Source organism: Ruditapes philippinarum, unplaced genomic scaffold (assembly GCF_026571515.1).
Source record: "Ruditapes philippinarum isolate M1 unplaced genomic scaffold, ASM2657151v2 ctg3938_1_1_1_1, whole genome shotgun sequence".
NCBI classification, from domain to species: domain Eukaryota; kingdom Metazoa; phylum Mollusca; class Bivalvia; order Venerida; family Veneridae; genus Ruditapes; species Ruditapes philippinarum.
In genome coordinates, this window is record NW_026865755.1 from 30,500 (window position 1) to 92,471 (window position 61,972).

Below are 61,972 nucleotides of genomic sequence, written 5' to 3' on the forward strand. Positions count from 1 at the left end.
AAATTCACTCACATTGTCATGACTTTGTTTTTGTCTATGATTTGATTCATTCTTGGACAAAAGAACAATTGTCATTCAACTATGACCTTTACTATTCAAATTTGAAATTTACTTTATACATTTATATTATGTTTTCTAGGAGTACTCTAATAGATATTACAATATTCTCCTACTGATGTGTTTGACTTTCAATATAAGAAAAAAGCCAAGCATGGCCCAAGCTAGATAGTGGCTCTTGTTTTCAATGCCAACTTGATTATATGTCTCCATTCCAATTTACATTCTCACATGTATTATCTATTGTGCTTGAAAGGTTTCTACAAAAAATAAGTTTGTTCTTACAGTCCTGGTTTTATTTTAGAAATATTTTATAGACAGTTAAATTTTCTGTTTATTTCTATCTGCATAATCATTTCTTGGAATAAATATAGTAAGTACACTGATTTATGTGTTATACATTCACGTAAGGAAGTACTTTACATGAAAAATTGGTTAAGCAACTATAGTTTCCCAACAAAAATCCAATGTCATAATTTAAAATGTTTATTCATGATATATATGATATCAATTATGCATTTTGCCTGGGTTTGTTAGTATGTTTCTTGGTACAATGATTTTTAAATTTTTACCAAAGAAGTTTGAAGGGGATTTCTATTAAAAAATTTTGTTTCAAAATGGGGGGACTTATTCAAATTTTAAAGAAGGGAAAGATATTTAGATTTGGGAAAACCCTAAAGGGGAAATTCCCATACCCAAAATTTGAAAATTTTGCACATATTGCGCCCCCATCAGTGCTTTCAGCACTTTGATTAGTAATAACATTTGAATCGAGACATGTGCCATGAAGAACAAAACGCAATAACAAATTGTATGCCCACGCGTAGGTTACCTGTACAATGTATAAATATATTTTTACTTGTGTGTGCTTCGGTTCTTTACAGTTGTGACAAAAACAAATAGCCAAACATATTTATTAAAATTCAACAATTTGATTGCTGTTGTGTTGGATTAACAATAAGTATACGTATATTTTAATAATCCTTTTTCAGAACTTTCAAACCGAAACTAATGAGAACTCCTACTTGCTGGCAGCGTGCTTATGAAAATGCTTTGAAGATATGTAGACATCACGAAAATCATAATGCTTCACTGGTGTTCTTCAATCTGTTTTAATAGTAGGACCATGGCACCCGGCTGGTGCTTCCGGGTTGTGTTCTGTAAACGTCCCCTTGCCTTGCTGATCTTTGTTCTCTTTTATCATATGGAGACATATTGCCCATGTTCGAAAGGATGTTTTTTTTTCTCGTTTGAAAATGCAAGAAACCCACATTTCATATTTGCTGTTTATTTTTCCCTTTCAGACATTGTCCCGAATTTTTTTCCCATTTTTAGATTTTTTCAAATTTTTTTTTTATCCCGTTTTCCTTTTTTTCACAAAAAGATTAATTTTTCAGGGAGTTAGATAGTTAGAAAAAGTCATGTATTTTTTACTTTAATATAATTTAAAATGGTTAAATTAAAAAACACTGATGGTTTTTTGTGGGAGAGAAAAAATTTAAAACGGTTTTCGAAAAAAAATATTTATATTCTTCTAAAGCCAAAATTTGGAAATTTTTGGGAAAAAATCTTTTCCAAAATATAGTTTAATTATCTTGAGAAATTTTCTTTTAAAGGTAAAATTTTCCCTTTACTTTTTTAGAACAAAAAAAAAAAAAGACATTTTGACTTTTTTATTCCTTACATAATGAAATTTAAAATGTTTTGATGATGTTTTTAATTTTTTTTAGTTTTAATTTAAAGAATGAAATGTTTACTTAAATATGATTTTTTAAAATTTTATTTCAATAACAAAAGGTTTTCCTAGATTGAAAAACTCTTTAAAAAAGTGTAATTCTTATTTTTATACATTAGTTTACATCATTTATATCAGTAGTTACTCATTTTTAAAGATAACAAAAAATAAACCCCTCAATTTTTTCAAATATGATTCCTTTTGAAATTTAAAACTTTACCATAACAAAGAAACATTTATAATAGCGTTACACTGGTGCTTTCTCATTACCAATTATCTATTTCATGTATTCATATTCTAGTCACACGTTAAGAATTACACATTCGAGTGTGTACATTACTTACATTTAAAAATCATGTGAATATGTATGAACTGTTGGCATTGATTGCTCCATTTATTTCTTAATTTGATGTTTTGGTGGCAAAATGTTTGCTATTATTTTGTCACTTCCAAGCATCGGACGAACAACAGGTAAATTTATTAGAATTTCCTTTTAATGAATGAGGTAAATAGTTTTGTATGATGAGGCATTTGATATTCACAAAGCAATACGAACTTAATTTGTTTTATACTTTCAATACAGTAACATCCGCAAAAAACGAACATCCAAGTATAATCAAAGGAGACATGTATTTTTTACTTGTTAGGAAACATTAGCTGTCATTATTGTCAGAAAGCTTTGGAGTATACTCAAAAATAATAAGGAATTGAAAAATGACTTTAAATCAGGCTGAAGGGTCTGACTTGTCATAAAGGTAGTATTCAAAATATAGCAATTACTTTTTATTAAAGGTGCCATTACTGCAAAAATAATGACAGTATATTTATTTCTGTATACGTGTCTTATAGCATACGGTAAAATTGAATTATCAGAAAAGATCATATATATTTTTTGTAAATAATTGTCACATAATAGCTACGTTTCTACTCAACGTTAACAATTAAAAATGAATCGTGTCAGGAATGTATTCTCTAAGTGTTTGGATAAAACTTGGAAATGTGAGATTCATATTGAATCGTCCATTATCTGAAAGTTCAATGTACTTTTCAATTATTGCAAATGGACTCGTATCCGGAATTGTCTTTATTAGTGATGAACAAGAATAAAAAAGAACTATAACAATACCGTCTGTATATATTTGCAACACACAATTTAGAAACAATTGTATGAATTAAACATTTGAGCATGTATATTCTATTTCTCTCATTCTAATGAATATGCAGAAAACACAAGTAAAAATATGTTTCAATTTACAAAAGGTACAGTAAGGTACATATACAAAGCAAAATTATGAGACATTGTTTACATTTTTGTTTACAAAACCAAAACCTTTCATTCTTAACCCTTTCCCCCATGAGCATATTGTGAAAAATGGCCATTTTCATTGAAAAGCCTCCTCTTACAAGTTCAAACTGCTATGAAACTATGAAAACTGCTTCAATACTAATCAAACTTGGCAAAAATGTTGACTGGACCATTGCCTTTGTAACGACATGCTCAGTCTTAAATTTTCTGTTACCATTGCAACGAGGGGACATCTCAAAATTGCCAAAAATCACTATTTTGCCTCGATTTTTTCCATCAAAATTTATTTCAAAGTGCTGCAACTTCTCAAGGGATTGAGATAGAGTCAAAGGCTTTTCAGCGTTGGTTACACGTTACCTTATGATCGACCTGGGGTCATTTTAAGCCTCTCACAAGTCCAAAATTTTCTTGGCGATGAGGGGGACTCCGCCCCCCTTCAAACCCCCAAAACAGAAGTGGGGTCATCCCCCTTCTGGCAACCCCCTGATGTATCTTTTGGATGGGGGCGGCGCCGAAAAAGTGCTCACCTTTTTTAGCAACATTTCTCAAACGAAAACATGTGTTTGGGGCCCAAATAGGACATTTTTTCACTATTTCAGGCCTAAAAAATGGGGGGGGGTCGAAAGTGCGTTGTTTCGCGTATATATGAGGTAAAGGGTTAATATATCTATATATATAATTCATTTATTGATCCGAGTCATAAATTGTAAACAACGCAACAATTTAATTACCGTATTGATAGCATCGAAGTTATAATTGACTCCCAACAATAGCAATAATAAAACAATTATTAAATAAAATATTCAAGGTTTTTCATAATTATTAACACGATGTTTGTTAGATATGAATCAATGAAATAACAGACATTGATAAATATATACTATCTTGATTGAAATTAAAACTAAAATAGTCAAACAAATGTCAAATACATGTGTCAGTTATCTTCTGAACATTAGGGGTCTGATAGGTTAAAATGAATATGTCTCAAAGTGATAGCAAAAAGATTCTCTCTGCTCATTAATACTTCAATCTCTACCTGTTGCCTAGAAAATGCAATCCAAATTTGTATAAGCTTTACACTTTATTCTGTAGATAGTGTTATCTAAGGAAATTCAATTTACTCTTGTATCTTTTTACTTGCTGATAAATACCATTTCATGGTTGCCTAAAGTAGCTTGCTAGCTTTTTCCTTTAAAAAAAGTTTTCATTTTTGGATAAAAACCAAATTTAATGAAAAGTGTGATCATCCTATAAATTGAAGGCTATGGGTGAAATGCTTCTGTAAACGGTTTTCACATTCAAGATCGCTCTTTTCTTGACCTTCTCGCAGGGCGCCAAAAACAGTATATGTCTTCTTCTCAATAAGAGTGTTCCTCCTATGAGGTTTGAAGGCGGCTATGGGTAAAATGGTTCTCTGGTTCTTGACCGGAAACAAAGTGGTCTACCGACTAACAGACTTTAGCAAAACAAAATATCCCAATTTCTTCGAAAGAGGGCATAAAAACACATCTTGTTTGCAATTTGATAAAATCTAAAAAAAATCATATTTAAATCGATTACGGTAGCAAAATTAAACTTAATGTATTAATATTTATCACATAATCTGACTTTTACAGCGTTTGTGGCTTTAAGTCCAACTAAAACAAAATCACAACGAAACATTTCTATTTCTGTCTTCTGATTTTTACTTTGGAACCATATGCCGCTTTTCATGGAGTGGCACTATGTATCACATTGAAGGTTCCATGATTATCGCAATTCTGTCATATCCAAGTATTATAAAGATGTAGTATTAATAAAAATTGAAAAAGAGTTCAATAAAGTTCGACCTTCGACTGAGATTAAAGACCTGTATTTTCTGCATGACAACGCTCCTGCACACAAATGAGTAATGAAAAACGAGTGACAGTCCTTAAACATCCACCGTATTCTTCTGACTTGGCACCCTGTGACTTTTTTCTCTTACTTAGATTGAACTGACAAAACATCTTGTAGGTCAACACTACAAGGTAGAAATTGAATAGGGTCGGCAAGTTTTCAGTTACTGAAAGGTATACCCAAGGAAAACTATGTTGAAACATTAAAAACTGGATTTAACCTCTAAAACTGTGTATTTCTGCAGGAGATTATTCCGGTGAGTTGAAATAGATAATTGTAGAATATTTGCTCTTTGTTAACATTACTGACCATATTTAATTACATATTGACCTATCCTCGTATTTATGGAACACACAAGAATAAAGAGAACTGTAAATATGTTTTATTTCAAATGTATTTGTAAAGATATACATGTACAATGATCTCCTTCAGTATTTTGCAAATATTTTACATTTTAGATGAAGAAAAAAAAACTTTTTAATATCATTATACAAAATTTTATTCCTTATTACACGGTAACGTCACGGGGTTCCTTCATTATCAATTATTGTTTCTGTTTACTCAAGTTGTAAAATAACAGTGTGAATTATAACACGGTCAAAAGTGCAAATTTTCATTGAAGAAATGGTTATAGAATCCACGTTGATTGTTCAATGCTATCGATATATACTATGCACATAGACAATTAATCTGGTACAGTTTACCCTTGTGAAAAACAAGAAGCCAAATTTTACCTTTGATTACTGTCTTGGTTGATATTATTTAATGATCATGAGAACTAGCGGACCACAACTGACGTGAACATTTGGGTCGCTACCTTGAAGGTCAGTGTCACAGCATGATCTCGTCGCGCGCAACATTTGGGTTGTTTTTACACTTTGAAATTTATTGTGACATAACTCTGACACTACAAGAGGTATACCTTCCAAAACCTATTCGGGGAGCATCACCCGGTTCTACCGGCTCTTGTTTTATTTGTTCTTCTATTCACAAACAGATTAATCTCTGCAGCGTGTAATGAACACAAAAGAAAAAGACATGTATAGTTGTTTAAATATATATATCTACATATGTCACTACATTACTCCTGGTAGTGTAAGAATTTAAATACATTGTAATTGAATCTTGTGAAAAAGATCAATTTCTTCTACAACATACTGGATATTTTGCAAAATTATTTCCAATATCCAAATACTTACTGGTTATTTTTTCATAGACTTTTGGGTAATAAAATTCTTAATGTTAAACCACTCTTAATATTTGTAATAACTTCTTTGAATCCCTCACATAAATGATGTCATATTTATTGCATGGTGTCCAATTCAATAGTTTGAATGCTACTTTACTATTTTATTACTTTAATTCTTCAAAACACATTTACTTTTAATAAAGATAAAGCTGGATTTGAAAATCTTAAATTATGAAATATCTTTTTTACTTATTATTTAAATAAGTAGTCACTTATTTTGCATGATAACAAATTTAAAAGGTTCATTACAAATGCACAATTATTAATACACATGTACACCATAATTTCTTCAAAATTAACGTTTTAACAGAACAACGTCACATTCATGATATGCTTGACTCTGGTGCTGTTTATATAACGCATGTCCTATTAAACATGCCAAGACTAACACATTCGAGTATCTAGATGGCAGATAACTGATACTTGAAAACTATCCGAAGTTTTATGATTATTGATTGAGAATTAAGTATGCATGGACTGACGGCATTGATTTCCGTTATAAATACTTCATATTTACCCTTAATATGATATTTTGATGACTTAAAGTGACTCTGCGATTCTTTTGTTTTTCTTTCGAGCATAGGACGAACTAGGAGCTAAAAGTTAATGCATTTGTATCTAAATAAACATTCAATGTCTTTTTAATGAATGAAGTGAATAGTTTTGTATGCTGAGACATTTTATATTCACAAAGCAGTTCGAACTTTAATTGTTTGTTTTTATTCTTTCAATACCGTATCATCCGCAAAAACCAGACAGACAATTATTTTTACATCTTTTTAATAACATTTATAATTAACTTAAGAGACAGGTAATTTATCTCCTTGACAACCTAAGGAAGCACGGTCATTATTGTCAGAAATGCATTGAGTAGTAAAGGCAATACGATGGAGACTTTAAAACAGACTGAAAAAATAGATTTGAAGCATTTAAATTTATCAAAAACTTTTGATGTCATGATTGCAAAAACATTGATATTATGTCAGTTTCTATATACGTGTCTTATAACATTATATGGGTAAATCAAATATGTCAGAAAAGGTAGTGAAATGCAAACAAATGTCACACAATAGCTACTCTTCATCTCCACATATGCCACTTAACAATACAAAAGGAATCGTGTCAGGAAAGTATATCTCTAAGCGTTTGGATAAAACTTGGGAATGTGCATTCATATTGAACTGTCAATTATCTGCAAGTTCAATCACCATTCACTTTCGCCCACTTCCCTATTCTGATCTATTTTTGTAATAAAATTTAGCACTCAGCAAACTATCACACCAGCAGAGACTCAATATCGAATAGGGTCAAACGTGTGCTTTTAAAACGCTTCTACAGTACAAGTAATTATTATGTACACAATTTTTTAATAACATTCATTTAAGTATTTCAATTTATTAATTTCATTCAATTTACAGTGTTCATTGAACGCCGCCTTTCCTTGTTGATCTTGTTTATTATATTACATAAACACTACATGATGACATTCGAGTGTTATTCATGGAAAACGATGTGGTTGTTTTTACATCAGTCTAAAGAAATCGTACCCGGAAGATGGCGACAGAATATTATTCCTTTATATTAAATTATTCATTATATGTCATTGAATAATTTTCTTCAAAAGTGACAGTTAAAGAACATTACCCCTCTTGCCTGTCATCTTTCATGAAAGAAACTCACAAGCAAAAAATGTGAATTTCTATTTTAAAATGCACTTGTCAAGATGAACTGTATTTTCTCTCAATATTTTTCACACATTTTACTTTTACCCAAGTTGTGTAGTAGCGGTGACGCAATCACTTCAGGGCGAAGCAATCACTTCAGGGCGACATTAAAGCAATCACAAAAAGACCTTTCATTTCTATCTGACATGGCAATCCATTTGTTAAAAGATACGTGAGGCATACTATGTGAAATCAAACGTTTGGATATATTCGATGCACACAAAAATATTTTGTATGGTTAATTCTATGAAAACAAAAGTTTGAGCATTTATATTTTTATTTATCTCATTTTTAATGATTTATGTTGAATTAGCATGAAAACAAGTTAAAAATATGTGCCAGTTAACAAAAAAGTACATTACAATATACTAAGCAAAATTATGAAACATTGTTTACATTTTTATTTACAAACACCAAAACTCTCATTCTTAATGTATCTGATTAATCATCTATTGATCCAAGTCATAAATTGTAAATAGCGCTACAAATGAAACAACATATTGATATTATCGAATTTATAATTGTTTTTTTGACTCCCGACAATAACAATAATAAACAAGTAAATGTAACATTCAAGGTTTTTTTCATAATCAAATTTGCACGAACTATTACACAGGTATATCATATACGAATCAATGAAATACACATTAATTAATAAAAACTTTCTTCATATACTACCTTTATTGAAATTTAAACGGAATATAAAAAATAAAAAAAATTGATGCTTATCCTGTTTTAACAATTTTGTCGAAAAACCTTAAATACTTGTTGTTGCAGCTATCTCTTGTATAATATGACATGATTAGTTTAAATGAATATGTCTCAAAGTGATAACAAAAACACAATTAGTTTAATTATTTTGGTAAATATTAGTTAATTTATTAAATGCAAGCCACAAAGTGAAATTGCTTTCTGCTCATTGTTAATTAAATTGTGATATGAGACCCAAACATTATACAATCACAAATTAGTATAAGCTTTTCACTTCATTAAGTCTCAAGCCAGATTTATGTTAACACTTCGTTGACGGATACCAGGTGACGGTTGCTTAGTATAGCTTGTTAGCTTTTCCTTTTAAAAAAATACCATATTCATATTAAAACTAAAAGCCATCAAAAGAAAATCCAAATTAAAGTCATTTACAAGATGGAAAAACCATTATCAATAGAAAAGCATTATTTGTTTTTTTAAGAATACATGTTAACACTAATTAACATACAAGAAGTCAACTAAATGGCATTACACGACATTACCGGTACATATATATTGTTAGAGAAAAAGGACACATGACACAGATCTTTATTCCATTAATTACGGAATGTCTCAACACCTAGTTATCAACTGGTTTAAAACCGCTAAACATAAACAATCTTTTCTTTCCGTAATCACTTGTAAGTTGCAAGATTATAATAATTATTTAGCTATATATGTATATCCATACATATGATCACTTCAACATGTACATTGTAAATTTCATAGTCTATGTATTGTTTTATGCTTTTTTTTAAATTTTAAATCTCTTTCTTGTACAACACAACATACTCTTTACATTTATGTTACTTCCAAATGACATTTCTATATGTTCTTTTAGTATAATTTGCAAGTCTACTCATCATAACTGTCATAATGCTTTTGCATGGGTTTTGCATGTGACAACTTCCGTCCAGTCTTGTGTTGTTCTATATAACACAGTCTATGTTAGTTTTTTTATATTTAATAGTTATATAATATGCTATCTTGCTGGGAGCTTTCCTTTAACACTAGTTGTCTTGTTTCCTTTATTCCCTCCAGTTCGATTGGCACGCTCTGCTAACTCTTCCGCTCTCCTAAAATATGTAACAATAAAATCAAATCACCGTGTAATGATAAAATTCAGCTTTATAAAAAGCTCAATAGTGATCAATGTGATGCAAGATAGATAGCGTTTGAATACAGATTTTCAAAAAAAAAATTGATTGAAGAGGCAAATCTCATTCTATTTGTTCTGGACAATCAGACAGACAAGTAATGGCAAAGTTCTAAGCATCAGAATAAAATAAAGGAACAATGTAAAATTAACTAGTTCATATGTAACAAGTATGTTGAAATAAGGCAATTCTAAAGCTTAAACTTAAAAACATATTGTTTGCCATTTGATAAAATCTAGAACATTATTTAAATTGATTTCCCGAGCAATATCAAACTGAATGTGTACATATACATCACATAATTTGACATTTACAGTGTTAGTGGAGCTTAAAATTCAACCAAAATAAAATCATAATTTTAGTTGACAAACATTTCAATATCTATCTAACATCCTGAATATTTGTTTTTATAAATTATTGCCACATCTTCGTTGGTGGAAGAAAAAAAATACTTGACTAACCTTGTTAAATCTTCTATATCAACCAGCATTGAATCCTGGGCCATGTGTAACTCGTCTCTCTCCATAAGCAGATGTACGAGTTCCTCATTTAAACCTGAAAATATTACAAAATTTATAAATATCATCTAATATTGAAGTTGTAGAATATTTGAATATGTTACAAAAAATTTAGGCTAGGACGTTATTTACAAATCAATTATTGACATTTTAACATTGAAATGTTGTTTTCCTAACTCAAAACTTCATATAGAAACAGATCAGACATACTAGAAAAACTGTCAAAACATTTATTAAGACCAGTAAGTATTGCTTGTATAAAAAGGACCATAAATCGTAAAAGTTAACACGAAATATACATTTTAAGTACACATTGACAAAACTGATAGAAAAGTTTATCATCCAAAGACTTGAAAAATTATTTTGATTAAATGATAACAAAAAATTTATTTCCAAGCATACATCGAAGAAAATAATGCACAAATGAATCATTCAAAAACGTCAAAAAAGATATTTTGATTCAATGAATGTTGGATGGGGATTCTAACTCAGCCACCTAATATCACTTAGTACAAAATCATCTTATATGATAACTTCTGCTAAATGCAAAACATTAAAACTTTACAATATTTCAGTTACAACAAGTATGTTAAAGTACTGTATACAAAAAGATGGTCGTTTTTCTTTAAAATTGCTGTAATGTCAGTTTTACATATAAATTTTCTTGAAGTAATTCGTAAAAATCTTAGACAAACACATTAACTTTACACACGAATGTCTCCCTTTGAACTCTGTTATACATGTACTTACTTTCAATTTGTGTTTGTAAATCGTTATACAAGACTTGAATGGAAGCCAAATTCATCTGTTGTAGTTGTCTTAAACTAAGTTTCTTCCTATGTTTCTCACCAAGGCCGGGAATACCAACCTGTTAATAACAAATTTAATATAATAATATTACAATATCAATTAAGGAGTCAAATTATATGTGTAAAATTATAAGAATCTTACACTGGCTGCCAGTACAGACCGTAATATCTAGCTCGAGGGTAACTGTTTACGGCGGTAATAAGGCTCTGCCGAGTTTCTGCTAAACAGTTAACCGAGAGCTAGATATTCCCTTCTGCACCGACAGCCAATGTTTGATTCCTTTTCTTGCTTATTACATATCAATTATATTTAGAACAGAAATTACGAAAACTGATATTCTCATTGCGTACTTTTTCTTATAGTAGCGTATGAATTTACAACTTCATTCATAACGGTTAAGTGACGTCATTTTAAGAACGCAATTCATTCATAAAAGGCGTGCTTACACGGGAGGTGTCAGACAGGGTTTTCTAGCACCGGTGCAAACGGTAGATAACCCTGTCTGATATGCAAGACAATCCTGTCTGATATGCAAGAATATTATATATTGTCCCAGATAAAATATAGTGTTATTTCAGCATAAATGACCTGTTGTTTCGTGAGAATCATTAATAACATTGAAAAAACATAAAAGTTTCAAAGTAACTAAAGCTGGTTACATAGCTTATCTGTTTTGATTATGATTATATGTGTATATCAGTTGACTAATGTTAAGAAAACATTAGCAGTGCACTGATGCTACTGACAATTAAACTGCATTGAGAATACCAAATATAAACTAAACATTTTAAAAATTGAAACCAGCATGTTTATCATTTTGGAGTCTAAATACTTATCAAAACGAAAAATCCAAGTAAAGTAAAAGATGATTAAATAACTTTAGTGACAAACACAAAATAAAGAGAATTCAACTGAACATTTGGAAGTTAGTTCATCGACTAAGTAAGTTTCCCTACATTATTTCAGATAAAACATTTTTACACTGAACTTGACATATTTGCTTTGTGTGGATGAGAATGTTCTCCTCTCTGCCAGACTGGAGTATATTACAATAATTACGGCTGATATATCAATACAGTATTGTCTTGTTGCATTCACCAACAGTAATCAATAATTTACTTCTAATGTGAACTGACATGACTCACAGCAATCTACTACTTCGTTTTACCATACGCTGGGTTAAAAGAAAAGTGTTCGTTCGATTGTGTACTTAGTTACACGGGAGTTTCTTTTTCTCAACTGCTTTTTAGTTGGGACGTAGTGCACTTACAAACCCGAAGTTTCCAACCATACAGGGTAACGCCCACTGCTGTGACGTTTCATCGCCACTCTAAATGCTATATTGTATTCTAACATATCAACGTAAGCTGAATTCATAGTGATCACCCGACCATGACCGACGCATAACCGCCGCGAGTGAAAAATAGTGCTCTGAATTTCTGAAAACTTCGATTTATTGCGAACAGAAGTGGAGACAAGAAATTTATTTTTTGAAAATAATGTGCAATTGAGCTTGAATTACGGTATTAGAAACGTAGCGGATATAATTTGAAAGGTCACATAATTCTATGAATGGGATAGTAAATTAATTGGGTCATAGTGCTTGACCGCTTGCAATATTTAACTTACTGATCCGCCTTATCATTACATTTTTTTGTATTATATTCCAGAATTTTTGAAAAAGACATTATTTATCGGATAAATTTTGTAGTTTATAATTGCAAAGTGGATATTGAAATAGAATTAGCCAGAGATGTAGATAATCTATTCGTCTCTGAATTAGCCGATAATTAGGTTAAATGAATCCGACAACTTCCGGTATATTTTTCGACCTACTTCACGAGCATAATTATCAGCCTGTTAAGCTCATAAGGTATGTTATAAAGCAAAATATGTTATGAATTTGATGACTAATAATATAAAGTTTATTTATTGATGCCAATTTGTTTCCAAAGACTAAAACTTTCGTAAATAATTTCGAAGTAATTTGGAGATCTCGAGTCTTTCGTACCCAAGACATTTCGATCATACATAGACTGCAAAACCGACAGATTTTACAAATTGATATTACACAGATGTCTGCCTTTACAGGAAAACCGGCATATACGCCTACAATTTTTTGGTCTTGTCACGGCCGTTACGTCTCTACCAAATGGGGCACATTCTTGAATATTTCAGAATAATTTTATTTGATTTCGAGACATTTCGGCCCCAAGACGTATCGGCCCCAAACTACCCAAGACGTTTCGGCCCCGGACGTTTCGGCCCTTTACCAAATCGGCCCCAGAATATGTACTGTATTTTAAACCGATATATTAATAGCATTTAAATGATTAAATGAATCAATTAATATATATATTTAATCATTTTGTATAAAAACTAGATTATGATAGTAGTAGGGGAAAAGTAATCAATACAAACAGAACAGAACATAAACTTTATTTACAACATATATAGATAATATTGTATTAAAACAAACAGAACAGAACATAAACTTTATTTAAAAAAAATATAATACACAAACAAACAATTATTTACAACATATATAGATAATATTTTATTAATACAAACAGAACAGAACATAAACTTTATTTACAACATATATAGATAATATTTCATTTATACAAACAGAACAGAACATAAACTTTATTTGAAAAAATATAATACACAAACAAACAATTATTTACAAAATATATAGATAATATTTTATTAATACAAACAGAACAGAACATAAACTTTATTTGAAAAAATATAATACACAAACAAACAATTAACAAACAGTTAAACAATTTTACTTGAAACGAAACAAATGTGAACAGACACTTTTTATAAATAACATTCATTGACTTGTTGTGCTTGAATAGATACCAGTTCACTTTCCGCGTACAAAAGGGGAATTAGTACATACATCTGGACATTCCCTCTACCGGCCTTTCCATTAATTCTACGGTGGTAGCCTGTAACAATTCAAAATAATTGTATAATCACGTATATGGTAATAACAATTAATTTCATCCTTTATGTTATAGTTAATTTATTGAATTGTTTGTTTTATGTTTATCTTTTTTGCTAATCAAAAGATATTCACATGTTTTATAGCCATAAATTAAGACGCGCTGCATATGTTGATTCACAATTCACAAGTATACACAAGCCAATATGAAAATGCAGACGACTTAAATTCTTCCTTTACCGCGATAGCAAATTCCGACAGTCGTGAAACTGAGACATCATCCTTTGCACTCAAAAATATTCAGATTTTATCCTTAAACGTTTGCGGACTTAAATCAAAATTGCACTGCCCGGAATTTAACGAGTTGGTGAATGATCACAGTATAATTGGTTTTCAGGAAATTAAAGCTGATAATTTGGATCATATTGAAATACAAAATTATGATGTATACTTCAAATATCGAAAAAGAAAAACCAGAAGAAAGTCTGGCGGTCTAGCTCTAGCAGTTAAAAAAAATCTATCCAAATTTGTTACAGTCATAGAATCTGATAATGATCTTGTATTATGGTTTAAGATATCTAAGGTTTTATGCAAATCTGAAACAGACATTTTCTGTGGTGTTGTGTATATACCACCCGAATACTCGGACTATGCAGTTGACGATCCTTTTTCCGAAATTCAAGACGATTTCAATCGCCTATCGGACAATTACTCATCGTATATATTGTTTGGAGATTTAACCACATTTATTCATGTTAACATGAAATGTGTGTAATAAAGGAAATTTGACTTGACTTGACTTGACACAAAGGTTCAGTATGTGGAATTACCGAAGAACATCCTTTACAAGTGAATTCAAGATCTGTTTTCTGACGTATAGCATCTAGATAGTCTTTCTGTGTAATGCCTATCAAAGAGAGAAAAAACAAATAAAACAAAGGAAAGAAAACCAGATCGCAATTTAACCATTTTTAAATCTTTTTTATTTTCTTCCTTTTTGGATTATTTTTTTAACATTCATTCATTCATTCAAATTTTATGACCGACAAAAATATTCCGAACAGGTAGGTTTGTTTCTTTAAGTAACATCCTGTTAATCAGAAGTGTGCCGCTGGTAATTTAATCAATTACCGATACGCGTGTCAAACATCACACTTACAGATAAACAACAGGTCTTATATCAATCAATCAACTTTAAATTCTTTAAAACTTAAAATATACAGGTCTATGTTTATCTTTGTCTGTATCAATTACAAAATAATAAAATAACATACTAATTATAAAACATGTCTAATTATAAATCATTATTTTTATTTCCCATAGTAAAGTGTTTGTTAGTTATATTTTTTATAATAGTATCACACATTTTTCATTTAGCCTTTAAGGATGAGTACACAATATAAAGGTGTACAATTTAACGTCGTGCATCGCTTGTCGGTTTATATAATTATTTCTTTTTTTCTTTTTATTGTTCATTCTCATCGTTTGTCGATAAATAAAAAGAAAGGTAATATAAAACATTAACGTACATCTAAATGGTTCAAGAGATCAAAAGATAATAAATAATTATTTAAAGAATTAAAGTGTCATAATTGTTTAATTGTTATTAAATTATTGTTGTTAATCAATCAAGCAATATACTATAGTGGGGCCGAAACGTCTCGCGGAAAAGGGCCGAAACGTCCAGGGGCCGATTTTTCGACTGGGGCCGATTTGGTTTGGGGCCGAAACGTCCTGTTTCCTTTTATTTTGACCTTTATAAATTATTATCTATTTAAAGTCTAGCCATTTCATTTTGGGTCATCTTTTTACAATTTGAATAATTATTCTGGAAAAACGAAGTGCGCAAATGATCTAAAGGTTTGTACAAAGATTAGTGTTCTAAACATTCATCAAACGGTACATTTATCTGGAAAAGATATTTCAGTCCCATCATGACAAAATACCTCAATGGAACCCCTTTAAATTGAGTTACACTTTTTTTAAATGTATGGGTAAATTCCATTTTCAGTGGTTGAAATTTTTCCTCTTTTCTGATTAATCAAGCTATAGTTTCCCATTTATAAAGCCACAGGTTGTTTTGAAAGTTGAAAAAAAAAATCACTGCCACCTTGATAATTGTTAACCTGAAAAATCTTCAGACACTTAAAGGGATTTAAACCCCAGACCTCTTGATTACAAGGCAGACACACAACCATGTCGCGAAAATGTCAACACAACAGCAAGACTGTTGGAAATGATCTATACCTGTTCTCAATACATGGTTGAAGTAATTTATCAGTGTTAATTAGACATTTTATATGATTTAACAATTTTTGACACTACTGGTTGGGGAGATAACTTCGGCTGGTTGATAAACTCGGCTTTTTTAATGTAATCAAGCTCACCATCTCGTACGAACGCCGGAATTCGACAATATCTGGAATTTTTTTCAAGTTTAGTAAGATATTTAAAAAATGGCACAGACATTTACCCGTTTGTTTAAAAAACATGCCTATAAATAGTACGGGAAATCCGATTGCTGTACGCATGCGCAGTAGATGTTCATTTTGAGGCCCGTAAAGGGTACTTTTATATATTGACCGACTACCGGTAAAGCAGACGATGTTCATGGATACATTTTGTAGATGAATTTACACTCAATTTTGTCTTGCAAACCCGGAAAAAGTCCGATTGCACAAATAATCACAAATGTGATCTTTTAGTGCAATGGATTGAAAAACTGATGTTAAATGCTCCTTTATATGCTATTGTGTAGGTTGAATACCACTAAATCAATTTCTTCTTCACTCTGTTAAATTACGAAGTTACCCAAGCCAAAATACATTTGAATCACTAATTCTAAAACTACATATTTCGTATGTTAATAAATGAAAATGCATGCCTTTTTACAAAAAAAGTATCCGAGTTTTTTGTGGTTTTTTTACATAACATTGTATAAATGTAACAGTCCTTATTGAAAATTTCTGATAAAAAATATTTTGGATTTGAATAGCAAATGAATAATAAAATGTCTAAACATGTTATTCTACGTTTTAATTTACTAATAAAAAATTTACCCATTAAAATGATTTAAGAAGAAAAACAAAGAGCCGAAATTATCTACTCGCGCGTGTTAAAAAGTGCTTTTTACTTACCTCTTCCAGGGCCTCTTAAAATTACCCGTCTTGATTCTAAATATAACTTTTATGGTAATATCGGAATATCGAAGAGCTGAAGTTTATTATGGTGCAAGATTAATCAGAATACGTAAACAAATAAATGAAATATGCCCCAAAAACACCGATTTTCGGCCGAGTTTATCTCCCAAACCAGTACTGATATTCACATTTTTTTCACAAATCTACATGTAAAAAATAGATATCATAATAAATGATAGAACATTTTCTATTTTAGTGGTAATACTGTGGAGTAATATGTAGAAATATTATTAATATTTTATTATCATAAATTTTTCAAATTTTAATTATGTCATTACATGCTGTACACAATCATATTATAGTGTAAACATATATATACATTGTATAGACACATATATACATTGTATATACCAGAGACGTTAAAATACATAAAATGTATTTATATGTCTCTGTATATACACACACTAAGAGAGTAGTATTGGATGATTTTGAAAATGAAATCTCTAAATTGATATTTTCAGGGAAATAAAAGATTATTTACTTTAATATTCACTTGGAAAGGCTGGTACATGTAGCTAGAAAAAAGTACAGTATAAGATTAAAGAAAGACTAGAAGATTATTACAAACAACAGATACTTATATAATATTTAATGTATATTTCACCAACCAAACTGTTTTCCAAAAAAAAATAATGAAAACATGCATTTTTACCAGTGTCACCACGGGTCAGATTAACAGACCCATTCCCAGTGGCAAATAATGCCAAATATGCTTTTTTAGCTCGACTTTTCTATGAAAAGGGGAGCTATCCTACTCGCCCCGGCGTCGGCGTCGGCGTTAGCGTTGGCGTCACACCTTGGTTAAGTTTTTCGTACCACCCCACTTTATTTCAGAAGTATTACAAGTATGGCTTTGAAACTTACCATACTTGTTCACCATCATAACCTCCATCTACAGACAAGAGTACATAACTCTGTCAAGGTTTTTGACAGAATTATGGCCCTTTTTTGACTTAGAAAGTGTATTGAGCTTGGTTAAGTTTTTTGTACCACCTCACTTTATTTCAAAAACCATTGGAGGTATTGCTTTGAAACTGACCATACTTGTTTACCATCACGACCTTCATCAACAGACAAGAGGACATAACTCTGTCAAGGTTTTTGACAGAATTATGCCCCTTTTTGACTTAGAAAATACATTGAATATGGGTAAAATCCACTTATTGCCTTAACCCTTTGAGATATTGCTTTGAAACTTTTAATGCTATTTCACATCATTACCCCCATCTGTACGCAAGAGAAGGTAACTCTGTCAAGGATTTGTTTTTAAAAATTAAGGCCTTTTATCGACTTAGAATCTTGGTTAAGTTTTTAGTACCAGTCCACTTTTTGACTGAACTGTTTGAGATATTAATTTGAAAGTTGGAAATACTTGTTTACCATCATGGTCCCAAAACATGGGCAGGAGAAGGTAATTCTGTTAAGGATTTTATTTGAATTATGGCCCTTTTTGACTTAGAAACTCAGTTAAGATTTTCATTCTTGTCCACTTGTTGACTTAACCATTTGAGATAAACCATTTGAGATATTACTTTGGAAGTTGGAGTTCTTTATGTGCCATCATGAGACCTATCTGTAAGCAAGAGAAGATAACTCTGTGAAAATGTTTCTTGATTTGTACTTAGAAATTCCTAGTTAAAGTCTTGTGTGCCCTTAACTGTCAAAGTTTTGTTTTATAGGCAAGCACTAAAAAAGTCGAGCGCGCTGTCCTTCTGACAGCTCTTGTTTCTTTTCCAAGTTTAGAAAAAAATCATAAGTCAAAATTCCCGTTATCAAAGCTGACAATTTTTCTTCATTCCATTTCAATCCAATATGGTACCAGACAGATGATGTTCAAAAACACATTCCATTGTCAATTTTTTATGTATTTTTTATGCTTTGAATGATATACAATTTGTTGGATTAACAACTTTGTACATGGTACTAAATATTTTTCCCAATCAAGATGCAAAATTTCTTAACCCATTACTTCATGAGCATTTTGTGAAAAATGGCTGTTTTCATTGAAAAGTCTCCCGTTACAAGTTCAAATTGCTATAATACTATAAAAACTGCTTCAACACTAATCAAACTTGGCACAAATGTTGACTGGACCATTGCCCTTGCAACAACATGCTCAGGCTTAAATTTTCTGTTACAATGGCAACGAGGGACATCTCAAAATTGCCCAAAATCACTATTTTGCCTCGATTTTTTCAATCACAAATTGATTTCAAAGTGATGCCACTTCTCAATGGATTGAGATATAGTCAAATGCTTTTCAGCGTTGGTTACACGTTACCTTATGAAGTTATGATCAATCTGGGGTCATTTACAGCCTCTCACAAGTCCAAAATTTTCTTGGCATCATGCTTAGAATGGTTTCACACAGGTCAGTAAGACCGGTGTACACAATGTACTGTCTGCACACATGTGTCAGAAAAAATATCACAAAAAAGGAATTTAGTATTACTATGAGTATTTATTAAAGAAATTGTATTTCAAATATATTTAAATAGTATTATTGAAAGTCATTTTGTATGACAGACACACAAATCTAGTGCTCTGCATTATAAATGTAAGAAGAGACAAATAAGATAAGCATTTTTTTGCAAATTATTGCACTTCATATAATTTTTATTGCTTTTTTTTTAAGGTGGACATGTGTCACTGTCAAGCGAATGAAGATAAGCATCACACTCGGTGGGAATCTCCAGTTTCCAGATGTAGTGATCATAACTGTATAGGCACCATTAACACTTTGGACTAGTTGGAGTATTTTAGAGGGCTAGTCTGAATTGAATCCCCTGTCATAGTAAAGGCCAGTCATGAACATTGTGTTGAAGGAAAATGTTAAAACTCGGATTTTCCGCTTAACCAATCATTACTTTACCTTATATTCAGTGCGGTAATGTAGGAAATGGTTACTTTCTGGAACGGAGCTGTCAATTATTTTTAATTTTTAGCTCGACTATTCGCAGAATAATCGAGCTAATGCAGTCACCCATTTGTCGGCGTCGGCGTCCCTGTGGTTAAGTTTTTGTATGTAAGCTGGTATCTCCATAACTACTGAAGGGAATGGATTGAAACTTCACACACTTGTTCTCTGTGATTATCTAAGATGATTGGCACAAGTCCCATAACTCTGATTTGCTTTTTTTCATAATTATGCCCCTTTTTCGACTTAGAAATTCTTGGTTAAGTTTTTGTATGTAAGCTGGTATCTCCATAACTACTGAAGGGAATGGATTGAAACTTCACACACTTGTTCTCTGTGATTATCTAAGATGATTGGCACAAGTCCCATAACTCTGATTTGCTTTTTTACATAATTATGCCCCTTTTTCGACTTAAAATTCTTGGTTAAGTTTTTGTATGTAAGCTGGTATCTCCATAACTACTGAAGGGAATGGATTGAAACTTCACACACTTGTTCTCTGTGATTATCTAAGATGATTGGTACAAGTCTCATAACTCTGATTTGCTTTTTTTACATAATTATGCCCCCTTTTTCGACTTAGAAAATTTTTGGTTAAGTTTTTGCGTGTAAGCTGGTATCTCCATAACTACTGAAGGGAATGGATTGAAACTTCACACACTTGTTCTCTGTGATTATCTCAGATGATTGGTACAAGTCCCATAACTCTGATTTGCTTTTTTACATAATTATGCCCCTTTTTCGACTTAGAAATTCTTGGTTAAGTTTTTGCGTGTAAGCTGGTATCTCCATAACTACTAAGGGAATGGATTGAAACTTCACACACTTGTTCTCTGTGATTATCTAAGATGATTGGCACAAGTTCCATAACTCTGATTTGCTTTTTTACATAATAATGCCCCTTTTTCGACTTAGAAATTCTTGGTTAAGTTTTTGCGTGTAAGCTGGTATCTCCATAACTACTGAAGGGAATGGATTGAAACTTCACACACTTGTTTTCTGTGATTATCTTAGATGATTGGCACAAGTCCGATAACTCTGATTTGCTTTTTTACATAATAATGCCCCTTTTTCGACTTAGAAATTCTTGGTTAAGTTTTTGTGTGTAAACTTGTATCTCCATAACTACTGAAGGGAATGTATTGAAACTTGAAGGGTTTGTACCTTTTCGGACAATTTTATGTATTCATATAGATAAGCATTATTATACTCAATGAAACACCCTTGTGACAAATTTTCGAATAGTCGAGCGTTACTGTCCTCCGACAGTTCTTGTTTAGCTTGTTAGTGTTATCGTCGGACAGTTGTGAAGTAAAGACATCGCAGTTTGACTGGGAAAAAAAATTTTTTTTCCTTTTTTAAAGGGAAAAATTAAATTTTGGAAAAATTTAAAAACCCAGTTTTTCTTTGATTTGTAAAAAATTGAAAAATTTTAACCTTTTTTTACATGCATCGTTTTGGATTTCAAAAAACCCACATGCATAATTTTCAGTAAAAATTGGAAACTTGCCCCGTTTTTTTGGAGCAATTTTGTAGGATTTCGATAAAGTAAAAAGTTTTTTATGAAAAGGAAACATTTTTCCTAGAGAAAACCCAAAAAAGGGATAAAATATAAATCGGGTTTTTTTTTCCCAAAAAAGTTTTTGTTTGTTTTCCCATATTTTTATTTCTCTCGTTGGAACCTTTATTTTATTTTATAGTTTTATCCCCCGTATATGGGTAAATTTGTGTATATTAGTCCCTGGGGTTTTTAAACAATGTATCTTAGCTTGCCTGGTGTAATGATAAGTAATAAACCTGAGAATTGAAACTATGAGAATAAATTGTTGTTATTAGTCCCTTCTATTTTCAATTAAGAAGGGGACTAAAGGCGGACCCATTTCTGTAATGTCAATGAAAGCTGAATTTTGCTATAACTTAAATGGTACAAAAGTTAGGTTCATAATACTGGTATCTGATATAGAACTATGCAGAGATTTAGCATGTTATTATAAATTTTGCTCCTGAAAGGGAGAGAATATAGTTGCGGTCTTAACCATCTGTCGGTATGGACCTCAAGTAATATTCTGGATAAATATCTGTGTTCATTCCATACAGACTTGTACTTTTGGGGCAAAAAGGTTGCTCAATGGGGAGGAAAATATGTTTTTTAATGGTGTTTTTTAGATTTTAGTTGATAAAGGAAAAAAAACATAGTTGTACTTTAGGAAGACATTTGTCCTTCACACTCTTGTCCGAAATATGAATATAACTAGATATGTATTGAAGGGATTTTATGTAAACTTCACAAAGTGATAGAGACTTTTAAGAGGAAGTGCAATGTTCAAGAAACATAACTCTACCTTGCTTCATGTTTTAATTATATCCCTTAAGTTAAAAATGCTTATTCCAAACTATCACTGAATCTACATCAACTTGAACGACTCGAATTTTCCAATGTGTCAAAGAACCATAACTCCATTCCTTAGTTTTTAGCTCACCTGTCACAAAGTGACAGGTCAAGCTTTTGTGATCCCTTTTCGTCCGGCCCTAAACTTTTACTTTAAATGACATCTCCTCATAAACCACTACACTAATTTCATCCAAACTTCACAAGAATGTTCCTTTGGCTGTCACCTTTAAAAATTGTGCAAAGAATTTAATTCTATGCTGAACTCTGGTTGCCATGGGAACCGAAAGAAAAAAAACTTTAAATATCATCTTTAAAAAAACCCTAAGAGCTAGAGCTTAGATATTTGGCTTGAAACATCCTTTAGTGAGTGTCTACCAAGTTTTTTTAAATAAAAGCCATGGGGTCAAAATTGGCCCCGCCCCAGGGGTCATTGATTTTCCCTATGTGCATATAGTAAAAACTTTATAAAATCTTCTTTTAAAGAACCCAAAGAGCTAGAGCTAAGATATTAAGCATGAAACATCATCTAATGAGTGTTTACCAAGTTTGTTCAAATAAAAGGCCCGGGGTCAAAATTGGTCCTGCCCAGGGGGTCATTAATTTTCTTTAAATGCATATAGTAAAAACTTAAAAAAAATCTTCTTTTAAAGAACTAAAAGAGCTAGAGCTAAGATATTTAGCATGAAATATCTTCTAGTGAGTGTTTACAAAGATTGTTAAAATGAAAGCCCTGGGGTCAAAATTGGTCCTGCCCCAGGAGGTCATTAATTTTCTTTAAATGCAAATAGTAAAAACTTAAAAATCTTCTTTAAAGAACCCAAAGAGCTAGAGCTAAGATATTTAGCATGAACATCTTCTAATGAGTGTCTACCAAGTTTGTTCAAATAAAAGCCCCGGGTCAAAATTGGCCCTGCCCCAGGGGATCATTGTTTTTCCCTATATGCATATAGTAAAAACTTCAAAAATCTTTTTTAAAGAACCCAAATAGCTAGAGTTTATATTATAAGTTGAAACATCTTCTAGTGAGTGTCTACAAAGTTTGTTCAAATAAAAGCCCTGGGGTCAAAACTGGCCCTGCGCCAGGGTTGTCATTGTTTTTAAACAGTATGTGTTAGTAAAAACTTAAAAAATCTTCTTTAAAAAAACCCAATAAACTAGAGCTTTGATGTTTAGCATGAATCATCTTCTTATGGATTCTTCCAAGTTTGTTCAAATAAAAGCCCTTGGATTAAAACTGGCCCTGCAGGGTGGGGGGGGGGGGGGTATATACAGGTGAGCAACCTCAGAGCCATCATGGCCCTCTTATTTAATTATCTACCTTTATTATACATGTACTTAATTATGCTTGTCCAGAGAAATACTGGAAAAGAGTTGATGAAATTTGATTCAACTTTTACAAAGCGAAAATAATCAAGTGAAGGAAAGTGTTTTTTCAAAGAACCCTTATTTTTGTGTCGCCTTGAAAAGGTGACATAATAGGGGTTACTTTTGTCGGCGGCGTCTGTGTCGTTGTCGGCGTCCCCTAAAGCTTGTCCGGAGCATAACTCAGTCACTATAGGTCTGATTGACTTCAAACTTTAACCCGAAGTGCAGTGTTCAAGGACCGGTACTCTGCAGTTCTTATTTTTTGAGTTATTGCCCTATGTGTGTTAATTTTGATACTTTAATTTTGTCCGGGCCATTTCTCTTCAACAAAAAAAGCTATGGACTTGATACTTCATAGGATGATAGATCTCATTAAGAAAAAGTGCAGTGCACAAGAACAGTACACTGTACTTCCTAATTTTTGAGTTATTGCCCTTTGTTAATTTTCATATTTTATTTTTTGTCCGGGCCATTTCTCCTAATGAATAAAAGCCATGGACTTGAAACTTCATAGGATGATAGGTCTCATTAAGAAGAAGTGCAGTGCACAAGAACTGTTACTCTGCATTTCTTATTTTTTGAGTTATTGCCCTTTGTTTATTTTCATACTTTAATTTTGTCCGGGCCATTTCTCCTTAAGTATAAAAGCTATGGACTTGAAACTTCATAGGATGATAGATCTCATTAAGAAGAAGTGCAGTGCACAAGAACTGGTACTCTGCATTTCTTATTTTTTGAGTTATTGCCCATTGTTGATTTTCTTTCTTTATTTTTGTCCTGGTCATTTCTCCTCAAGTATGAAAGCTATGGACTTGAACCATCATAGTATGATAGATCTTATTGATAAGAAGTGCAGTGTTCAGAAACTGCTGCTCTGAACTTATTATTAGTCCCCTACCGGTTTACCGGAGGGGACTTTAGGTTTACCCTCCGTCCGTCTGTCCGTCCGTCTGTCAGTCCGTCCGTCCACAAAACTGGATCCCGCAATAACTTGAAAAGTAGTGAAAATATTTTTATGAAACTTGGTATATGGATAGATGGCAGTATGGAGATTATGCACGTCTTTTTCTTTTCTTCCTATGTTGAAAATTCTGGTTGCTATGGCAACAAATAGGCTGAAAATATGGCAAATTTTACACATAAACTGGATCCAGTGATAACACAAAAAGTACTGGAAATATTTTTATGAAACTTGACATATGGGTAGATGGCAGTCTTGAGATTATGCACGTTTTTTATTCTTTTCTTCCTATATTGAAAATTCTGGTTGCTATGGTAACAAATAGGCTGAAAATATGGCAAATTTTACACATAAACTGGATCCAGTGATAAAGCAAAAAGTACTGGAAATATTTTTATGAAACTTGACATATGGGTAGATGGCAGTCTTGAGATTATGCACGTCTTTTTCTTTTCTTTCTATGTTGAAAATTCTGGTTGCTATGGCAACACATAGACTGAAAATATGGCAAATTTTACACATAAATTAAATCCAGTGATAACTCAAAAAGTACTGGAAATATTTTTATGAAACTTGACATATGGGTAGATGGCAGTCTTGAGGTTATGCATGTCTTATCTGTTCTTCCTATATTGAAAAAATATCAGTTGCCTTGGCAACAAATAGGCTTAAAACATGGCAAATATAACAATATTTGTGATTAGTCAAAAAGAGCTGAAATTTTTTTATGAAATTGCATCTTTAATACAAGAGTTATCTCCTATTTAAGAATTTTGCTTTTAAAATGTTATATTTTGGTAACAGGGATGTTTCAAATATTAACTTTAGAGTGTCCTTCAGTCCGTCTGTCTGTCTGTTCATAAAAACTGTTTCCTGTGATCACTTTTAAAGAACTTTTCCAACAAATTTCCTTAAAATAGAGAAAAATTGAAACATTAGTGAATGGCCCTTCAGAATGTTGATGGGGTTCTAACCGGTAGGGGACTTATGGATTGCTTGCAATACTATGATAATTGCTTGTTTTTTTAGTTATTGCCCTTTGTTATTTTTCATATTTCATTTTTGTCCTGGCCATTTCTCCTAAACTACATTGTTCACAAGGCGACACATCCGACTCGCGGAGTTCTAGTTTCTAGCTTAATTTTACAATTATCATCTCTTAAAATACATGTACAACAACTTTTAAAATAATGGTTGTCTGGAGTAAATCTTTTCAATGATATCACACTCAAACTAAATACAGTTGTAGAGACTAGTGAGCAGAAGTCTTGTGTCAAATAACCAAAATTCTACATTACTTAGTTTTTGAATTATCTCCGTATATATTTCATGATACTGTTCTGAGAGAGGATTAAAATATTGAAGGAATTTGATTGAAACTTTATAAACGTTATACAGTGAAAGAGATTAGCATGAGAATTGCAGTAAACAAAGGCCATTATAAGTTCTAATGACATGGTCACATTCATATAATGTGATGCAAAAAATATTGACCATTTGAGTGTTTACTTGATACTGATACAAAAAATTTGATATATATCACAATTGATTATTTTTTCATAGCTTTGTCTCCCTTTATAATGTCATGTGTTAAAATAGTCAAGCTTGCAGTTTCCTCTGGTAGCTCTAATTTCACTTGTTGCTCTTGTCAAAAAAGGCCAATAACGGTTTATGATCGACCTACACGTACATGTAACCTAAATATTATATTTGAACATGTGTGTCATAGAATAATTGTATCAACTACTGTTCATTTACTGAATTGTGCACTTTATATTTATCAACCGGCAACAACCTTCACTCATTGAATTATCTGCCCCGAAATAGAAAAAATAGTTATTTGATCCTTCATACGTCCCAACTGGCAAGTGCCTTCAGCACTTTGATTTGTTTATGTATAATGAGTCTGGTGTTATTTGAAGTTGGGAGTTAAATAATGTATTAGCAATGTAGAGTGTTTATAGACCTTTCCTTTGTGAATAGTTTATACATGTTTAAACGGCATGTAGACTGTCCAATGTTATAATTTTTCTATAACTTGATCAGTGTTGTAAATAATTTCATTTTTTTCAAAAAGAATGCATATCCTGAACAAAAATTGAAAAAAAATACCATTTTTTTCTTGTAAATAACGAATTAAATCAACATAAATTGTTTGTTTGTTTCATTTTACGCCTTTTTCCAACAGTATTTCAGTAAATATAGGCGGGGTAGTTTCAAAACCATCGTTCCTGGAGAGTTACACCAGTACTAGATTACCTTCCTCCGTGCAAAACTACCAAAACATCTCCTGGGGATCGAACCCACGCCAGAGAGGTAACTGGATTAGAAGTAATTGACTCTAACTCCTCAACCACGGAGGCGGTTACAACAACATAAGTTTCCATATTTTTGTATGAAAAATGTACATAGAAAGTCCCCCTTTGACTTGTTATGTTCCTCCAAATCAACTCGTTATCTTATCTTAATGTACCATTGCTAATACTGTCAAATATTCCAGGTTAGATTTAAGGTAGCCTTTAGAAATAAACTCCAAGGTCTGTAAATAAAAGTTTTCTGTAAAATAATAACACAAATTTACCATTTCAGCCATTGGAGATTTCTTCTTTAACTGCTTCTCAATTTCCAATTGCATATGTGCCATAGATCCGGCCTGTATTAGAAATACAATTATCTTTACACATCATTCTAAATTATTAAAGAAAATATGTGCAGAAACAAGATTGGTGTGATCATCAAAGTTTTTTTTTTGTAATTAACGTTAGATTTAAAATAATGTACTGAAAACTTTTATAAGAAATAGCTAAATATTCAAGCCATGTGCCTTAAAATTTACCGATTTCAATAATTTTCACTACAATAATTAATCAAGATCTGAAAGTAGTGTCTGTGTTGTTGTTTTTTTTTACAATTTTTAATAATATCATAAAATATAATGTATTTCGAATTTACACATGGGAAAGTTTTGAAGTCAAAATTAACTATACAGATAAATAATTATGTTGTAAAACAAAATGTACAAAATTGTCATATAGCATTTTATGCACTAGAACATGAGATTAATCATACCATTTCTCATTTAAAATCCACCTTACAACATGTTACCAATAAACATAAGGTTTTGTTGGGTTTTTTTTTAATTAAAGTGTCAACTTGAAGATACAGATAAGGTTTCATTCACTAAAGAAAAAAACTATATAAGACAGTTATACTGACAGCCAGGAAAAAAGTGAATATTTGATAACATAATTGAACATTTTTTTCTCACAACAAAATCTAATCGTGTATAAACCAACATTGATTTTCAGAGGTAAAAGTCTAAACCCAGATTTGTAATGTCGCTGTTGATCCAATAAAATTGCCTGTAAGTTTGTATGTAATGCCACTACTCCTGATATACTTTCTTGTATAGATGTAATAATGTACACATGGACTCGGTAAGGTAAACATAATGATTAACCTATGGGTGTAAAATCCCCTTTGTAAGTGTACAGTGCCAAACATTGAGAAAAACAGTGCAAACTTTGAGATTAAGAATGGACAATAAGCGACATTTGACCAAGTTAACAGAATAGTTCTTAATTGCTCGTCTTTTGGATAAAATATGTTTACAAAAACGGCAATTAAAGCAAAACTAAATAATAGATCAGGATCAGTTAATCAACATCGTATATGGCTTTACATGATCCGGTTTGCTATCTACACAAGATCCATTGTTAAAGGAATAACATTATTCTTAGTCTACATTTTATAGAACAAAGAAGTTAAAAGACATTAACATGTTGAAAGGAAATGACCTTAATTTTGACATCTTTACAGAAAGATTCATTGAAATATTTCATTTGATGTTTTGATATTTCTTGGGATCTCACAATCCTGTCAAGGGATAGAGAACACTTTCAAGGGCACATACTGTGTTACTAAAGTACTTATAAATAGGCATCCTATAAGGCAAGACAAGAATTAATCTACTGTGATTCATAAATTGTTAAATGACACTTCTTTCCTCTAGTGTTGGAGTGAAATCAACAAACCTGTGCAAGAGCCATTTTAGCCTCATTTTGTAGTTGCTCTTGTCTGGAATGAAAGTCTTCACTCTTTTCTTTTTTATCACCAGGTTTTAATCTTGGTGGACTTGACCTCTGTATAGACGTTGTTGGTTGGGTAGGGTTATTTAAATCAGTTACAGTACTCAAATTATTCTGGAACAAAAAATAAATACATTGCATTATTATTATTATTATTGCAGTTTCTAAATATTCCACACCAAAAAAATTAAATTAATCTTTCAGAGAACAGAAACTAATCATTTAACATTAACGAGGTTGTCCTATCAGCGATTCACAGGAAATTAATTTCAAAAATGATATTCTTTCCCAATCTCAATAAGCAAACAAAATTGACAAGTTTGATCATGGGAAGAGCGAGTTTCTTCAAATTCCACTTTTCTGTTTAAAGCAAAAGATGTAATCTTAATTCTCTATTTTATGCATAAAAACAGGGGCAAAGAAAACTCTGGTGGAAATGGAAGGCAACTTGGCTATGAGTCTGTATCAGGCTTTCATTAACATAAGTTAAAGCAATTTTACACAGCAATATGAACATTACAGACCAACTGCATTACAAACACATTGTCCATGGGGTTACTAACAACCTTTGACTATTTCTAGCATACAGAGGACAATAAGGAATGAAATAATGATAAATGGAATAAAATATAAAAGATTCAGATGAGTTGTAATTCCTAAAGATGGTCAGCAAAATATTTTTATCAACTTCTCTTTTCTTATCTTCATATAAAATAAAGTTGAATAACAATTGTAATTATATGTTAAAATCAATGAATAAGCAAGGTAAAATCTTTGATGAAAATCAGATTTATCCTGATAAGTATGTGATAAAGAAAGTCAAAAAATTACAAGTAGCCAAGTTTTTTAATTTAACAGTACACAGTGACCTAGATTGTAATTTATTTCTGCTGACAGAATAGTTTTCTGTTTAAACAATTTTCATCCAACTTTAATAAATTCAATTATGTGCGAAAGAACTTGATCATGCTTAAAATAAAATTCAATTGCTTGGGTACTACCAGATTATTCTCTGGTTGTCCCATTCAATCCTGAATTTCAGGAAACTACAAAATAATTACATACTTGCTACAATGTATTAATAACAACCAGCACAAGTATTTTTCCTAATATAGCATTTTTTTGCCCAATGCAATTAAAATTGGCATTTTAGTGTTGTTAATTCTAACTGAATAAAATTAAATTGAGATCAGAGATAGGACTTTGGGTTCAAGCTATTTTTAACTAGTTTCTTTTGAATGAATGAGAAAAAAAACTTTTTTCAAGCAAAGGTATGTGCATTTATAAAATGTAGAACAAATTGTTAGGGAAACCAGATACAGCACAACTTAGTGATGAGAGCTTCATGTTCCTTCCTAGATGGCTTAGTAAGTTTCAGTCAAAACTTCAGGATATGTTCTAACACTAAAGTTAAATGACATATACTTACATCCGAATCAACAAGGTTACTGACTTTCTTCATGAGTTTCACATTGTCATGGATTTCATGTTGCCTTGGAGACAGCCTTTCGTTGTCAGTGTCACCTGGTGACTCATTCATAAAACATATCTATATAAAGAATATAACATCATATTGTTATATACAAGATAAATTGTCACAATGGTGAGACAATAAATATATCTGAAAAGTAATCCCTTGGAAGCATTAAAAACAGCAACACTGCCACTGACTTAAGCTAAAACAAATTCAGTTCAATAAATCTTTTTTATTACATTTATGCAAAAATGATTGAAAAATGAAGATTAACAATTAAGTGAAACATTTTATGTACCCCTTCTAATGTATATTATTGTATAATTAAATAGATGTTCATTGTAATATAGTTGTAATTTTCTTACATTTGTTTTTAATAATAATGTGTAAGCTGGGTTTCATTTAAAACTCATATTATTGTTTGATTTGATTTCCCATTATCATCACATTAAGAAACAATTTCATGTTTTCTCCATTTTTCTAATTTAATATAAATAGCTAAATTAAAAACCTTTTAAAAATAACACTTAATCAAATATGACCTCCACCTTCAAGAAAGCTGAGCAATCCATTAGAGGTCATACAATAATAAAATACAACAACTTTTGTCATTGATTTTCTTCATTTTTTTGTCATGACATTTAACAAACAGATGAAATGGTAAATAGAAGTCATTCTTATAAACTCTTGTCAACTCCTAAAATTGAAAGTCAAGAAAAGAAAATCATTGAAAAAGTTAAAATGATGTAATGTTTTAACATTTACTTTCTTTTCGTATAATGGGACTATTTCAATATGTCTAAAATATTTAATTAAAGATGATAGTTGTACAGCTTTCTTTCGGTATTATATTAAACCTTCGTTTTTTTGTAAACCTGTTTTTTATTGGTCTTTTAATTCTTCGTTTTTATTGGTCCGCGTCATTTGTATGATGACGCTTTTAGAATTTCGCGCTACTTCTTCTATTTTTTGTTCGTGTCACAGTTCTGAGATTTGGGACACGAGAAAATGATATAAAAAACTGTGAACATTTCATATGAGATTATAAAATATTTTTTCCACAGTTTTTTTTTTATCTTATAACAACAATTCAGAATGATCGAAAATAATTTATAAACTACTACCTCATGACTAGCGATTCTTTTTCAAAACAAGTTTATGATAATAATCCTAAAAAGAACAAATTAAATTTTAATTTCTTTATGATTCTATTTGCTGATGTGATATATACTTTTATTTTATTTATGTGCCCCAGCTTTATCCGTTCTCATTTTGTGTCGCAAGTAGCTCAAAAAGTATTTGACCAAGTCAGCCATGAAACTTGACAGGAATGTTGATCAGCATGTATAGTTGTGCACCTGGGTATTTTCTCGTGGATTTATTTAGGATTTTTAAAGTTATTGCCCTTGACTTAGAAAAAATTTGCAATTTTCAACTTGTGTTGCACGTTACTCAAAAAGAATTTGACCTAGAGTCATGAAACCTTACAGGAATGTTGCTCAGCATATGAAGTTGTGCACCTTGGGTATCGCTTGTTGATTTATTCTGTTTTGTAAGAGTTATTGTCCTTGACTTAGTAAAAATTTGCAATATTCAACTTGTGTCAAGCGTAGCTCAAAATGTATTTTTAAACCTAAGGTCATGAAACTTAATAGGAATGTTGGTCAGCATATGTAGTTGTGCAATTTGGGTTTTGCTTTTGGATTTATCCAGTTTTTATAGAGTTATAGTCCTTGACTTAGTAAAAACTGTTTCATTATGTATTATTTGTACCTCGAGTGCTTGAGTTAGAGTCAACAAACTTTACAGGAATGATGATCAACATCATTGTGAAGCTATGCACCTGGGATTTTGCATGTGGATTTTTTTCAGTTTTGTTAGAGCTACTGCCCTTGACTTAGTATAGATTTGCAGTTTTCAACTTGTTCATGCATAGCTCAAAAAGTATGTGACCTGTATGCCTGAAAGTTTACAAGAATTTTGGTCTGCATGTGTACTTAAGCACCTTGGGTTTCACTTGTGGATTTATTCAGTTTTTGTAACAACCTTGCCCTTTACTGAGTAAAAGATTATTAGTTTTCAATTTGTGGGACATGTAGCCAAAAATTATTTGACCTAGAGTCATAAGATTGACAAAACAGTGGAGTGTGGGGCCACCCGTGTCCTTTAATGGACACATTTCAAGTTCAGTACTACATTATGCCCATCCATGAGTCAAAATACCTTTGAATATTGACATACATGATAGCTTTCAATTTCATATTCATTTCCCAACATCTTCACATGATGTAAGGAATTTTCTATAATTTTCCTAAAGTGTGTAACTTATAGGTAATACTAATTTGATAAAAAAAAAAGATATTTTTTTCATTTTGGACAGTTTCTTTTCCTTCTCCTAAGGTCTGTCACTGTTTTGCAATGTTCATGAAACAAGACATATTGCTGAACAAAATTAATAAGACATTCACCTGTAGACCACTTTGTAATCTTGACTGAATATTTGGCTTTTTATATGTTATTTCATCATCATCATCATCGTCGTTATCATCAAGACCATCTTCTCCACCCATTGCAAGCTTTTTCCTACTGAAAATATACAGGAATACTCACTTTCAATATAATCCATTAAACTGATAAGGAATCTTTAAAATTTATATTAATGTAAAATGGTTGTATTTTGTTCTTTGTTCAATACACCATGAAAAATCTATAAACCAACTGAAAATACTGTAATGACAACCCTGTGTTGACTTCTTTATTAGTTATGAAATGCTATGATACGAAACACTCTGAAAAAGAGTAAACATATATTTGGAGACTTCTCCCCATAGTTTTAATATATATGACTGAATTGTAAAGTTTGGTATAAATTATATCAAATATATCATATAGACTACAATTATTACATTCTTATAACATGAATATCAATTAAAACGTATTAGTGTTACTCACATTAAAAGGGCATATTAATTTGAAAGTAATTAAACCCTTTTCATTCCATACAATAGTATCAATTGATTTGTCAACACTAATTGTCTCTTGTAAAGCTGATATAATTTACATTTATTACATAATTGATATAAGCAACCCAACATACTGCACACTATTGCACATTTGTAATGTACTTTTTATTGGATGATGGGGACATTCATATTAACTATATAATGGCTGCTGTTAATTTATGAAGTTATTTCATTTTTTCGCAAGAAAAGGAAGTTTGCTGTATTATACATGTTATAAATTCATTAGCACTGATCAGGTTATAAATGCAAATAAGCATTAATATAGGACCATACAACCTGTCAAAAATATTTTTAACAAATTTTTTATACATGTGCACAGAAAAGTAAGTTTTCACTTCTTTATGCATTTGCTACATGACAATGCCTTCTTTAATACTGAATGGTGTTCCAATTTAAACCTTGTGCAAATCAATATAATGTTTTGTCTTGTTTGAATCAATCCAATTAAAACTGCCTTTTTTATTATACGCGGAATCTTGTCCCGATATAACATATTCAATCTACTAGACATTGAATTTCTTCTGATGCAGAGGGACTTTCCGAGTCTGTGTTTGATTCTTCATTTAGAAAATGCCTATAGAAATCAGCATGATATTAATCTATGTAAAAAGTATCAGGCATCAATTTTAATCAGATGACAATTCTGTAAAACTTGACAAGTAATCTGTCTAACTTTTCCCATGTGACAATATCAGGAACCAAACAAATCCTACATTCTCCATCTCCTGATTGTCAGAATGCTGAAACATTTAGTATATCGGTATGAACTTGTCGTATAACGTAGGAAGAACTCACGGATGTTACATACTTTTAATATACAAATACAAACACACATGTGAACGAGTTGAATACCAAAACTGAACTCCCACTCTGACATTTGAGAATAGTATATATAATATCAACCTGTCCTAAGGACATTTTATAATGTATATAAATACACACGTTTTAGAGTTACATATATAAATCATCTTGACATAAGCTAGTCCGTATGCATCTCCTGCACTATAATACTCATAAATCATGTCATGTTCCATAGTGCACATTAAGAAATAAAAACCATAATATATGTATATACATGTTGACTTGTCATTCTTTTTGAATATAGCATGTATGACTAATTAGCCTGTGCAACCAGCTATACGACAATACCTCCATTACTTATAAAAAAATATTTAAAAAAAAAGTATTGAACAAATTATTATTTAATATCAAACATTTCAAACTCGTTCTAACAAAATTATAAAAATCTAAAATCTAAAATCAACTTGACATCTGTTTTACCCTTAAGGTAATATCCGGTCAGAGATGTCCGGTCAGAGATGTTATCTAACGACTTTTGTTACTTTATTTTGAAAAAGAAAAACGCCTTAGGAAACAATATTCGGAAATATTCGCTCAATATATTTTCTTGTCACTTTTTAAAAAGTTTTCGGATACTGCAGTCGGGTAAGTTATAATTTACTTCAACAATTTTGCAATGTTTTTAATAAGTAAAAAAATAATTATTGTTAAATGTAAAGATAATCTTTTCGAAATTTTTAATCAGTTAATATAACTGTTATTCTACAAATAATATTAAAGTGACATAAGGTAAATATTATAGCTTTATAAGTTTTTCAATAAATATTAAATTTCCTTTATTTCATCATAAAAAAATAAAAAAAAATTAATTTCTAGAGATCAAGAAAACATAAAAAACAAACAAATAAGTTAACAATTTTCAAAGAACAAATTATTTTAAGAATATTAATTAGAAAAACTTTAAGGTATAAAATTTAACAGAATTATATGTTTGATAAGAGTAAAAAAAATATTTATATACGAAAAAGTTAAAAAAAAAATATTATAAACAATTGATAATTGATAAAATGTCCAGGTGTTTCATTTCCTGTAAAACGTGTATTGTGCATGCGCATTGATCACTTCCTGTGACAGGTTCAAATCGTTGGTATGTAGCTTTCTTAATTATAATTTTAAATTGACACTCATAATTGTTCATAAATGTTTGATGTTCTTGAAGATTCTTTTAAATTTATATATATGTATTCGATATGTGTAAACGTAGACTTTATACACAAGTTGATAAAGTTATATTCGAATATTTATTGGCACATCTGTAAACGCTGTTCTTGTTTCGTCGTTGTAAAAGAATGTCTTGTTATTGAACAATACAACAAAGTGATGATAGATCTATAATTCTTCATTTATGTAGCAATGTTTTTTGAGTAAAAGATAATTAAATTAACAGTTTGCTGTTGCACGATCCTCGCAAATGTTTATGTGATATTTATTTTGGATATCTCTGTCGTGCACAAATAATTATTTTGATAAGAAGTTGTCATCAGTATTTCTCTGGGTTTTTGTTTTTAAGTTTATATAACACATAGAAAAACACATTCTATTGATAAATGGAAGTTTTTCGGCTTCTCTGGTTGAAGACAGGAACATAAGTTTATTTGATTCCACAATTTTGTTGTTGTTGTTGTTGTTGTTGTTGACGGCTGTAACAGCATAGTTATGTATTTTAAACATCGTAGACGCTTATTTCATATAGTTTTACATTGAAGAAGGTGTTTATGGTTATATCTGCATGGTTTTACATCGAAGAAGGTGTTTATGGTTATATCTGCATGGTTTTACATCGAAGAAGTGTTTATGGTTATATCTGCATGGTTTTACATCGAAGAAGGTGTTTATGGTTATATCTGCATGGTTTTTGTTGTACACAGTTTGACATCGTAGAGGCTGACTGTAATATTTCTAGTCCGGCGGTGTTTGACTGTACCGGCGAATTCGCTCGCACCTCTCTGTCTTGGCTGGACGACAAGTGATCGTTAGACCAATATTTTGCATTTTCGTCCGTTGTCAGATCGGTTAATAGATATTATATACAATAAACATAATTTTGTTTCAGATATATGAACAACAAGACAACTGTCATAAAATGCATAGGATAAGAATTCCAATGAAAGATGTTCTCTAGTGTAAGTATCTTATTTATGTAATACTTGATATTTAAAAATTTTTACTTTTCTAGACATATTTTGTTAGTTTTTAACTAAGCTATTAACTTTAGTTTATTTCGACAATAAGACTTATCCAAATTTTAAACTTTATTTAATGATTGTGCGTTGACAGTTGAAACATGTATGTATACACGTGTTATTCTAATATGAAATAAAGTAAATAATCAATTTGAAACTCATGATTAAGTGCTGTCATTTACTTTGAAATGCATTTTAATTAACTCGATCTATTAATTTAAACATATTAGCGAATAACGATCATTTTAAGCAATAATAAAAAATCTAAGATATATAGTTCTAATAAAAACAAGTTGAAAATTGATTATAAAATGAATACAACCACCAAAATTAAAAAAGGAAAATTTAATATGGTTTTTTAAAAATGTAATTTTTTGTTTTTTTTTATATCGTTTTTTTGGGAAATTTTATTTAGTTTTTTTTTAAAAACCAACAATGCCCGAGGTCATTTTCCCAAAAAATTTGTTATCAATTTTAACAGGAAAAAAACGTTCTATAACAATTTGCTAAACCTTGTTTAAAAACATTTTTAAAAATTTTATTTTGAAACCTTTTTTTTTACTTTGTAAATTTTGGGTTTTCCTTACCGTTTCTTTTATAGGAAAGGAACAATTTTTTTACTAGAAAAAGTTTTAAAAATCTTTATCGGAAACATTTTCATCAGCCATTTAATTTTGAACTGAAAAAGCATTAAAATTATGCTTTGGGATGAGGGGTTGCCCATTTTCTTTTATGGAATTTGAGTCTGATAATTCTGAATCAGTCTGCGATTGCATTTCGTCTGAATGTGCATTACTTTGAGCATTTCATTATTTGAAAATTTGTTGTTGTTGTCGAAGATGTTTCTGTAATTCAGCTAATGGAATATCATCTTCACTATCAGAATTTGACCTTTCTTTTCTTACATTCTTAGCAACTTGGGGGTAATACTGATTCTGGTATTTCTGAAGCATCATCAGTATCGCTATTTTCAGGTGTAACTACAAATGTGGCATTTCTTTTTGGGTCTGCCAGTATTATCTGCTTTTGGTATTGACCAGTCATTAATATTTGCAAGCCTAATTTGTTCTGCATGGACTTTAACTGTTGAATTGTCAAATTGATTTTTTATTATATAAGTTAATGGTGACCTTTTCTCCATAATTCTATAAAAAATGGCTTCCCAATTCACATCTAGTTTGCTTCTCTTACGAAAATTTTTTATAAAATACGGGATCGCCTATTTCAAATTTGATATCTTTTGCGGTCTTATCTGCATAGCTAGCTTGTTCGCGTTTTGCTTTTTTAAGGTTTTTTATAAACAGATAGAGAAAAAGTATTATGTTGTTCTTGTAATGCAATTTTGTGATACTCTTCGCCATGATAGCGCTGCCTTGGTTGTAGCAACAGGTCGATTGGTAATAAGGCCTCACGGTTATATAACAAATAAAATGGACTATGCTTTGAAGTCCTAGAGACATTGAATCTAAGTGCGGCTAGTGTCATGTTAAGATGAATATCCCATTGTTTGAGATTTCCCTGAATTCTTTTAGCTAAGATATCATGTATGACATGGTAGAGAACGTTCATTTTTCGCGTTTCCGGGCAGCATGATAGGTAGTTGTACGCACGTGATCAATTCTTAACTCTTTAACCGTTGTCTATAACGTAGGAAGAACTCACGGATGTTACATACTTTTAATATACAAATACAAACACACATGTGAACGAGTTGAATACCAAAACTGAACTCCCCACTCTGACATTTGAGAATAGTATATATAATATCAACCTGTTCCTAAGGACATTTTATAATGTATATAAATACACACGGTTTTAGAGGTTACATATATAAATCATCTTGACATAAGCTAGTCCGTATGCATCTCCTGCACTATAATACTCATAAATCATGTCATGTTCCAAAGTGCAGCATTAAGAAATAAAAACCATAATATATGTAATACATGTTTGACTTGTCATTCTTTTTGAATATAGCATGTATGACTAATTAGCCTGTGCAACAGCCTATACGACAAACTTTTGAACCAAACTCTGATTGGAGGATTGTTTCATTTAATGACATTGTTTATGTAATTGATTCACACACTGCTGTTGTACTAGGGACAATTTAGTGTTTGCACCAAAAGTTCAAGAATTTTTACATCAAATATAAAAACTTTTAAAAATCTTAAAATTGCAAAAATAAGCACACGGAACACAAAACGAGAAATGCAAGGGTTTGATTATAAAAAAAAAAAAAAAATATGAATTGTTAAGGAAGTCCACTATATGTCCCTTCAAATTGATAAGCATCAATCATTATTTAAAAAGCAATACATAAATTTTAAGTTCATTTATAAAGTACAACGTTTTTCATCTCACAAGTGTTTTTTCTGGTGACTTGACTTGGTAACGTCACTCTGTGCCATTCTGATCACTCTTCATTTGTTGTTATTTCTGTTTATTCATTTTGTTAAATACAAGTAACAGAGACTCTAGATAGCGACATTCGCAAATAACTAATGGAAAAACAACGTAATAATGGGAATTATGATCGTAAAATGTATCTCTAAGCAAAACAATAAGATATCACACATTTACAGTAAAAGTGTTATAATTCTAGTTATACAAGTTTCTTGAGCTTTAGTCTGGAATAATGGAGAATATAATATGAACTAGGCGGTTCCCCATGACGAAATTAATTTGGGTTAAATAGACGACAAGTTCATTAAGGAAATAAAGCCAACCTAAGGGAACTTTTTTTTCCAAAGAACACAAAGAAGCGAGGGAAAAACGGCGCAAGTAAATTTTAAGGTTGACGTCAGGGGACGTTCTACAGGTAACGCGGAAGGCTGCCCAATAAAAAGGAATTTAAAATTATACAGTCATCTTTAAATGTGGTATAATTCTGATGTTGTTTTAGTAAAACATTTTGAATCAAGACAATGTGCCAAAAGAAGAACAAAACGGCTATTTGTGTGTGCTTCCGTTCTTCACAGGTTAACCCGTGTACAAAAACAAAGAGGCCCTAAATATTTATAAAAAAATCCACTTTGATTGCTGTTTTGTTGATTTAACAAGTAAGTATATATTTTAGAACTTTCGAGCAGAAACTCATGAGAACTCCATTTTTCTGGGCATTTGCTTATGAAAATGCACCTTCAAAATATGTAGACATCACGAAAATCATTAATGCTTCCCCTGGTGGTTCTTCAATCTTTTTTTATAGTATTACCATGGCCTAGTGCCTTCTAAGTACCCTGCTGGTGCGGCCGGGCTTTCGTTGTGTTCTGTAAACGTCGCCCTTGCCATGTTGATCTGTGTCCCCTTTTTTCATATGGAGACACATTGCTTCATGTTAGAGAGGATGTTTTAATTCTCTTTTTACATGCAAAGACCTGACATTCAACTATTTGTTGCTCTTTTCGTGGCCAGACATTGTCAGACATGTTTTCCCATTTGTAAATATTCATTTTTTCTATATCAGTTTTCTCCATTTTCACAAACAGGATTCTCTGCAGGGTGTGATGAACTCAAAAGAAAGGTATGTATAATGTACTCTAACATATATTTTCAGATGGTATTGCACACACTGATGGTTTGTGTGGGAGAGAAAATAATTGAATTGTGCGAAAAAAGAATATCATATTCTTCTTCAGCATATTAGATATTTTGCAACAACTCTTCCAAAATCTAGTAACTTATCTGGAGACTTACTAGATAGTATTTCCTTGACCTTCTGGAAACAAAAAAACAATAGACATATGATTTTTTTAATTCCATACATATATAACGTTACATGTTTTGCATGATGTTTAATTCATTAGTTTAATTATGAATGTACTGTTGTACTACTATGATTTCTTAAAATCAAATATTTACCTTTGATTTCAATAACATAGATAGATGTGAAATCTCTAAAACAGGTGTATATATTATGTTTTCAGTAGTGTCACTCATTAAGCATCACGGGTAAAAAGAATTACCGCTCTATGTAAAATTATTATTTTAACCAGTTATGATTCCTTTGAAATTCGCAACTTACGATAACAAACGAAACAACCTGGTGCTTTCTCATTACCAATTATCTATTTCATGTATTCATTTTCTAGTCACACGTTAAGACTTACACATTCAAGTGTGGACATTACCTTACATTTGAAAAGCATTGTGAATATGCATGATTATCTTATTATAAATATTCTCCATTTAATTCTTCTTAATTTGATGCCTTTGGTGGGCAAAATGTAAATGGCTATTATTTTGTCACTTCCAAGCACCGGACATTCAGATGTTTAAATTTAAACATCTTAAATAAATATTGAATTTCCTTTGAATGAATGAGGGTAAATAGTTTTGTAATGGTAAGACATTTATATTCACAAAAGCCCAATACGAACTAAAACTAGCTTTTATATACTTTTGGATCCCGCGTAACGTCCGCAAAAAAACGAACATCCTATTATTTGGCACAACTTCGTATTAAAAGTTATAATCAAAGGAGACAATGTATTTTTTTTTTCTCTTGACATTGTTAGGAAACTCTGAAAGCGTTTTGGAGTATACTCAAAGTTAAGAAAAGAATTGAAAAATGACTTTAAATTCAGGCTGAAAGTTCTGACTTGTCATAATGTAGTACTTCATATGTAACAATTACTTATTACTTATTAAAGGTTTACTAGTATTTCTGTATACGTTGTCTTATAGCACCATATGGACAAATTGAATTATCTGAAAAGATCATATAATATTTTTTGAGAAAATAATTGTCACTATAATAGCTACGTTTCTACTCAACGTTAACAATTAAAGTGAATCGTGTCACGTATTGTTAGGAAGTTTGGATAAAATTGGAAATGTGAGATTCATATTGAATTCGTCCATTATCTGCAAGTTCAATGTAGTTTTCAATTATTGCAAATGGGAATAATATCCGAATTATCTTCATTATTGATGAACAAGATAAAAAAAGAGCCGCGTCACGACAAAACCAACATAGTTGGTTTGCGATCAGCATGGATCCAGACAAGCCTGCGCTTCGCGCCAGTCTGATCACGGTCCATGCTGTTCGCATTTCATTCTCTACTTTTAATAGAGTGATATATATTTGTAAACACAATTTTAGGAAACAATTGTATGCCAAGGCCTATGAAAAGCACCGGATTTACCTTACATGTAATGTAAATCCGTAATGAAAGCAAACATTTGAGCATTTATATTTTTTTCTCTTATTCTAATGAATAGCATGAAACACAGTTTAAAAGGTATGTTTCAATTTTTTACAAAAGGTACAGTAAGGTGTATATCCAAAGCAAAAATTATGAGACAATTGTTTTACAAACCAAAACTTTCATTCTTTAAATGTATCTGGATTATTCATTTAATTGATCGAGTCATAAATTGTAAAACCACGCAACAATTTAATTTCACTGTATTGAGTATCATCAAAGTTAATTGCATGTTTGACTCTCGACAAAATAATAAACAATTATTAAATTTAAAATATTTAAGGTTTTTCATAAACATTAGCACGATGTTTTTGGAAAATGATCAAAGAAAAACAGACAAAATAAATTTCATCTGTTTTTTGTTTAAAATAAAAAATAAAAAAATCAAAAAAAATTCAAATACAGTGTCCAAATTTTTCTCCCACATTGGGTCGATAGGTTTTAAAAGAATTTTGTTTCGAAAAGATAAACAAAAGATTCTTTTTTGGGTCATTGTTTCTTAAAGTTTACCTGTTCCAAAAAAAGGGAATTTTCCCCAAAATTTTTATTTAAACTTACCCCTTTTTTCTTTTCAAAATAAGTTATTAAAGGGAAAATTTAATTTATTTGTCTCTTTTTCTTGTGATTAATACCCGTTATGGTTTTCCCAATGTACTTGCTGCTTTTTCCTTTTTAAAAAGGTTGTCTTTTTTTAAGTTTAAAAGGGTAGGGGTGTATGCTTTCAAAAGGTTTTCACATAAAGGGCGCTCTATTTTTGACCTTTCGGGGGGGCCCCAAAACAATGGGGTGTCTTCTTTCAATAAAGTGTTCCTCCTATGCAGTTGAAGGCGGCTGGGGGTCAAATGGTTCTCTGGTTATTGACGCGGAACACAAATTTGTCTACGACTGACAGACATTAGCAATACAAAGTACCGCCTCCTTCCCCCCCCCCTCTTTTCTTCGAAAGGGCATAAAAACACATTTGTTTGCAAAATTGATAAAATCTAAAAAAATCATATTAAAATCGATTACTGGTAGCAAAATAAAACTTGATGTCTTTAGTAATTTATCACATTAATCTGACCTTTACAACGTCTGTGAGCTTAAAGTCCAAGCTAAAAACAAAATTCATAGCGAAACATTTCTATTCCCTGTCCTCTTATTTTATTTGAAGCCATAATGGCCGCTTTACATGGGTGGCAACTATGTATCACATTGAAGGTTCCATATAATCGCCATATGAACCATTTTTTGGAATTTTTATAACTTCAAAATTTTACCAGTTCATGTTAAACTGTTGAATTTTAGCTTAAAGGCTTCTAGGGGGAAAACGTAGGCCCGGGAACTTTCACTTTTTCAATTTCCGTCCATAAAAAAAAAAAGCACAATCGGAAAAACCCCCCCAAAATTTCCCCCTTTTGGGCCGGTTTTTAAGGGGTTTCCCTTTTTTCCCTTGTATTGCCATATCGGTTTTTATTTTTAAACCCTGGGGACTTAAAAGTCACACAGGTGATATAATCAAAGATGTTATCTTTTCGATCCTTGAAGATCGTTCCGCACGACATTATTGCTATGTGTAACATGTTTGTGGTATTCATGGTTTCTAATATCCGACCTTTTTCAATTTTTGGTAGTTCCAGAACTCCCACATGAATACTATAAAATCTCTCATGAATATGTTGCCTGTAATTTTGACAGGTAATCTGTGATATACAATCATCGAAACCTCTAATTTCTTTTCAAATCCCCATTGTATTGGTTTCGTCAATTGTTTTTTTTTTTTTTTTTTTCGTTTTTTTTTTTTGTTTTGGGCAAACGCAATTGTTTTTTACTTGGGGACAATATCCGCTTTTCATAATATGGCAAACTAAAGTGTCAACATTAAAAGTTCCCATACTAATTGCCAAAATTGAACACATCTGGCGAATATTTCGGGAAAATTTTACCAAATTCATAAATTCTCTTTAAAGCCAGAGTGGGGCGGTGGACGGGTAAATTGTTTCCTTTTACAGGGCACGAGTCAAAATTATATGTCTTTTTCTGGTAGAAAAACGCTCCATAGTAAACGGACAAGAACATTCATAAAGTCAAGCTTACCATTGCACAACGGATGCCGGACTTTCAACTTACGCATTAGCCAATATTCAGCCGGATATCAAAAGGGTCATTTCATACAATTCTGAAGAATCAACTTAGAATTTGGCGAATAACTGCCAGGTGGTTACTCTATTTGCAAACAATTGGCCATACCTTGGGCTTTAATAAAGAAAGACTCTCCTGTCCTAAGTTTGAATAAATTAGTAAAATATTTATAAATTAAAAATGCAGATTATTGTGTGAATATTAATAATAATAATGGACGACGACAAAACTAATTTTAGGTTGGCCCCGTTTTAGAGGGGGTAAAAGTTAAATCTCGTTTTGGGCCCTGCAACACTTGAAATTTTTTGTTGTGCTCCCTTTTTGTTTTAGACATTGTAAACAGTCGCCCATTTGTAAAATGTTTATTTTTTTATTTTTTTCCCATTCACAAAAGATATAAAAATCTCAGGGGGGTGATGAACTCGAATTTAAAAAAAAGTTTAAAGATATTTTTTTAAAAATACATGTTATTAACAATGTCACTACATTTCTTGGTAGGTAAAAAAATTTAAAAAACAAATTTAATTGAATTTTGTGAAAAAAGATCAATTTTTCTACGACATTTCCCGGGTTTTTTTGGGAAATTTAATTTTCCAAAATTAACTTACCCCCGGGAATTTTTTTATAATTTTCTTTTGGGGTTAAAAAAATTTTTTAAAAAATGTTAAAACCCCCTTTTTAATTTTTTAAAATAAATTCTTTTAAATTTACCTCCCTTTAAATTGGGGTTCTTTTATTTATTAGGGTTTTCCTTTCAAAAAGTTTGAATGTATTTTTTCTATTTTATTTTTTTAAATTCTCAAAAACAAAAATTTATTTTAAATAATCAGCCTGGATTTGAAAAAAATTTTAACTTTTCCCCTAAAAATATCTTTTTTTTATTTTTTAAATTTAAATAATTTTTTCACTTTTTTTTCATGATAAAAAAATTTTAAAAAGGGTTTCCCCAATTAAAAGCAAAAATTTTTAAAATTTTACATTTTTAACACTAAAATTTTCTTCAAAAATTTAAACGTTTTTAAATCTTTTGCAAATAATGCGGGAAAAACAAATTGGTTTTTAAAAAATACCTTTAAAAAATAAAACTTTTCCAAAAACCCTAATTTTTAAAAAAATTTTAAAGAAAAAATTAAATTTAAAAATTTTAAAAAAAAAAAATTTGAATTTTTGGGAATTAAAAAAAATTAAAATATAACTAACTAAATTTTTTTAGTTAGCTCTTTTAAGGGGTAATGTTTAAATCTCGTTTGGAAATGCAACGCTTAAAATTTAAAACCAACTGACTGGCTCCTTTTCGGGGCAACACTGTCAGCATGTTTTTTTTGGGTAGAAGTTCATTTTTTTTTTTGATCCCCCTAATTCACAAAAAAATTTAATCTCTACAGGGTGTTGTTTGAACCTCTTTAAAAAAAGGGAACATGTATTTTTGTTCAAAAAAAATATATCTTACAAAAATGTCACTACTTTTTACTTCCCTGGTATTTAAAGGGAATTTTAAAATACTTTGGGAATTTTGTGAAAAAAAAGATCAATTTCTTCTACAACATACTCGATATTTTGGCAAAATTATTTCCAATATCAAAATACTTACTGGTATTTTTTTCTTAGACTTTTGTGGGGTAATAAAATACTTAATGTTAAACCACTCTAAATATTTTTAATAACTTCTCTTGAATCCCTCACATAAATGATATCATATTTATTGCACGGTGCCCAATCATTAGTTTAATTGCCCACTTTACTATTTTAACTACTTTAAATTCTTCAAAACACATTTACTTTTAATAAAGATAAAGCTGGATTTGAAAATCTTAAATTGAATGAAATATCTTTTTTACTTATTATTTAAATAAGTAGTCACTTATTTTGCATGATAACAAATTGAAAAGGTTCATTACAAATGCACAATTATTGATATACATGTACACTATAATTTCTTCAAAATGTCACGATTTAGCAGAACAACGTCACATTCATGATATGTCAAATTCATGATATGAGTGACCGTGGTGCTATGTATATAACGCATTCATTTCCTATTAAACATGTCAAGACAAACAAATTCGAGTATCTAGATAACAATTATTTGAACCGAAGTTTTGATTATTGATTGAGAATTAAGTATGCATGAACTGTTGGCACTAATTTCCGTTATAAATACTTCATATTTACTCTTCATATGATATTTTGATGACTAAAAGTGACTCTGCGATTCTTTTGTTTCTCCGAGCATAGGACGAACAAGGAGGTAAAAGTAAATGCATTTGTATTTAAGTGAACATTCAATGTCTTTTTAATGAATGAAGTTAATAGTTTTGTATAGTGAGGTATTTGCTTTTCACAAAGCAATAGAACTTATATTGTGTTACACTTACAATACCGTATAGTCCGCAAAAACCAGACATTCAATTATTTTTACGTCTTTTTAACGACGTTACATAATTTGACTTAAGAGACAGGTAATTTATTCTTGACAACCTTAGGAAACACGGTCATTATTGTCGAAATGCTTGTGTATGTTTATAAACTCAAAATGTAAAGCAAATAGGATGGAGACCTTTAAAAAACAGACTGAAAAAATATATTAAAAATATTCAAATTTATTCAAAAACTTTTGATGTCTGATTGCAAAAATTTTTTGAATACTGAGGTTAATTTCTATATATGTGCCTTAAACATTTAAAAATTATGGGTAAATCAAATATGTCAGAAAAGGTAGTGAAATGCAAATAAATGTCACCACAATAGCTCTCTTCACCCATATATGCCACTAAATAATAAAAAAAGAATCGTGTCAGGAAAGTATGTCTCTAAGCAGCGTTTGGATAAAACTTGGGAATATGCGATCACATTAAACTGTCAATTACCTCCCTTTCAATACCTTTTAAAATTTTGGGGCCCATTTCCCCTTTATTCGGGGAAAATTTTTTTGGAAAAAAATTTAGCACTAACACACTATCAACCAGCGGGGGAGAAAATATCGAATAGTAAAAAAGTGTGTTTTAAAAACCCCTTCTCATTTGGCAAGAAATTTTATGTGCAAAATTTTTTTAATAAATTCATTTTTTTTTCAAAGGGTTTAAATTTTTCCATTTACACAAAAAAACTACAGAAAAATTTTCATTTCCAGGGAACCCGGGATGTTTTTGGGTTTTTTCATCATCGAAAAAATTTCCCGAAAGGGAAAAATGGCGGCAGAAATTTTCCTTTATAAAAATTATTCTTTATATGTCACCGAAAAATTTTTCCCAAAGGTAAACAGTTAATGAACTTTCCCCCCTCTTCCCTGTCATTTTCATGAAAAGAAAACTCACAAGCAAAAAATGTGAATTTTTATTTTTGAAATGTACTTGTCATTTTAGGCGGTGAAACAATCATTCAGGGCGCAGCAATCACTTCAAGGGTGCCAATCACTTCAGGGCAAACATTAAAAGCAATCACAAAAAGCATTTCATTCTATTTGGACGATGGCAATCGACCTATCAAAAGATACGTGAGGCATAATCAAGTAACAATCAAACGTTTTTGGATATATTCGAATACCACCAAAAAATTTTTGTATGGTTAAGTCTTAAAAACAAAAGTTTGAGCATTTATATTTTTTATTTATCTCATTTTTTAAGATTTATTTTGAATTAGCATGAAAACAAGTTAAAAATATGTGCCAGTTACAAAAGGTACATTACAATACAATAGACTAAGACAAAATTATGAAAATGTTTACATTTTGATTTACAAACACCAAAACTCTCATTCTTAATGTATCTGATTAATCATCTATTGATCCAAGTCATAAATTGTAAATAGCGCTACAAATGAAACAACATATTGATATTATCGAATTTATAATTGTTTTTTTGACTCCCGACAGTAACAATAATAAACAAGTAAATGTAACATTCAAGGTTTTTTTTCATAATCAAATTTGCACGAACTATTACACAGGTATATCATATACGAATCAATGAAATACACATTAATTAATAAAAACTTTCTTCATATACTACCTTTATTGAAATTTAAACGGAATATAAAAAATAAAAAAAATTGATGCTTATCCTGTTTTAACAATTTTGTCGAAAAACCTTAAATACCTGTTGTTGCAGCTATCTCTTGTATAATATGACATAATTAGTTTAAATGAATATGTCTCAAAGTGATAACAAAAACACAATTAGTTCAATTATTTTGGTAAATATTAGTTAATATATTAAATGCAAGCCACAAAGTGAAATTCCTTCCTGCTCATTGTTAATTAAATGTGTGTTGTGAAACCCACACATTATGCAATCACAAATTAGTATTAGTTATTCACTTCATTAAGTCTCAAGCCAGATTTATGTAAGGAAATTCAGATAATACTTTGTCGACGGATACCATGTGACGGTAAGCTTTTTCTTTTAAAAAATTGCCACATTCAGATTAAAACTAAAAGCCATGAAAAGAAAATCCAAATTAAAGTCCTTTACAAGATGGAAAAACCATTATCAATAGAAAAGCATTATTTGTTTTTTAAGAATACATGTTAACACTAATTAACATACAAGAAGTCAACTAAATGGCATTACATGACATATATATTGTTAGAGAAAAAGGACACATGACACAGATCTTTATTCCATTAATTACGGAATGTCTCAACACCCTAGTTATCAACTGGTTTAAAACCACTAAACATAAAACAATCTTTTCTTTCCGTAATCATTTTGTAAGTTGCTAGATTATAATTATTTAGCTAAACATGTATATCCATACATATGATCACTTCAACATGTACATTGTAAATTTCATAGTGTATGTCATGTATGTATTGTTTTATGCCTTTTAAATTTTAAATCACTTTCTTGTACAACACAACATAGTCCTTACATTTATGTTACTTCCAAATTACATTTCTATATGTTCTATTAGTATAATTTGCGAATCTACTCATCGTAACTGTCATAATGCTTTTGCATGGGTTTTGCATGTGACAACTTCCGTCCAGTCTTGTGTTGTTCTATATAACACAGCCTATGTTAGTTTTTTGATATTTAATAGTTATATAATATGCTATCTTGCTGGGAGCTTTCCTTTAACACTAGTTGTCTTGTTTCCTTTATTCCCTCCAGTTCGATTGGCACGCTCTGCTAACTCTTCCGCTCTCCTAAAATATGTAACAATAAAATCAAATCACCGTGTAATGATAAAATTCAGCTTTATAAAAAGCTCAATAGTGATCAATGTGATGCAAGAACGATAGCGTTTGAATACAGATTTTCAACAAAAAAAAAATTGATTGAAGAGGCAAATCTCATTCTATTTGTTCTGGACAATCAGACAGACAAGTAATGGCAAAGTTCTAAGCATCAGAATAAAATAAAGGAACAATGTAAAATTAACTAGTTCATATGTAACAAGTATGTTGAAATAAGGCAATTCTAAAGCTTAAACTTAAAAACATATTGTTTGCCATTCGATAAAATCTAGAACATTATTTAAATCGATTTCCCGAGCAATATCAAACTGAATGTGTACATATACATCACATAATTTGACATTTACAGTGTTAGTGGAGCTTAAAATTCAACCAAAATAAAATCATAATTTTAGTTGACAAACATTTCAATATCTATCTAACATCCTGAATATTTGTTTTTATAAACAAGCAATTATCATAGTATTGCAAGCAATCCATAAGTCCCCTACCGGTTAGAACCCCATCAACATTCTGAAGGGCCATTCACTAATGTTTCAATTTTTCTCTATTTTAAGTAAATTTGTTGGAAAAATTCTTTAGAAGTGATCACAGGAAACAGTTTTTTATGACAGACAGACAGACAGACTGAAGGACACTCTAAAGTTAATATTTGAAACATCCCTGTTACCAAAATATAACATTTTTTAAAAGCAAAATTCTTAAACAGGAGATAACTTTTGAATTAAGATGCAATTTCATAAAAAAATTTCAGCTCTTTTTGACTAATCACAAATATTGTTATATTTGCCATGTTTTTTAAGCCTATTTGTTGCCAAGGCAACTCATATTTTTTCAAAATAGGAAAAACAGATAAGACATGCATAATCTCAAGACTGCCATCTACCCATATGTCAAGTTTCATAAAAATATTTCTAGTACTTTTTGATATATCACTGGATTCAGTTTATGTGTAAAATTTGCCCATATTTTCAGTCTCTGTGTTGCCATAGCAACCGGAATTTTCAACATAGGAAGAAAAGAAAAAGACGTGCATAATCTCAAGACTGCCATCTACCCATATGTCAAGTTTCATAAAAATATTTCCAGTACTTTTTGCTTTATCACTGGATCCAGTTTATGTGTAAAATTTGCCATATTTTTAGCCTATTTGTTGCCATAGCAACCAGAATTTTCAATATAGGAAGAAAAGAAAAAGACGTGCATAATCTCCATACTGCCATCTATCCATATACCAAGTTTCATTAAAATATTTTCAGTACTTTTCAAGTTATCGCGGGATCCAGTTTTGTGGACGGACGGACTGACGGACTGACAGACGGACAGACGGACGGACGGACAGACGGACGGACGGACAGACGGACGGAGGGTAAACCTAAAGTCCCCTCCGGTAAACCGGTAGGGGACTAATTATTGCCACATCTTCGTTGGTGGAAGAAAAAAAATACTTGACTAACCTTGTTAAATCTTCTATATCAACCAGCATTGAATCCTGGGCCATGTGTAACTCGTCTCTCTCCATAAGCAGATGTACGAGTTCCTCATTTAAACCTGAAAATATAACAAAATTTATAAATATCATCTAATATTGAAGTTGTAGAATATTTGAATATGTTACAAAAAATTTAGGCTAGGCTAGGACGTTATTTACAAATCAATTATTGACATTTTAACATTGAAATGTTCAAAACTTCATATAGAAACAGATCAGACATACTAGAAAAACTGTCAAAACATTTATTAAGACCAGTAAGTATTGCTTGTATAAAAAGGACCATAAATCGTAAAAGTTAACACGAAATATACATTTTAAGTACACATTGACAAAACTGATAGAAAAGTTTATCATCCAAAGACTTGAAAAATTATTTTGATTAAATGATAACAAAAAATTTATTTTCAAGCATACATCGAAGAAAATAATGCACAAATGAATCATTCAAAAACGTCAAAAAAGATATTTTGATTCAATGAATGTTGGATGGGGATTCTAACTCAGCCACCTAATATCACTTAGTACATAAATCATCTTATATGATAACTTCTGCTAAATGCAAAAACATTAAAACTTTACAATATTTCAGTTACAACAAGTATGTTAAAGTACTGTATACAAAAAGATGGTCGTTTTTTCTTTAAAATTGCTGTAATGTCAGTTTTACATATAAATTTTCTTGAAGTAATTCGTAAAAATCTTAGACAAAAACATTAACTTTACACACGAATGTCTCCTTTGAACTTTGTTTATACATGTACTTACTTTCAATTTGTGTTTGTAAATCGTTATACAAGACTTGAATGGAAGCCAAATTCATCTGTTGTAGTTGTCTTAAACTAAGTTTCTTCCTATGTTTCTCACCAAGGCCTGGAATTCCAACCTGTTAATAACAAATTTAATATAATAATATTACAATATCAAGGAGTCAAATTATATGCGTAAAATTATAAGAATCTTACACTGGCTGCCGGTACAGACCGTAATATCTAGCTCGAGGGTAACTGTTTACGGCGGTAATAAGGCTCTGTCGAGTTTCTGCTAAACAGTTAACCGAGAGCTAGATATTCCCGTCTGCACCGACAGCCAATGTTTGATTCTTTTTCTTGCTTATATCATATCAATTATATTCAGAACAGAAATTACGAAAACTGATATTCTCATTGCGTACTTTTTCTTATAGTAGCGTATGAACTTACAACTTCATTCATAACGGTTAAGTGACGTCATTTTAAGAACGCAATTCATTCATAAAAGGCGAACTGCAATGACGTCATTTAAAGCACGCGACTTGTCTTACACGGGAGGTGTCAGACAGGGTTTTCTAGCACCGGTGTAAACGGTAGATAACCCTGTCTGATATGCAAGACAATCCTGTCTGATATGCAAGAATATTATATATTGTCCCAGATAAAATATAGTGTTATTTCAGCATAAATGACCTGTTGTTTCGTGAGAATCATTAATAACATTGAAAAAACATAAAAGTTTCAAAGTAACTAAAGCTGGTTACATAGCCTATCTGTTTTGTTATGATTATATGTGTATATCAGTTGACTAATGTTAAGAAAACATTAGCAGTGCACTGATGCTACTGACAATTAAACTGCATTGAGAATACCAAATAAAACTAAACATTTTAAAAATTGAAAACCAGCATGTTTATCATTTTGGAGTCTAAATACTTATCAAAACGAAAAATCCAAGTAAAGTAAAAGATGATTAAATAACTTTAGTGACAAACACAAAATAAAGAGAATTCAACTGAACATTTGGAAGTTAGTTCATCTACTCAGTAAGTTTCCCTACATTATTTCAGATAAAACATTTTTACACTGAACTTGACATATTTGCTTTGTGTGGATGAGAATGTTCTCCTCTCTGCCAGACTGGAGTATATTACAATAAATTACGGCTGATATATCAATACAGTTTTGTCTTGTTGCATCCACCAACAATAATCAATAATTTACTTCTAATGTGAACTGACATGACTCACAGCAATCTACTACTTCGTTTTACCATACGCTGGGTTAAAAGAAAAGTGTTTGTTCGATTGTGTACTTAGTTACACGGGAGTTTCTTTTTCTCAACTGCTTTTTTGTTTATGTAATAATGAGTCTGGTGTTATTTGAAGTTGGGAGTTAAATAATGTATTAGCAATGTAGAGTGTTTATAGACCTTTCTTTGTGAATAGTTTATACATGTTTAAACAGCATGTAGACTGTCCATGTATAATTTTCTATAACTTGATCAGTGTTGTAAATAATTTTCATTTTTTCAAAAGAATGCAAATCCTGAACAAAATTGAAAACAGTTACCAATTTTTTTCTTGTAAATAACGAATTAAATCAACATAAATTGTTTGTTTGTTTCATTTTACGCCTTTTTCCAACAGTATTTCAGTAATATAGGCGGGTAGTTTCCTAACCACCGTTCCTGGAGAGTTACACCAGTACTAGATTACCTTCCTCCGTGCTAAACTACCAAAACATCTCCTGGGGATCGAACCCACGCCAGAGAGGTAACTGGATTAGAAGTAATTGACTCTAACTCCTCAACCACGGAGGCGGTTACAACAACATAAGTCAACAAATATAAAGTTGAATATATTGAAATGGCATACAATATGATTCCATAATCGATGAATATTGTTATGTTTCTTTTGCTAATATAGAATAGGAAACTTGATATAAAGTAACTAAACTGATTAAAAACTGTGTACACCTGCACTTTATAGCAAATCATTTTGTGCTGTTTTATGTTCTGCAATTTTTATTTAATATTGTTTCCGTTGCTTCTAAAGGATCACTCCTTTCCAGATTTTTGTATGAAAAATGTACATAGAAAGTTCCCCTTTGACTTGTTATGTTCCTCCAAATCAACCCGTTATCTTATCTTAATGTGCCATTGCTAATACTGTCAAATATTCCAGGTTAGATTTAAGGTAGCCTTTAGAAATAAACTCCAAGGTCTGTAAATAAAAGTTTTCTGTAAAATAATAACACAAATTTACCATTTCAGCCATTGGAGATTTCTTCTTTAACTGCTTCTCAATTTCCAATTGCATATGTGCCATAGATCCAGCCTGTATTAGAAATACAATTTATCTTTACACATCATTCTAAATTATTAAAGAAAATATGTGCAGAAACAAGATTGGTGTGATCATCAAAGTTTTTTTTAGAATTAACGTTAGATTTAAAATAATGTACTGAAAACTTTTATAAGAAATAAAAAATAGCTAAATATTCAAGCCATGTGCCTTAAAATTTACCAATTTCAATAATTTTCACTACAATAATTAATCAAGACCTGAAAGTAGTGTCTGTGTTGTTGTTTTTTTTTACAATTTTTAATAATATCATAAAATATAATGTATTTCGAATTTACACATGGGAAAGTTTTGAAGTCAAAATTAACTATACAGATAAATAATTATGTTGTAAAACAAAATGTACAAAATTGTCATATAGCATTTTATGCACTAGAACATGAGATTAATCATACCATTTCTCATTTAAAATCCACCTTACAACATGTTACCAATAAACATAAGGTTTTGTTGGGGTTTTTTAAAATTAAAGTGTCAATTTGAAGATACAGATAAGGTTTCATTCACTAAAGAAAAAACTATATAAGACAGTTATACTGACAGCCAGGAAAAAAGTGAATATTTGATAACATAATTGACATTTTTTTCTCACAACAAAATCTAATCGTGTATAAACCAACATTGATTTTCAGAGGTAAAGCCATGTGCCTTTTACCAATTTCAATACTTTTCACTACAATATTTTTTTTAATAATATCATAAAATATAATGTATTTCGATTATACATGGGAAAGTTTTGAAGTCAAAATTAACTATACAGATAGAAATTACCTTGTAAAACAAAATAAGGTTTTGTTGGTGTTTTTTTTAATTAAAGAGTTAATTTGAAGATACAGATGATGTTTCATTCACTAAAAAACTATATAAGAAAGTGATACTGACAGCCAGGAAAAAAGTGAATATTTGATAACATAATTGACATTTTTTTTCTCACAACAAAATCTAATCGTGTATAAACCAACATTGATTTTCAGAAGTAAAAGTCTAGACCCAGATTTGTAATGTCGCTGTTGATCCAATATAATTGCCTGTAAGTTTGTATGTAATGCCACTACTCCTGATATACTTTCTTGTATAGATGTAATAATGTACACATGGACTCGGTAAGGTAAACATAATGATTAACCTATGGGTGTAAAATCCCCTTTGTAAGTGTACAGTGCCAAACATTGAGAAAAACAGTGCAAACTTTGAGATTAAGAATGGACAATAAGTGACATTTGACCAAGTTAACAGAATAGTCCAAATGAAAATTTGATTTTCTTAATTGCTTGTCTTTTGAATAAAATATGTTTTACAAAAACGGCAATTAAAGCAAAACTAAATAATAGATCAGGATCAGTTAATCAACATCGTATATGGCTTTACATGATCCGGTTTGCTATCTACACAAGATCCATTGTTAAAGGAATAACATTATTCTTAGTCTACATTTTATAGAACAAAGAAGTTAAAAGACATTAACATGTTGAAAGGAAATGACCTTAATTTTGACATCTTTACAGAAAGATTCATTGAAATATTTCATTTGATGCTTTGATATTTCTTGGGATCTCACAATCCTGTCAAGGGATGGAGAACTTTTTCAAGGGCACATACTGTGTTACTAAAGTACTTATAAATAGGCATCCTATAAGGCAAGACAAGAATTAATCTACTGTGATTCATAAATTGTTAAATGACACTTCTTTCCTCTAGTGTTGGAGTGAAATCAACAAACCTGTGCAAGAGCCATTTTAGCCTCATTTTGTAGTTGCTCTTGTCTGGAATGAAAGTCTTCACTTTTTTCTTTTTTATCACCAGGTTTTAATCTTGGTGGACTTGACCTCTGTATAGACGTTGTTGGTTGGGTAGGGTTATTTAAATCAGTTACAGTACTCAAATTATTCTGGAACAATAAAAAGTACATTGCATTTATTATTATTGCAGTTTCTAAATATTCCACACCAAAAAAAAATTATATTAATCTTTTAGAGATCAGAAACTAATCATTTAACATTAACGAGGTTGTCCAATCAACGATTCACAGGAAATTAATTTCCAAAATGATATTCTTCCCCAATCTCAATAAGCAAATACAATTGACAAGTTTAATCATGGGAAGAGCGAGTTTCTTCAAATTCAACTTTTCTGTTTAAAGCAAAACATGTAATCAACATGATTAAATCTTAATTCATAACAAGAGGGCCATGATGGCCCTGAGGTCGCTCACCTGTATATAGGCCCCCCCCAACCACCACCACCACCCCCCCCCCCAACGTTGCAGGGCCAATTTAACCCAAGGGCTTTTTATTTGCACAAACTTGGTAGACATCCATAAGAAGATGTTTCATGCTAAACATCTAAGCTCTAACTCTTTGGGCTTTTTAAAAGAAGATTTTTTTTTAAGTTTTTACTATACACATATAGTTAAAAACAATGACACCCTGGGGCCGGGCCAGTTTTGACCCCAGGGCTTTTTTATTTGAACAAACTTTGTAGACACTTACTAGAAGATGTTTCATGCTTAATATCTAAAACTCTAGCTATTTGGGTTTTTTTCAAAGAAGATTTTAAGTTTTTGCTATACCACATATAAAGAAAATCAATGACCCCCGGGGCGGGGCCAATTTTGACCCCAGGTCTTTTATTTGAACAAACTTTTGTTAGACACTCACTAAAAGATGTTTCATGCTTAATATCTTAACTCTAGCTATTTGGGTTTTTCAAAGAAGATTTTTTAAGTTTTGCTATACACATATAAGGAAAATCAATGACCCCGGGGCGGTGCCAATTTTTGACCACAGGGCTTTTATTTGAACAACCTTGGTAGACACCTATTAGAACATGTTTGATGCTAAATATCTTAGCCATAGCTCTTTTGAGTTCTTTAAAAGAAGATTTTTTAAGTTTTTACTATATGCATATAGGGAAAATCAATGATCCCCCGGGGCGGGGCCAATTTTGACCCCAGGGCTTTTATTTGAACAAACTTGTAGACACTCACTAGAAGATGTTTTCATGCCAAATATCTTAGCTCTAGCTTTTATGGTTTTTTTAAAAGAAGATATTTAAAGTTTTTTGTTAAAGTTCTGCATGGAATTAAATCTTTGAACATTTTTTAAAGGTGACCACCAAAGGAACATTCCTGTGAAGTTTTGGATGAAATTGGCTTAGTGTTTATGAGGAAAGGTCATTTAAAGTAAAAGTTTACGGACGGACGGACGCTGGACGGACGGACGCCGGACGAAAAGCGATCACAAAAGCTCACCCTGTCACTTTGTGACAGGTGAGCTAAAAACAGCAGCAAAGTAAACTCTGGTTGAAACGGAAGGCAAACATGGCTTTGAGTCCATATCAGGACATTACAGACCAACTGCAATAAAAACACATTGTCCATGGGGTTACTAACAACCTTTGACTATTTCTAGCATACAGAGGACAATAAGGAATTATTTAATGACAACTGGAAAATCATATAAAAATAAGGATTCAGATGAGCTGTAATTCCTAAAGATGGTCTGCAAACAGTTTTATCATCTTCTCTTTTCTTATCTTCATATAAAATAAGGTTGAATAACGATTGTAAGTTATATGTTAAAATCAATGAATGGGCAAGGTAAAATCTTTTTTGAAAATCAGATTTATCCTGATAAGCATGTGATAAAGAAAGTCAAAAATAACAAGTAGCCAACTTTTTAACAGTACACAGTGACCTAGATTATAATTTTATTTCAGCTGACAGAATAGTTTTCTGTTTAAACAATTTTCATCCAACTTCAATAAATTCAATTATGTGCAAGAGAACTTGATCATGCTTAAAATAAAATTCAATTGCTTGGGTTCTACTGGATTATTCTCTTGTTGTCACATTTAATCCTGAATTTCAGGAAAACTACCAAATAATACATACTTGCTACTAATATCAACCAGCACATGGTAACTTTTTTCCTAGTATAGTACTTTTTTGCCCAATGCATTAAAATTGGCATTTTAGTTGATGTTAATTTTACCCTGAATAAAATTAAATTAAGATCAGAGAAAGAACTTTGGTTACAAGCTATTTTCAATATCTTTTTTTTTAATGAATGAGAAAAGAAAATTTTTTCAAGCAAAAGTATGTTGCATTTTATAAAATGCATGCTGGTAGAACAAATTGTTAGGGAACCAGATACAGCACAACTTAGTGATGAAGCTTCTTGTTCCTTCCTAAGATGGCTTTAGTAAGTCTCACCCCAAAAATTTCAGGATATGTTCTTACATGAAAGGCTAAAGTGACACTTACTGAACTAAAGTTAAATCGACATATCTTACATCCGAATCAACAAGGTTACTGACTTTCTTCATGAGTTTCACAAATTGTCATGGATTTCATGTTGCCTTGGAGACAGCCCTTCGTTGTCGTGTCACGTGGTGACTCTTCATAAAACATATCTATATAAAAATAAAAATCAATTGTAATACAAATAAATTGTCACAATGTTGAGCAATAAAATTATTCTGGAAAAAGTAATCCCTTGAAAGCATTAAAAACAGCAAGATTGCCACTGACTTAAGCTAAAACAAATTCAGTTAAATAAATCTTATTTATTAAAATTATGCAAAAAGAGTGAAAAATGAAGCTGAACAATTAAGTGAAACATTAATATGTATCCCTTCTTAAATGTCTAATATTGTATCTCTTAACAGATGTTCACTGAAATACAGTTTTCTTACATTTGGTTTTTAATAATTTGTAAGCTGAGTTTCATTTAAAACTCATATTACTGTTTTTAATTTGATTTCCCATTAACATCACATTAAGAAAGAATTTCATGTTTTCTCCATTTTCTGATTTAATCAAAAACCTTTTAAAGAATACACTTAATTAAATATGACCCCCACCTTTAGGAAAGATGAACAAGCCATTAGAGGTTATACAATAATAAAATACAACAACTTTTGTCATAGATTTTCTTCAATTTTTTGTCATGACATTTAAAACAAACAGATGAAATGGTATATAGTAGTTATCCTTATAATCTTTTGGTTGATTTAAATGAAAGTCAAAAAATCATTTGAACAAGTTTAAAATGAGTAATTTCTCAATTTTTTTTTTCTTTCATAAATGGACGATTTTAAATATTTAAAGTATTAATTTAAAAGGATAGCTTTACAGCTTTTCTTCTCGGTATTAATCTAAAACCTTCCTTTTTTGTAAACGTGTTTTTCATTGGTCTTTTAATTCTTTATTTCTATTAGTCCAAGTCGTTTATATAATGACGCATTTAGTATTTCACGCTACTTCATTTTTTTGTTTGTGTCACAGTTCTGAGAAGATTTGGGACACAAGAGAGATGATAAAAAGTACTGTGAACATAATCATATGAGTTTATAAAAAATTTTTCCAAAAGTGTTTTTTTAAAACTTATTTTTTTTTTTGACAAAAATTTAGAATGATCAAAAACAAATTTTTAAATATTAAACCCCATGACAGCGTTTTTTTTTTTTAAAAAAAAGTGGGATGAAACAATCCTAAAAAGAACAAATAAAATTAAATTAAATATATGATTTTATTTTCCCCCGGGATATAATTTTACTTTATTTTTTTTTGGTGCCCCCCAAATTTATCCTTTTCCCCCATTTTTCAAAAAATTTCCCAAATTGTTCAAAGCGTTTGCTCAAAATGTATTTAAAAACCCAAGGGTCATGAAACTTAACCCCGGGAAAGGGGGTCAACATGATTGTTTTAATTGTGCCCCCTTGGGGGTTTTTCCTTGTGGGTTTTTTCAGTATTTTGAGATTATTTTCCCTTACATAGTAGAAAAAATTTCCCCATGTTTTAATATTAAAAGGGTTTAAAACCAAAATTTTATAAAAAAAGGGAAGTAAAATTTTTTTCATTTTTGGGCAGTTTTCTTTTTCCCAAATTTCCCAAAAATTTGTGGTCTGTCACTGTTTTTCCAAAGCTCATGAAAAAAGACATATTGGGCCCGAACAAAATTTAAACAACATTTCAACCCGTATCCATTTTTAATCGGGGATAAAAGTTTGGGTTTTTATATGTTTTTAAACATCATCATTTGGCGTCATCATTTAAGGCCATCCTTTCTCCAACCCATTTTCCCAAACTTTTTCCTTAAAATTTTTTCCCTGAATTGGGTCCTTTGGGGCCGAAAATAAAACAGGGAAAATTTACTTTCCCAAAATAATTTCATTAAACACTGAAAGGGAAACCCTTTAAAGTAAAATGGCGTATTTTTTTCTTTGGGTTTAATAAAAAACCATGAAATTTTCCTTTTAAACCAACCCCCCCCGAAACTTAACCTTTTTAATACTATAATACAACCCTTTTTGATTTTTTTACTATTATAAAAAGCCTATGATACAAAAACTCAAAAAAGAAGTAAAAGAGGGAAACAATATTTTGGGGACTGCCCCCCCCATTGGGGGGAAATATAGTTTTAATTATAATGTTTGGGGATAAAATTAGGGATCAAGGTACCCATTTTTATAAAAATTACAATTATTACATTCTCAAAGAAAAATACAAGGGGGGAAAAAACATGGGGGGGAGGGGGGTTAGGGGGGACAATTGGGGGGGGGAAAAGGGGATAATTTTAATTTTAAAGGGGATTTTAAACCCCTTGGGGGCATGTCCATACAAAAGGTTTTTCAAAAAATGAATTGATTTTTCAAAACTAGGGCCCGTTTTTGTAAAGCCTTTATATAATTTAATTTTTTTTTTTTTAAATTTTTTGGGTATTAAATGGGATTTCTAGCCCCTTTTTTAAAATTTTTTATTTTTATTTTTGGGTGGTGGTTTAAAAATTTTTTAACTTTTTATAAAATGGCTGGGGGGGGTTTTTTGAAAGTTTATTTTTCCAATTTCCCCTTTTTAAAAAAAAAAAAAAAATTTGTGTAAAAAAAAAAAATTTGGGTTAGCACTGACAGGTTTTAAATGCAAACAACCCTTTAAATAATTTCCCTACAACCCCCTTTAAAATTTATTTATTTAACAAAGGTTTAATTCCCGGCACCCCCAGGGAAAAGTAAGGGGGTTTTTCACTTCCTAATTGGGAGTTTGCTTAAAATTGGGAAATGCCCTTTTTTTAATACCCCCCAATGGGTTTTTCTAAATTTAAAACCCAATGCAAAACAATATAATTTTTGTCTTTTTTGAATCAATCCAATTTTAAAAATGCCTCTTTTTTATACCAGAATCTTTTTCCCCTTTTTAAAAATATTCAAACTATAGACATTGTTCTTCTGCGAAAGGGACTTTTGTGAGTCTTTTGTGTGATTCTTCATTTAGAAAATTTCCTATAGAAACACATGATATTTTTTCCCATGTAAAAAATATCACGGCATCAATTTTTAATAGATACAATTCTGTTAAAAAATTTAAAAAGTAAACTGGGCTAAATTTCCCATTTTTTTAAAGTACAGGAACCCAACAAATCCAAAACAATCTCCATTCCCCCTGATTGTCAAATGCCCGAAAACATTTAGTTTTTTTATCTTTCTTTTTTTTTAAAAATGAACTTTTGAAACCCAAACCCCTGTGAGGGTTTTTTCTCATTTTTAAAGCCCTTGCTTAAAGTTATGATTTAAAACAAATACTTTAAACTCATAATGGACAATTTAGGGATTTTTCACCAAGTCAAGAATTTTACGTCAAATAGAAAAAAATTAAAAAAGCTAAAAAATTGAAAAATTAATTCGAAAGTTTTTGAAAAAGCCCAAACCCATTTTTGGATTAAAACTGGTTTCTTATAAAATTTTAAGTTTTAAAAAAGGTTAAAGGGAACAAAGTAATTACAAAAGTTGTTACCTTTTTGTCTTTAAAATGACAAATTTTTAAATTTAAAAAATTTATCAAAAAATTTTAGGGAAATTAAAATTGGAGCCAAAAAATTTATGACTGCAGGAAATGCCCCCATTAAGAATAGCACTAAAAAACTGTAAAAAATATTTTTAGTAAATTTAAAAATTTTAACACACAGGAACCATAATAAATTTTTAAATGCCATGACAAACAAAAGGCCCGGGAAAAAGGTTTTAAAAAACTTGGGCAACAAAAAAATCAAGTTTTAAAAAAGAAAAATTTAAAATTTTTCTTCACACTTTCATTAAAAAATTCATGGCGGGACCAAAGGGTTTTAAAAACTAAAATTTCCCCTTCCCTTTTGAAATTTTATATATAACTTTTTTTTCAGATTAAAATGTTTTTAAAAAAAACCCCCCCTGCCCAAATTGTAGGGGGATTTGCTTA

General features: G+C 30.8%; 2 protein-coding genes across 2 annotated transcripts; both read right to left on the reverse strand.

Annotated features, from left to right (window-relative positions):
- Positions 1-8,208: 8,208 nt before the first annotated feature.
- On the reverse strand, positions 8,209-33,114 carry LOC132730193 (schwannomin-interacting protein 1-like). The gene is made up of 7 exons (XM_060716049.1): positions 33,003-33,114; positions 30,490-30,609; positions 29,007-29,174; positions 27,554-27,625; positions 11,125-11,242; positions 10,318-10,411; positions 8,209-9,775 (listed from the first exon to the last, which is right to left on the reverse strand). Exons 1-7 carry the CDS (start codon positions 33,102-33,104, stop codon positions 9,682-9,684), a joined length of 768 nt encoding a protein of 255 aa, XP_060572032.1. The 5' UTR covers positions 33,105-33,114; the 3' UTR covers positions 8,209-9,681.
- Positions 33,115-47,720: 14,606 nt separating this feature from the next.
- LOC132730194 (schwannomin-interacting protein 1-like) lies at positions 47,721-58,121 on the reverse strand. Its single transcript, XM_060716050.1, has 6 exons — positions 58,033-58,121; positions 55,460-55,627; positions 53,641-53,712; positions 51,390-51,507; positions 50,587-50,680; positions 47,721-49,078 (listed from the first exon to the last, which is right to left on the reverse strand). The coding sequence occupies exons 1-6, from the start codon at positions 58,063-58,065 to the stop codon at positions 48,985-48,987; spliced, it is 579 nt and encodes a 192-aa protein (XP_060572033.1). The 5' UTR covers positions 58,066-58,121; the 3' UTR covers positions 47,721-48,984.
- Between the last annotated feature and the right edge of the window lie 3,851 nt (positions 58,122-61,972).

Coding starts and splice junctions, on each gene's coding strand:
- LOC132730194 (XM_060716050.1), bottom strand. CDS start 58,065: ATGAAGAAAGTCAGTAACCTTGTTGATTCGGAT. Junction 53,713..55,459: donor CTAAAATGGCTCTTGCACAG/GTTTGTTGATTT, acceptor TTTCTAATACAG/GCTGGATCTATGGCACATAT. Junction 50,681..51,389: donor TTTACAAACACAAATTGAAA/GTAAGTACATGT, acceptor TTATATTTTCAG/GTTTAAATGAGGAACTCGTA.
- LOC132730193 (XM_060716049.1), bottom strand. CDS start 33,104: ATGGGTGGAGAAGATGGTCTTGATGATAACGACGATGATGATGATGAT. Junction 11,243..27,553: donor AATCTCCAATGGCTGAAATG/GTAAATTTGTGT, acceptor TGTTATTAACAG/GTTGGTATTCCCGGCCTTGG. Junction 10,412..11,124: donor TTTACAAACACAAATTGAAA/GTAAGTACATGT, acceptor TAATATTTTCAG/GTTTAAATGAGGAACTCGTA.